The sequence below is a fragment of the Ranitomeya imitator genome, chromosome 1 (assembly GCF_032444005.1).
Source record: "Ranitomeya imitator isolate aRanImi1 chromosome 1, aRanImi1.pri, whole genome shotgun sequence".
Classification (NCBI taxonomy): Eukaryota; Metazoa; Chordata; class Amphibia; order Anura; family Dendrobatidae; genus Ranitomeya; species Ranitomeya imitator.
Window position 1 is genome coordinate 693,296,953 of NC_091282.1, and position 72,089 is coordinate 693,369,041.

Here is a 72,089-nt window from a genome sequence, read left to right on the forward strand (position 1 = left end):
CACAGGTATATACTATATACAGGGGAGATGACACACAGATATATACTATATACAGGAGAGATGACACACAGGTGTATATATATAGAGGAGGAGATGACATACAGGTACATATATATACACAGGAGGAGATGACATACAGGTATATACTATATACAGGAGATGACACACAGGTATAAACTATATACAGGAGCAGATGACCTACAGGTATATACTATATACAGGAGGAGATGACATACAGGTATATGCTATATATAGAAGATGACATGCAGGTATATACTATATACAGGAGGAGATGACACACAGATATATACAGTTAGGTCCATATATATTTGGACAGAGACAACATTTTTTTAATTTTGGTTATAGACATTACCACAATGAATTTTAAACATAACAATTCAGATGCCGTTGAAGTTCAGACTTTCAGCTTTCATTTGAGAGTATCCACATTAAAATTGGATGAAGGGTTTAGGAGTTTCAGCTCCTTAACACGTGCGACCTTGTTTTTAAAGGGACCAAAAGTAATTGGACAGATTCAATAATTTTAAATAAAATGTTCATTTTTAGTACTTGGTTGAAAACCCTTTGTTGACAATGACTGCCTGAAGTCTTGAACTCATGGACATCACCAGACGTTGTGTTTCCTCCTTTTTGATGCTCTGCCAGGCCTTCACTGCGGTGGTTTTCAGTTGCTGTTTGTTTGTGGGCCTTTCTGTCTGAAGTTTAGTCTTTAACAAGAGAAATGCATGCTCAATTGGGTTGAGATCAGGTGACTGACTTGGCCATTCAAGAATATTCCACTTCTTTGCTTTAATAAACTCCTGAGTTGCTTTGGGTCATTGTCCATCTGTAGTACGAAACGACGACCAATCAGTTTGGCTGCATTTGGCTGGATCTGAGCACACAGTATGTCTCTGAAGACCTCTGAATTCATTCTGCTGCTTCTGTCCTGTGTCACATCATCAATAAACACTAGTGACCCAGTGCCACTGGCAGCCATGCATGCCCAAGCCATCACTCTGCCTCCGCCGTGTTTTACAGATGATGTGGTATGCTTTGGATCATGAGCTGTACCACGCCTTCGCCATACTTTTCTCTTTCCATCATTCTGGTAGAGGTTGATCTTAGTTTCATCTGTCCAAAGAATGTTCTTCCAGAACTGTGCTGGATTTTTAGATGATTTTTAGCAAAGTCCAGTCTAGCCTTTTTATTCTTGATGCTTATGAGTGGTTTGCACCGTGCAGTGAACCCTCTGTATTTACTTTCATGCAGTCTTCTCTTTATGGTAGATTTGGATATTGATACAGCGACCTCCTGGAGAGTGTTGTTCACTTGGTTGGCTGTTGTGAAGGGGTTTCTCTTCACCATGGAGATTATTCTGCGATCATCCACCACTGTTGTCTTCCGTGGGCGCCCAGGTCTTTTTGCATTGATGAGTTCACCAGTGCTTTCTTTCGTTCTCAGGATGTACCAAACTGTAGATTTTGCCACTCCTAATATTGTAGCAATTTCTCAGAAGGGTTTTTTCTGTTATCGCAGCTTAAGGATGGCTTGTTTCACCAGCATGGAGAGCTCCTTTGACCGCATGTTTACTTCACAGCAAAACCTTCCAAATGCAAGCAACACACCTCAAATCAACTCCAGGCCTTTTATCTGCTTAATTGAGAATGACATAATGAAGGGATTGCCCTCACCTGTCGATGAAATAGCCTTGGAGTAAATTGTCCAATTACTTTTGGTCCCTTTAAAAACAGGGTGACACATTTTAAGGAGCTGAAACTCCTAAACCCTTCATCCAATTTTTATGTGGATACCCTCAAATGAAAGCTGAAAGTCTGAACTTCAACTGCATCTGAATTGTTTTGTTTAAAATTCATTGTGGTAATGTCTATAACCAAAATTAGAAAAATGTTCTCTCCGTCCAAATATATATGGACCTAACTGTACTATATACAGGGGAGATGACACACAGGTATATACTATATACAGGAGGAGATGACATACAGGTATATACTATATATAGAAGGAGATGACATACAGATGTATACTATATATAAGGGAGATGACAAACATGTATATACTGAGGTGATGAGGTGAAAATGAGAGGTGTGAGGTGAAAATGAAAAGGTGTGAGTGCAAAATGAGAGGAGTGAGGAAAAATAGTGGAGTGATCAGAAAATGACAGATGTGAGGTTGAAATGACAAGTGTTAGGGGGGAATGAGAGGAGTGAGGGAGAAAATGAGAGGTGTGAGGAGAAAATGAGAGATGTGAGGGGGAAAATGAAAGATGTGATTGGGAAAATGAGAGGCGTGATGGGAAAATAAGAGAAGTGAGGTGCTATAGCTAACCACAGATATTTACTATGTCCAGGCAACGCCGGGCTCTTCAGCTAGTATATATATACATATATTGGTAGTTCAACTCACGTGATGTTATGCAGAGGTAGGAAAACAGGAACACTATCTCTTTAAGTCTTCAGTTTGTTTATTATATGGCAGCATAAACCAACTAGACACGGAAAGTAAACACAACCCCTCGGACAAAACAGGAAAACAAAAAAATAAAATGCTGTAACACAGTCCATACTTATGTGGGTGGCACCCCGCTCTGGAGCAAGATGTTCAGTCTTTCCTCCACAAGACACAAACCAATGCTGACCAAAGACTGCCTCTAGAGCTCAGTTATTTAAAGGGAACCTGTCACCTGAATTTGGCAGGACCGGTTTTCAGTCATATGGGCGGAGTTTTCAGGTGTTTGATTCACCCTTTCCTTACCCGCTGTGTTAGGGGTCGAGTTCCTGCCTCTGCACAGGGGGAATTTCGAGCCATCTCCGCTACGGTCTCCCATTCTTCTGCCGCAGTGGAGCCTGCTCAGCGGAGGCGTCGGTCCCAGCATCATGCTCAGTCTGACAATGTGCAAAGGGTTACTGCTGTCCTTCCAGCTTCTGCCATTGTAGCCAGTACTGGTCAGCAGCGAGCAGACGTCTTTGGGACTAAGTCCTACTTTTCCCCTTCTGAGCATGCCCAGGGTAAGATCTCTCATTGGAGGTCAAGGGTCACATGCTCAGGTACTGCAGCTATTCCCATTGGTACTCTAGGAAGGTCCTGAAGTTGCTCAAGTTATGTGGCAGTTTCCCATTGGTCCTTTTTTTGGAAGGTCCTGTAGTTGCTGCAGCTATATAAGGTGCGCATGTCCGCATGGCCATGAGCTAGTATCTTTCTGAGTTATGTGCTTTGCGCCAGTGTGGTCATGTGAGTTTGTATTCAGGGACCCGGCTGAAATAAGCCCCTAGAATACCGGCACCTCCGGTGAGGAGATTGTGTGTTTCAGTGTATTCAGGGACCCGGCTGAAATCAGCCCTTAGAATACTGGCACCTCCGGTGAGGAGATTGTGTGCATGCATGACCACTGACTGCTCTCTGTTGGGCAGTTAGCCTCTGCTCCTGTGAAGTCTAACCGGGTGCAGTGCTTTCCTTTTACGGCTACTCTGTGAAATAACAGAGCTAGTCTATACCGCTAGATAGTGCCACCATTTACTAGCAGCAGGTTCTCCTGCACGGTGGACCCCGGGCTGCGAATGCATCAATAATAATAATAAACATCTATATTTACTCGGTGCGTTCCGCTAGCCCTAACACGCTGGCTGCATGCTGGCCGCAATATTGGATTGAAGTTCATTCTCTGTTCTCCGTAGTAAGGAAAGGGTGAATCAAACACCTGAAAACTCCACCCATATCACTGAAACCGGTCCTGCCAAATTCAGGTGACAGGTTCCCTTTAAACCCCAAGACCATGTGACTCTTTTAATCATGTGACTGACCACATGATTATGACAACATACAGGTCCTGTCAGTCCTGCAGGTGGAGATAAAGTGGGCACTCTCCCACCCACTCTATGAATGTCCACATGAAACCAGTCCACTACTTCTTTAACTAAACCCTCGCAACACGTAGTGTGCTGGAGGAAAATACTCTGGTTTTATATCACTAACGCCATTAAAGGGAACCTGTCACCTGAATTTGGCGGGACTGGTTTTGGGTCATATGGGCGGAGTTTTCGGGTGTTTGATTCACCCTTTCCTTACCTGCTGGCTGCATGCTGGCTGCAATATTGGATTGAAGTTCATTCTCTGTCCTCCATAGTACACGCCTGCGCAAAGCAATCTTGCCTTGCGCAGGCGTGTACTACGGAGGACAGAGAATGAACTTCAATCCAATATTGCAGCCAGCATGCAGCCAGCAGGTAAGGAAAGGGTGAATCAAACACCCGAAAACTCCGCCCATATGACCCAAAACCAGTCCCGCCAAATTCAGGTGACAGAGTCCCTTTAAGCGCAGTGACGCATATCTCCCCTCTATTACCTTACCGGTGACTTTGTCACAATATACTGTGTATATATATATATATATGTGTATGTATATATATACTGTATATATGTATGTACTGCTATATATCTTGCTTTATACCCTGTGTAATGCATGTACATACATCTCTCACTTCATTGATCCATACATTCATCTTATTACAGTAGAACATGATTACTCATATGAAGTAGAAATCCCACCAGGTACATGCTTTGGCTGATATTAATGAGGTTATTAATGATTGTCTGAGGAATGTTCTGCCTCCCTGAATGCCTGCAATGACCCCCCTGCCTCCTCATCACCACCGAAGCTACCGCCTCACCAACACCGGAGCTCCTTCAACCCTCAACCTACTGTCTCCATCCCCACCATCCTGTAGAATGTAAACCCGCAAGGGCAGGGTCCTCGCCCCTCTGTATCAGTCTGTCATTTTTTGCTTACTGTAAATGATGTATGTAACCCCTCCTCATGTACAGCACCATGGAATCAATGGTGCTATATAAATAATAATAGAGCAAATAATTTCATTTGTATTTAGGCTATGTGCACACGTTGCAGATTAGGCTTAGGAATTTCTGGTGTGGATTCTGCCTCTCCTGGCAGAAAACGCACCTGCGGATTTGTCACGTTTGTGCGGTTCCGCAGCTTTTTTTGCGCGTTTTTGAAGCGGTTTTCTTGCGGATTTGCTGCGGTTTTTTTACCCCTGCGGTTTTCTACAATGGAATGGGTACAAAAACGCTGCAGATTCACAAAAAATAAGTGACATGCTACTTCTTTTAAACCGCAGCGTTTCCGCAGAGGATTTTCCACAAAGTGTGCACAATCCATTCCTGTAAATCAATTGCGGATCTGCAGCGTTTCAGCACTGCAAAAAACGCTGCGGATCCGCAGAGAATCTGCAACGTGTACACATACCATTAGGGTATGTTTCCACGTTCAGGAAACGCTGCGTTTTTTACGCTGCGTTGAGCCACAGCGTCAAAACCGCTGCGTCCAGATGTTACAGCATAGTGGAGGGGATTTCATACAATCCCGTCTCCACTATGCATTAAAAGACGCATACAGCATACCCGCGAAAACGCACATGTGGCGCGTCTTTTCAGAACGCAGCATGTCCTTACATTGCAGAAACAACGCAAGGACAGCGCAGGTGACCTGCCAGTGACCTCAGGTGCAGATTTGGTCAGGATTTTACCTGCATAAAATTCTGACCAAATCCTGATACAATCCTGAACGTGGACACTTACCCTCAGAAGTAAAACCTTGTTTAAAGTATTGATATTAAAGGCACAACCACCAGAGGGCAGCAGCAGCCATAAAAGTGAGATCGTCTTCCGAGCTGCAGACCTCTATTCTTGGCCCCATTTCTGCCATTATCGGATCTCTGATGCCATCTGATCTCAAATTTTATTGCATTCAATCTGAATTAAAATCTGGTATCGCTGTAATTGCACAAACCCGAAGAATAAAGTCTAATCACTAATTAAACCGCATGAGGAAATAAATAAAACCAATTCTTCACCTGTTGTTTTCTACATTCTGCCTCCCAAAGATCATAGTAAGGCTCGGCTCACATTTATCCTGCACTCTACACTTAGCGCTTACATCGGGGTAAATCTCTGAAATACGTGATCCTTCTTTGTTGGGAGCCCTGAAACCTGCAACAGCTCAAATTTATTTTTTCCCAGTCACACTCAGGTGGCACAAATATTAGCTTGGTAGAACACTAATGAAAGGATAGTAACTCAGGTAGTTGCCTGAAAATAAGTGCAGGCCTGCGAGCTCTACTGCTGCAAGCAACACACGATGGAAAGCCAGCTTGGATTCTCCACATTTCAAAAAATTATTGTCACTCATCACTAAACCATGTTCCAAATTATTATGCAGATGACATTTTTCTCGGATTTTCCTAAATGGTCGGTGCAAATGACAGTCGGTCTAATAAAAGTCATCACCTGTTAGATTATACATCGAATTTTATTGAACAACCCTCCCAATAATAACAGTATAATCTCCAAAATGAATAAAAACTCAAAATGCATTGTTCCAAATTATTAGGCACAGTAGAATTTCTATACATTTGATATGTTCTAAAGAACTAAAAATGCTCATTTGTTGAATTTGCAGCATTATGAGGTCACATTCACTGAACAAAAAGCTATTTAACTCCAAAACCTCCTAACAGGCCAAGTTACATGTTAACATAGAAACCCTTCTTTGATATCAACTTCACAATTCTTGCATCCATTGAACTTGTGAGTTTTTGGAGAGTTACTTTTTGTATTTCGTGGATGAAGTCAGAATAGCCTCCCAGAGCTGCTGTTTTGATGTGAACTGCCTCCCACCCTCATAGATCTTGTGCTTGATGACACTCCAAAGGTTCTCTGTACGGTTGAGGTCAGGGGAAGATGGTGGCCACACCATGAGTTTATCTCCTTTTATGCCCATAGCAGCCAATTACTCAGAGGTATTCTTTGCAGCATGAGATGGTGAAAAAAACAAAATCCAGCTCACCATACCGACATTCCCAAGAGCTCGGAGCACGGAACCGCTGTGTCAGGGCGTAGACGAACAGGAAAGAGAAGGAGATCCAGCTCAACGAAATAGTGAAAAATCCATAGTTTATTTCACTTAAAATATAGTGAAAGGACAAAACATCAGCATACAAAAAAATATTATAAAACCAAGGTCAACGCGTTTCCGGTGACTAAGCACCCTTAATCATGATACCTGGTACAAGACATATCTATACTTTTATACTAGTATCCGGTTATCGCTCCGGTGCTGCAATTGGTGGAATTGTCTAATCAAGCAAAAATAGACACACATGATAATGGAAGCAAGACAAGCTTGATAGAAGCACAAAAACAAATGTTTAAGTTAGACAAAAAAGCAGAGAAAACAGAAATAGCATAAGATACAAAAACTATATACAAAATGAAAAATGAAATAACATTACCATAATCATTGAATAAATCCAAAAATATAATGGTAAAATAATATGTACAGTGTCATATGTTGTGAACCCACATAACAATATAAAGCTTGAGTTGCTAGATATTATTTGTAAACCCTCGGAATACTAATAAAATGCCCTAGTACCTTTATACATAGCGGGTTCACAAACAACTATGAAAACAGCCAAAATAGGTTGGAGCAAGTAGGTAAAAGCACAGCTGCAGACGCCGTGACAATGTAACAGCAGTCGGCAAACAGGGGGAAACAAAAGGGCAGATTGATAACTATTAGCCTCATGAAAGAGTCGATAATTATGCGGGAAATATAAACTACAAATTTAGTAACTAGATGTCAAAAAAGCGACTTCATTGTTTGCAAACCCTCGGAATACTAATAAAATTCCCTGATACCTTTGAAAGTAGCAAGCTCACAGACAACCATGGATGGAAAAACAAAACAATCAATGGCAGAGATCTCCCAAACAGGGAGTTGTAACAGCCGAAATAGGTAGGAGCAAATAGGTAAAAACACAGCTGAAGACGCCGTAACAATGTAACAGCGGCCGGCAAACAGGAGGGAACGGAAGGGAAAATAGATAGCTATTAGCCTCACAAAAAAGTTATTGATTATGCAGAAAGTATAAACTACAAATTTGGTTACTAGATGTTAGAAAAACAACATCCTTATTTGTGAACCCTCAGAATACTAATAAAATTCCTTAATATCTTTGAAAGTAGCGGGCTCACAAGCAGCTATAGATAAAAAAGCAAAACAATCTATGGCAGAAATCTCTCAAACAGAGAGCTGAAACAGCCAAAGTAGGTTGGAGCAAAATGGGTAGAAGCACAGCTGAAGACGCCGTGACAATGTAACAGCGGCCTGCAAACAAGGAAAAAAAAAAAAAGGAAAAAGGGGCGAGTAGATAGCTATTAGCCTCAAAAAAGAGTCATTTATTATACGGGAAATATAAACTACAAATTTAATTATTAGATGTCAGAATAGTAACTTCATTGTTTGTAAACCCTCAGAATACTAATAGAAGAGCATGAGATCTTTCCTTTTATTTAGACCATGTGGAATTCTTGTACCAAGTTTAAAGATCCACCATGATTCCCTGTTTCTCAGGGTCACCTCAATGTCTCCTCCTCTAAATGGTTTATGAATTTTTTCTATCGCATAAATTTTAAGTGACTCAAGGTTAGAGTGATGATAATTAATAAAATGTTGTGAAGCTTGTGAAGTATTCCTATTAGCACTAATATTTTCAACATCATAAATATGTTCACGAATGCGTGTTTTTAAAGACCGTATGGTACTCCCCACGTATTTAAGATGACATGCCATGCACTCCATGATGTATACCACATTTTTGGTGTTACAGTTCATGAAAGTCTTAATGGGATAAACATTTTGATTACTGGCATCAGTGAAATTATGGCATTTACCCGAAAATTTGCAAGTTTTACATGCCATCGCACCACATTTAAAAAAGCCTTTCGTGCTGAGCCAATGAGAGGGTTGCGCAGAGTGGGCATGAAGAGAACTCGGAGATAAGCTCGAGCCTAAAGAGGGGGCTCTTCTGGACACAATTCTGTATCCATTACTCAAAATTTGAGCTATATCAGCATCCTCCTTCAGAATAGTCAGATTATTAGTCAAAATTTTCCTGATTGTATTAAATTGATTACTGTACTGGAAGACCACAGTGATTGGACAATTTTTTCTGCTCTTTTTAGATGCCAGTCACTGTAGCCTCTCTGCACAAGTCTATCCTTTATGCCCTCGATCTCTTGGGAGTAATCTTCCAGTGTGCTACAATTACGTTTTGCTCTTACCATCTCCCCTATAGGAATACTTTTGATAGTATGTTTGGGATGGTGACTGTTAGCACGCAATATTGTATTCCCTGCTGTAATTTTCCGGAAAGTAGAAGTAACAATTGGGGTATTAGGTATCCCCTTTAGTTTTAAATCTAGAAACTCTATACACGTGTGGTCTTGGCGTGAAATAAATTTAAGATTGAATGGATTGTGATTGAGATAGTTTGTTAAATCATGTACGGTAGATACATCAGAACTCCAGATAAATATCAGGTCATCAATGTACCTACCGTACCAACGTATACAGTCTGTAAATGGATTCTCATCATTATATATGTAAGATTCTTCCCATCAACTCATAACCAGATTGGCAATGGAAGGTGAGTATTTGGCACCCATTGAGACACCACTGGTTTGCATGAAATATATTTGGTTAAAGCAAAAGAAGTTTGTAGTCATGAGAAAAGAAGTGACCTCTATGACATAAGACTGTAAATCTACGGAAAAATCACTGTACTTTTGCATGTGAAATTTAAGAGCAAATATAGCCACTTCATGTGGTATAGAAGTATATAACGAGGTGACATCTGAAGTGATCCAAGAAAAATTAGACTGCCATATAAACCCCTCCATGAAATTCAGGACATAGGCACTATCCCTAAGGTGCCCAGGTGTTCTCTGGACGAGAGGCTGGAGGAGCAGATCTAGCCACTCTCCCAGCCTCTCACCCAGAGATCCAATACCCGACACTATCGGCCTCATGGGAGGTGGGTACAAGTTTTTATGGGTCTTAGGCAAGGCATACAGAATTGGAGTTACTGGGTTAGCCACACTGAGATAGTCATTTTCTTTTTTGTTGAAAAAACCCATACTGAACCCTTCATCTATAAGATTGAAATTTCTATTTTCTTATAGATGAAGGGTTCAGTATGGTTTTTTTCAACAAAAAAGAAAATGACTATCTCAGTGTGGCTAACCCAGTAACTCCAATTCTGTATGCCTTGCCTAAGACCCATAAAAACTTGTACCCACCTCCCATGAGGCCGATTGTGTCGGGTATTGGGTCTCTGGGTGAGAGGCTGGGAGAGTGGCTAGATCTGCTCCTCCAGCCTCTCGTCCAGAGAACACCCGGGCACCTTAGGGATAGTGCCGATGTCCTGAATTTCATGGAGGGGTTTATATGGCAGTCTAATTTTTCTTGGATCACTTCAGATGTCACCTCGTTATATACTTCTATACCACATGAAGTGGCTATATTTGCTCTTAAATTTCACATGCAAAAGTACAGTGATTTTTCCGTAGATTTACAGTCTTATGTCATAGAGGTCACTTCTTTTCTCATGACTACAAACTTCTTTTGCTTTAACCAAATATATTTCATGCAAACCAGTGGTGTCTCAATGGGTGCCAAATACTCACCTTCCATTGCCAATCTGGTTATGAGTTGGTGGGAAGAATCTTACATATATAATGATGAGAATCCATTTAAAGACTGTATACGTTGGTACGGTAGGTACATTGATGACCTGATATTTATCTGGAGTTCTGATGTATCTACCGTACATGATTTAACAAACTATCTCAATCACAATCCATTCAATCTTAAATTTATTTCACGCCAAGACCACACGTGTATAGAGTTTCTAGATTTAAAACTAAAGGGGATACCTAATACCCCAATTGTTACTTCTACTTTCCGGAAAATTACAGCAGGGAATACAATATTGCGTGCTAACAGTCACCATCCCAAACATACTATCAAAAGTATTCCTATAGGGGAGATGGTAAGAGCAAAACGTAATTGTAGCACACTGGAAGATTACTCCCAAGAGATTGAGGGTATAAAGGATAGACTTGTGCAGAGAGGCTACAGTGACTGGCATCTAAAAAGAGCAGAAAAAATTGTCGCTCGACGACCTCGTTTCCATAGTAAACAAAATCAAAGTTTATCTCCTCAAAATCCAATCACTGTGGTCTTCCAGTACAGTAATCAATTTAATACAATCAGGAAAATTTTGACTAATAATCTGACTATTCTGAAGGAGGATGCTGATATAGCTCAAATTTTGAGTAATGGATACAGAATTGTGTCCAGAAGAGCCCCCTCTTTAGGCTCGAGCTTATCTCCGAGTTCTCTTCATGCCCACTCTGCGCAACCCTCTCATTGGCTCAGCACGAAAGGCTTTTTTAAATGTGGTGCGATGGCATGTAAAACTTGCAAATTTTCGGGTAAATGCCATAATTTCACTGATGCCAGTAATCAAAATGTTTATCCCATTAAGACTTTCATGAACTGTAACACCAAAAATGTGGTATACATCATGGAGTGCATGGCATGTCATCTTAAATACGTGGGGAGTACCATACGGTCTTTAAAAACACGCATTCGTGAACATATTTATGATGTTGAAAATATTAGTGCTAATAGGAACACCTCACAAGTTTCACAACATTTTATTAATTATCATCACTCTAACCTTGAGTCACTTAAAATTTATGCGATAGAAAAAATTCATAAACCATTTAGAGGAGGAGACATTGAGGTGACCCTGAGAAACAGGGAATCATGGTGGATCTTTAAACTTGGTACAAGAATTCCACATGGTCTAAATAAAAGGAAAGATCTCATGCTCTTTTATTAGTTTTCTGAGGGTTCACAAACAATGAAGTTACTATTCTGACATCTAATAATTAAATTTGTAGTTTATATTTCCCGTATAATAAATGACTCTTTTTTGAGGCTAATAGCTATCTACTCGCCCTTTTTTTTTTTTTTTCCCCTTGTTTGCAGGCCGCTCTTACATTGTCACGGCGTCTTCAGCTGTGCTTCTACCCATTTTGCTCCAACCTACTTTGGCTGTTTCAGCTCTCTGTTTGAGAGATTTCTGCCATAGATTGTTTTGCTTTTTTATCTATAGCTGCTTGTGAGCCCGCTACTTTCAAAGATATTAAGGAATTTTATTAGTATTCTGAGGGTTCACAAATAAGGATGTTGTTTTTCTAACATCTAGTAACCAAATTTGTAGTTTATACTTTCTGCATAATCAATAACTTTTTTGTGAGGCTAATAGCTATCTATTTTCCCTTCCGTTCCCTCCTGTTTGCCGGCCGCTGTTACATTGTTACGGCGTCTTCAGCTGTGTTTTTACCTATTTGCTCCTACCTATTTCAGCTGTTTCAACTCCCTGTTTGGGAGATCTCTGCCATTGATTGTTTTGTTTTTCCATCCATGGTTGTCTGTGAGCTTGCTACTTTCAAAGGTATCAGGGAATTTTATTAGTTCCGAGGGTTTGCAAACAATGAAGTCGCTTTTTTGACATCTAGTTACTAAATTTGTAGTTTATATTTCCCGCATAATTATCGACTCTTTCGTGAGGCTAATAGTTATCAATCTGCCCTTTTGTTTCCCCCTGTTTGCCGACTGCTGTTACATTGTCACGGCGTCTGCAGCTGTGCTTTTACCTACTTGCTCCAACCTATTTTGGCTGTTTTCATAGTTGTTTGTGAACCCGCTATGTATAAAGGTACTAGGGCATTTTATTAGTATTCCGAGGGTTTACAAATAATATCTAGCAACTCAAGCTTTATATTGTTATGTGGGTTCACAACATATGACACTGTACATATTATTTTACCATTATATTTTTGGATTTATTCAATGATTATGGTAATGTTATTTCATTTTTCATTTTGTATATAGTTTTTGTATCTTATGCTATTTCTGTTTTCTCTGCTTTTTTGTCTAACTTAAACATTTGTTTTTGTGCTTCTATCAAGCTTGTCTTGCTTCCATTATCATGTGTGTCTATTTTTGCTTGATTAGACAATTCCACCAATTGCAGCACCGGAGCGATAACCGGATACTAGTATAAAAGTATAGACATGTCTTGTACCAGGTATCATGATTAAGGGTGCTTAGTCACCGGAAACGCGTTGACCTTGGTTTTATAATATTTTTTTGTATGCTGATGTTTTGTCCTTTCACTATATTTTAAGTGAAATAAACTATGCATTTTTCACTATTTCGTTGAGCTGGATCTCCTTCTCTTTCCAGCATGAGATGGTGCATTGTCATGCATGAAGATGATTTTGCTCCTGAAGGCACGTTTTTGCTTTTTATACCATGGAAAAAAGTTGTCAGTCAGAAACTCTATTTACTTTGCAGAGGTCATTTTCACATCTTCAGGAACCTTAAAGGGCCCTACCAGCTGTTTCCCCATGATTCCGGCCCAAAACATGACTCCTCCACCTCCTTGCTGACGTCACAGCCTTGTTGGGACATGGTGGCCATCCAGCAACCATCCACTACTCCATCCATCTGGACCATCCAGGTTTGCTCGACACTCACCAGTAAATAAGACTGATTGAAAATTAGTCCTCATGTATGTCTGGGCCCACCGCAACTGTTTCTGCTTGTGAACACTGGTTAGGGGTGGCCGAATAGTAGGTTTTTGCACCACAGCAAGCCTTTGAAGGATCCTACACCTTAAGGTTCGAGGGACTCGAGGCACCAGCAGCTTCAAATAACTGTTTGCTGCTTTGTAATGGTATTTTGGCAGCTGCTCTCTTAATCCAATGAATTTGTCTGGCAGAAACCTTCCTCTGGGCAGCACGGTGGCTCAGTGGATAGCACTGCAGCCTTGCAGCGCTGGGGTCCTGGGTTCAAATCCCACCAAGCACAACATCTGCAAGGATGTGTTTGTGTGGGTTTCCTCTGGGTACTCCAGTTTCCTCCCACATTCCAAAGACATACTGATATGGAATTTAGATTGTGAACCTCATCGGGGACAGCGATGATAATGTGTGCTAACTCTAAAGCGCTGCGGAATATGTTAGTGCTATATAACAATAAAGATTATAATTATCATTATGCCTTTATCTGCATGAACTCTGTCTGTGCTCTGTTTCAGTCACAAATCTCTTCACAGTATGTTGATCACTCTTAAGTTTTTGTGAAATATCTAATGTTTTCATACCTTGTCCAAGGCATTGCACTATTTAACGCTTTTCAGCAGCAGAGAGATCCTTTTTATTTCCCATATTGCTTGAAAACTGTGGCCTGCTTAGTAATGTGGAACATCATTTTTAAGTAGTTTTCCTTTAATTAGAATCATCTGGAAAACTAATTATCACGTGTTTAAGATTGATTTCAGTGATCCATTGAGCCCTGAGACACAATACCGTCCACGAGTTTCTTTGAAAAACAAAACAATTATATCTTTACTAGATGGTGGCCCGATTCTAACGCATCGGGTATTCTAGAATATGTATGTCCACGCAGCCACGTAGTATATTGCCCAGTTACGTAGTCTATTGCTCAGCGACGTAGTATATTGTCCAGTCATGTAGTATATTGCCCAGTCACGTAGTATATTGCCCAGCCACGTAGTATATTGCCCAGCCACGTAGTATATTGCCCAGTTATGTAGTATATTGCCCAGCGACGTAGTATATTGCCCAGCCACGTAGTATATTTCCCAGCCACGTAGTATATTGCCCAGCGACGTAGTATATTGCCCAGTGACGTAGTATATTGCCCAGTCACGTAGTATATTGCCCAGTCACGTAGTATATTGCCCAGCCACGTAGTATATTGCCCAGCCACGTAGTATATTGCCCAGCGATGTAGTATATTGCCCAGCCACGTAGTATATTGGTCAGCCACGTATGTTACCAGTAAAAAAATAAACATACTCACCTTCCGATCCGAGGGCCCCTTGTAGTTCTGCGAGGTACAGGCGGCAGCTTCCGGTCCCAGCCTGCTCGCGCAGGCGCGCAGGGCCTATGATGACATCGCGGTCACATGACCGTGACATCACGGCAGGTCCTTCTGCCAGACGATCTGTGCCAACGGAACATGGCGGTTGCATTGCGAGGAGCGGGAAAGGCGGCGTAGGTGAGTATATAATCGTTTTTTATTTTTTTTTAACTATTTTTAACATTAGATGTTTTTACTATTGGCGCTGCATAGGCCGCGTCAATAGTAAAAAACTTGGTCACACAGGGTTAATAGCAGCGGTAACGGAGTGCGTTACCCGCGGCATAACGCGGTCCATTACCGCGGCCATTAACCCTGTGTGAGCGGTGGGCGGAGGGGTGTATGCGGGAGCCAGGCAGTCAGTGCGGGGAGTAAGGAGTGGCCATTTTCTTCCGGACTGTGCGCATCGCTGATTGGTCGTGGCAGCCATGAGAGGCAGCTGCCGAGACCAATCAGCGAACGAATAACCGTGACAGAAGGACAGACAGACAGACGGAAGTACCCCTTACACAATTATGTATATAGATTACACTTAAATCTAATTTGCATAATAATTTGGAACATGGTGTAAAGTGGCATCAATTTCCACACAGTAGAAACAGTATAATGGGCCTCTGACACACTTTCCACTGCAGGCAACACAACAAATGGAGACCCAACTTGGAGTCTCCACATTTCAAAAAAATTGTCACACTCACACATCACTAAAGTGGCATCAGTTTCCACAAAGTAAGAAATAATCGGGCTCTGACACACCTTCCACTACAGGCAAAACAACAGATGAAGACCCAACTTGGAATCTCCACATTTCAAAAAATTGTAACATCAGCAGCAGTAGGAACAACAGGCACAGAAATCATGACAAAGGTATCATCGACTGCAATAATGCGAGATCAATGCATGACACTAAAAACTACATCATCACCCAGTCTGCGACTACGGTGAAAAAGTCATTTGAGAACCATGACTTGTTCATTTTGATGAAAGTTATGCAGTCTACACTATCGGGACAGTCGGATGTACTTATCCGTCAGGACACCACTAGCAGTGCTGAAGACACGTTCTGAGAGAATGTTGGCAGCAGGGCATGACAAAACCTCCAAGGCATGACAGGCGAGCTCAGGCCACTCTTCCAGTTTTGAAGGCCAAAATGCAAAAGGGGCCAAATTCCCCAATGACATGGATATTACGCTCGAGATACTCCTGCGCCATCCTATCCAGTCGTTCACAACATGTCAGACTTGTACTCTGTTCTGCTGGTGTGAAAAATGTGTGACATGACTCACAGAAATTGCTTATGCCGCTTAACACTGCTGCTGCGAAGGTTTCTGCGGTGATGCCATGATGTACCCTGGGTTGGAAGTCTACAATTTGCGATGCACACTGTGTGCCTCACTGCTGTATTCGGGGAAACCACTTTTAAGATTGTCTACAAGAACGTTTCGATACTCCAGCATGCGCGCATCCCTTTCCAGCGGGGGAACCCTGTGGCAAAATTTACTCTTGTACTGTGGATCTAACAGTGGCAACCCAGTAGTTAGCACTATTTCTAACACTAAGAATGAAGGCATAATGTTGAAGATAGTGCAGCAAGAAGGTTCTCATGTGTCGGGTGAACCATGAGATCCAAGTCCATTGGATGTTGGTGACGAGGTAACACTCAAGCTTGCGTCTTCCACCTCCTCCTGCCAACCATGGACAACATAGAGGGGATCAATGTCCTTTTCATTTCCTGACTGATGCGCGCCCATCACCTCTACCTCCTCCATTTGTTCCTTGGCTCCTGCCCCTTCACTAACAGTTTGTCTGGTACCATGAGCCCCCCCCCCAATCATTGATCCAGCCTACGATGGCACCTGCCTGTGCAACAACAGTCCATAACTTCTAGATACTGTTATCCCTTCTGCATCCTCCTCTGCTTCCACCTCTTCCTCTGGGACCACCACCTCCTCCCAAAGACTATTCAAAGTGTCTCATGACGGCATCATCAGCGCTAACCATCTTAGTAGCCATTTCAAAACTGTGCTGAAGGGTGCAGGGGTCCTTCATCAGTGCCCACTCCGAAAGCGTGATTTGCACCACGTCCGTACTGCATTGGGCCAGGCTATGCAAAAGGACATACTGCACCAGGGCACGTTGCTACTGCCACAGTCGCTGCAACATGTGCAGAGTGGAATTCCACAGTGTCGGCACATCGCAAATCAAACAGTTAACCAGTAGGCCAAAAGACCTCTGAATCTATGCAAGTCGATGACCCGTGGGGTGCAATTGTCGGAAGTAAGCACACAGTGACCTGCAGCAGCACCTCCAGGCCGGGATAGTGGTGAAGATATTGCTGTACCACCAGGTTGAGGAAGTCAGGCAAGTAAGGCACATGTGTGAGGTTGCCCCGTTGTAGAGGCAAGCACAGGTACAACTTTCTTAGAGAAGTAATGGCAACTGGTACTGTCACTCTGCCCACGCTCCTTCATTGGCTGAAAAAATGGCGCCAAGCGCATCATACGAAACGCGACTTTGGCGCGAAAGTCGCGTACCGCATGGCCGACCCCACACAGGGATCGGGTCGGGTTTCATGAAACCCGACTTTGCCAAAAGTCGGCGACTTTTGAAAATGAACGATCCGTTTCGCTCAACCCTAGTGACCACAACTACTGGTCTGAGGTCTTTCTGCTGTGCAGAGAGGGGGGGAGTAGGGTGAACACGACAAACTGCTGGACTGTGAGTGAGGTGCAGGCAGAGATGGATTGAGAAAGATGCAGCGTGCTCTGTGAAACAAAAACTTCCGTAATCGCTAATGGGCTCTCACTCACCATGACTGTGTGGCCTGAGTCCCATGTGAGAACACTTGCCCCATTGACAGAAGAGGAAACAGCAGATGTGGTTGATGGGACTGACTGTGGTTGGTGAGGCCCTCTAGTCTATATTTTTAACACAGTGAGATTCCCAGACTAAGGCATGCTGACTGTGCATGCGACGATTCATGCATGTAGTAATCAAATTATTACAATTTTTGCCTCTACCGAGTTTTTTGGCAAAGTTGGCAGATAACGTGAGTTTGGGTCATCCTTTGTAAAAAAAAAAAAAAAAAAAAAGGCCTAGGCTAAGCTACCTTTGCCACCCCTGCAAACTTGATACCGATGCTGGCCATAGTCGTGGATGAGGATGCAGTGCTCATCGTGGTTGCATCACTCCGTGTCTGTGCAGCAAGCCGCAACATAACCTCATCTTTCACCTTCTTCACCTCCTCTGCTGAGCTACTCAGCTGCATGCCTCTGGATTCACCCCAAGAGAGATCTACAACCTCATCCTCTCTGTTCTCCCACTGCTCGCCCTGAGAGTCACCACCTTCCTCTTCTTGCCCTGACACCACAGTACAGTCCACATGCGCCTCTGGTATCAGAATCTCATCAGGATCAACTCCACCCTTGGTGGTTAACATCTGGTGACGAGGGTCTGGATTATGCTTGAACCCTTTGACCAGCCCTAGATCCAATAGGAAAACATTTTGGGCATCAGTGCAGATGCTTTCCTCCTCTGGATTCTATGAATATCTGGAGCTGACCTCTGATGCCCATGGAATATAATGTGTGAACAGTTCTGCAGACTGGTCTTTCTGTGATTCCCCACAGGCAGTTGGGCAGTTTGAAAGTTGTGACGTGAGGGAAAACAAGGGTGATTGGGGTGCCACCTCTGAGGATTGTACTGTGTGTGATGTTAAGGTAGAGGAAAAGGAAAGGCACTTGATGCAATGCTTGCCATCCACTGGCGCACATGTTCTTTCTGACCCTCATCTACAAGGCACACCACTGTGTGACTGCCAAAGAAAGGGAGTGAAGTAGCCCGTCCAGTAACAGTCAGTTGTTTTTGGATAGCACGAGATGGTGTTTGCTAAGTAGAGCTTTCAGTAACATTACCATTTACCCTACGTACATGTCAAATACCAAGCCTATTCCCCCTTTCACCACTACCTTTGTTTTTCCCCACTCATGTTGTATGTACTCTTCCCCCGTTTTAACCAGCAGTTTCACAACCTTAGGCCGGGATCACACATGCGAGAAACACGTCCAGAGCGGAGCGTGCGGCCGCATAGCAACACATGGAGCTGCATGCTCCGCTCTGGAGTGCCGGCGCAGAGCTTGGATTTCACATGCGAGACACGGACGTGTTTCTCGCATGTGTGATCCCGGCCTTAGGCTGAGACCTGTCAGTCACCTGTCACTAAATTAATAATTAGTATTTATTTTCTGAGAGTGTGCCCGAACAACACTACTATCCCTAAGGATTTTGATTCTCAAATGTTGCCTCCTGGACAATATGAGGTCAAAATAATGAACACTTATAAGATCAAAGAATTTATATTATCAAATATGGACTCCTGCCTAGCCCAAAATATTACCAGCACCAAATATTTTTCTGCAGAAATGTGGCCTTGTTTTAAGACCACGGTATTAGAACAAACAATTTAGATTCTCAAATGTGGACTCCTGGCTCAAGCACAATCTTAGCAGCGCAAAAGAGCTATAAGCTGAAATGTGCCCTGATGTGTGTGGACGACACAATGATCAAAAACAATTTATCTCCTGGAAGGTCGATATCACAGTCACATGATCCTATGTATCTGAACTAGCTGTCTGACAATCAACTGCCTAGAAAACTATCTGACTATCCAGTAGCAGCAGGAGCGGCCTCTCTGTACTGTTACACTGACAAAATGGCGCCAAAACAATATGTCCGCTATTTATATCGAGAGGGACATGTAACTTTGGCAGCCAATGATACAAACCCTTGTGTCTGGACGTTTCTGCGTCCTGACTGGCTGGTGGAATCTGTACACAAAGATAAGGGGAAATAGAAAAAAAATTTAAAAAAAGTCCGCCGCTCCTCTAATCTCTCCCCTCATCAAACACGTCCCCCAGCTCATCATACAGCATCCTATCCTAGCCAAAGCTATAACAAAAGAATTAGTGGAGACGCGATGATTTACCGAACTGTGACCAAATTTTGCAGACTTTGAGGAAAAATGCTCCGCAAACCAAACCCAAATCCGAATATGCAACGTTCATGCCGAATTTGAGACTGGTGAGCATTTTCCAAACAAGTTCACTCATCTCTAATTAAGATTCCATTGTTTCTGAAAGTGTAGTAAACTGGAAAGAGCTAGTTTGAAAGGAATTTGGCAGAATCCATAATTTGCTAAATTGTTATTCACAACTTAAATATCTTTTTTTGGGTAATGTAAGAAGCCATTTCTACTTCTCCTTGTCTTTGTGATTGTAATAAAGACTTGTGACTAGGCATCTGAGATTCAGACAAGAATTGTACACTAACAGACACTGACTGTGTGTTATTTTCTTAACTCTGATAACTCGTATTTAATTTGAACAAATAATGGTAGATCTGAAGAATGTTTGTATCTCAACCCAAATTAGTTCTTCTTGGAAGGGGTTACGGTGACACCTGCTACATTTCTCAAAAAGGTAAGCATCTGCCCAGAGAGTTAAGATTAAGGTCACCTATGAATTTGTAGAGTTGTTTCCAACCATCTCCAGATGACAAAAATCTTGTCAATGTACCACGCTCATAGTGAAATCCTGTGTCCACCAAATATCACATGTTTCTCCCACAAACCCAGGAGCATATTATCATGTGTGTGGGGAGGGGTGGGGGGCACACAGAGTCCTCATTACTGTGCCCATAAGCTGGTAACAGAATTTCTGTGAAAATAGGAAGAAATTCTCGGCTGGTGGGAGTGTCTCTGGGTTTGGCCCTTAATAAATCACAACATGTTGCTTTGATTGCACAGTTTATTCTGAAAAATTTCATATACACAAAACTGTCAGATATAAATAGACAGGGTGATTAATAAGGTAGCTCAGGATTACTAGAAATGTACGATGAAGTGGACAAGCTCTGGCCCGCAGACATGTCTTTTGGTCAATGACTGTACCAATCACTGACTTCCTCTGCATCATTTCTGCTGTGCTTTTTATTATACAGTGTATTCAGAATACATACTTTCAGACTTTACAGTATTTAAATAATCTGTACCAAAAAGAGAATTGTGTGTCATAACATCACTCAATCCATGCATGGAGGTGAAATCTGTTTTTTTAAAGGGTATTCCTAGCTTAGTTAGTAGTTGGAGCTCCATCGAGCCTCAGAATGGATGGGCCACGGAAATGTTTAGCTCTTGGCTAGGCCACGACTTTACAGAAAAAAAAAAAAAAAAATCTAAATCTGGATGAAGTCCTTTACCAGCGCTGAAGCCCAGTCATTCTGAGAATCAATGGAGCCCCCAGATCTCAGTCAACCAATAAACATTAAGTAATGGCATATCCCAGCTATACCTTTAAAAGAAAGGAGTACCCCTTTAATATAGACAACAGCCGTTTAGTGGACAATCCTGGGATACTGACAACAGTCATGTGTAATTAAAAAAAAAAAAAAAATCACCCTTTTGTTCGTGGTTCAAAAAGAGTCCATGAATGGTCATAAACCCGAGTTCAATATTCATGTGCCAAAGTCTGATGTGGCATGGGCCTTGTAATTGTACCCTCTGTGAGATAGGACAGGCCTTGTAATTGTACTCTCCATGTGATAGCATGGGTCTTGCTTAAAGCTGATGACACAAGATTTCATTTGTTATAGTCCAGTCTTCACTATTTCCCCTCTTTCCAGCATTTCGGGTATATGGAAATAATGAAATTTCCTGAGGTGCTTATCAGCTATCCTCTGAGGTAGGATCCTGCCTAGAATCTGTATTGAGAAGAAAGAAAAATAAGATTAATCCTAAAAGATAAGTGAACACCAGCTACAAAAAAAAAGAAGCAAATGACACAGGAAGTTGTCCAGAGATCACAGGCTTATGTGACACTACATGGTGGCCCGATTCGAACGCATCGGGTATTCTAGAATATGTATGTATGTATGTATGTATGTATGTATGTATGTATGTATGTATGTATGTATGTATCAGCCACATAGTATATAGCACAGGCCACGTAGTATATAGGAGCCATGCAGTATGTAACAGACAAATACTACGTGGCCTGTGCTATATACTATGTGGCTGCTATATACATATTGTAGAATACCGATGCGTTAATACAGGCCACGCAATATATAACAGTGGCCACGCAGTATATAGCAGGCACGCAGTATATAACACAGGCGACGTAGTATATAACACTGGCCACGTAATATATAGCACAGCCCACGCAGTATATAACACAGCCCACGTAGTATATAGCAGTGTGGGCACCTTATCCCTGTTAAAAAAAATATTTTAAATAAATAAAGTTATATACTCACCCGCCGGGATCCAGCTAAGCTCTGGCGATGCTCGTGCGGCTGCCGCCATCTTCCGTTCCCAGGATGCATTGGGAAATTAACCAGATGACTTTGCGGTCTCGCGAGACCGCTAAGTCTTCTGGGTAATTTCGCAATGCATCTCTGGGAACGGAAGATGGCGGAGGCCGCGCACGGCTCGGCGGACTACGGAAGGTGAGAATAGCAGGGTTTTTGTTTTTTTTAATTATTTTTAACATTGCATCTTTTTACGATTGATGTTGCATAGGCTGCATCAATAGTAAAAAGTTGGGGACACACAGGGTTAATAGCAGCGGTAACGGAGTGCATAACGCGGTCCGTTACCACTGGCATTAACCCTGTGTGAGCGGTGACTGGAGGGGAGTATGCAGGCGCCGGGCACTGACTGCAGGGGAGTAGGGAGTAGGGATCGCTTTCTATATCCCAGGTACTAATTGGTATGGCCCCCTTTACATATAAATACATCTTCTCTTTAAAATTCTGAGCCACCACTCCATTTGTCTCGTGTATAATTGTAACAGCGCACTCACGTCAATGAGAACATTCCTTTGTGTCTAGAATATGGAGGTTGAGTTAAACATGTATCATGCCTTAGGTGATAGATAAAGGACGAAGCGAACATGAATTGTATTCGTTTTTTATTTGAGTGTTGGGCCCATGCATAAATGTCTGTTACTCATATTCAGACTTCTCTGTCTTTGCCTGTGTCTCTCTATTGGTTTGCAGTGCGCGCTGATGTGTTCAGCAGCGCACTATGCATTCCTAGTCTTTTCGCTATGGAAAGGGTTAATAGAATGACCCTCATAAGCGCCAGTACCTGGTGGAGGTGAGCGCTTCGCGTTCCACCTCCCTGGGATGCTTGCGTTCCTTTATGTAGATAAATGTTCCGAGCATACCGGAAGTACTCCTTTGAACCAGGCACGCGTCGCACGCCGGGGGCGGAGCCTCTTAGACGCGCCAGAAATCTGAAGGTATAAAGCGGCACAGAAGGGGGGAGACCGACGATAGCGGCAAGTACAGGTCTTTTAACTCCCCTGATGACTCCGTAAGGAAGAAACGCGTCGGGAGACGCTGTCCATAGCCGGGGCTTCTAAGTTTTGCTTCACCATTACGGGAGAACTCCAGATAGTCAGGAACTTCTCCAACATCTTTGGTGAGATCTACCCATTATTTGGGAATATTCAGTGCACACATTGGTTGCTGGTTTGGACCAATGTTAATGATGTACACATATTTAAGCCATTTTTAGCATCTGTAGTTCTACTGTAAGGGAACGCCCACCAATATTATAGGGGGCAGGATGGTTCCATGTTTACAAGAATTCGGACTACTGTGCATTTTGTCATAATGTTGGCTTTGAAGCCCCGTTGCTATGCTGCTACTATTTGACAGTACTGTGTGGTTTGGTTTATAATTGGGACGCACACAAGCACAATATAGCGGTTCAGTCCCCAGGTGTGACATTATAGGCTATGGACCCGCATCAGTGATTTATGCTGTCCTCACATTTCAGCCTCCTGATATAACACTGCGGGCTGTAGCTAGATTCCCTTCAGGTATTCTTCAAGTGGTTTTGATATATACATGTCTTGACATTAGCCTGTATAGAGGAATTAGTAGATATCAGTCCACATCTTGTTATCCCCTATGGTAGATAGTCTAATGATGCACTCTTTTTTTGATACAATATATGCATTCTCTCCATAGGGATTAGGAGGTATAGTGCTTCCCTACTGCATTTCAATAGTGTAGTTTTGCTGCACTACCATTTGTTGCTGGTACATTACCAGTTCAACTTTAAAACAGTATTGTCATTTTATATTTGTGTTTATGTTTGTCTTCCCTTCTGTGTTAGGGTATAGGGCACTTCCTCACCTTGGTCCCTTTCCTCCGTGTACATTTTTTTGTTTTGGTGTATATGTCGCATCTATTTAGTACGTTTTAATATTAGTGAATAAAAGTCAAGTTTTATTGTATCCAATTGCTACTATTGTTGTAGGGGAGTAGGGAGGGACTAATCGGACTGTGCCCGTCACTTATTGGTCGCAGCAGCCATGACAGGCAGCTGGCGAGACCAATCAGCGACGCGGGATATATATATATATATATATATATATATATATATATATATATATAGGACAAAATGTCAGCCTTCATCCAGATATAGCAGCACTCTTGTCCACTTTAAACCCTTAGGGGCAACATGGTGGCTCAGTGGTTAGCACTGCAGCCTTGTAGCACTGGGTCCTGGCATCAAATCCCACCAAGGACAACATCTGCAAGGAGTTTGTATGTTCTCCCCCCCCCCCCCCCGTGGGTTTCCTACAGGTTGTCCGGTTTCCTCCCACACTCCAGTGACATACCGATGGAGAATGTAGATAGTGAGCCCCAATGGGGACTGTGGCGATAATGTTTGTAATACTCTGTTGAATTTATGGCGCTATTTAAGTGTTTAAAATAATAAATAAAATAAACCCCCTTAACCCTACGTGCATCCCGGGCATTTATGACCAAAGTAAATGTAGAACTTTTTTTCTACCTTTACTTCATCAAATTTTAGAAAAATGCCCCTACTCAAAATGCAGAGAGGATGAACCTTTAGGCTATGTGCACATGTTGATGTTTTTTCGCTATAAAAACGCGAAAAAAAACCACCCACATTAAGCATCCTATTTTTAGAATGCATTCTGCATTTTTTGTGCACATGCTGTTCATTCCTTGTGCCGAATCGCGGGGATTCCACACACATAAGAATGCATTGATCCGCTTACTTTCCTCATGTGGCTATGCCCACCATGCGGGAAGTAAGCGGATAATGTGCAGATGGTACCCAGGGTGGGGGAGAGGAGACTCTCCTCCAGGCCCTGGGTACCATATAATTGTTTAAAAAAAAATTAAATAAAAAATCATGATATTCTCACCTTCCGGCGTCCCCCGCAGCCTACCCGCTCCTCGCGATGCTCTGGTCCCAGTAATGCATTGCGAAAATGACCTGTAATGATGTGCGGTCTCACGAGACCGCTACGTCATCTGTGGTCATGCTGCAAAGCATTACTGGGATCTGAGCATCGCGAGGAATGGGAAAGCTGCGCGGGACGCCGGATGGAGAGAATATCATGATTTTTTATTATTTTTAACGTTCTTTTTACTATTGATGCTGTATAGGCAGCATCAATAGTAAAAAGTTGGTCACACTTGTCAAACACTGTTTGACAAGTGTGACCAACCTGTCAATCAGTTTGCTAAGCAATGCAACAGATCGCTTGGAAAACGCTAGCATTCTGCAAGTTAATTACGCTTGCAAAATACTAGCGTTTAGCTGAAAAACGCATGCCAATTCTGCATGCGATATACTCACGGCAGGAGTTGCAGAAATTTCTGGGGCAATTCTGCAACGTGTCCACTTAGCCTAGTAGTATTTAATTTGTAATAATTTTAAAAGTAAAAAAAAGTTTTTACTTTTTGTATGGCTCTCCATTACAAAGATGCTAGTGTGCATTTTTCTTTAGTCTTACATGATCTAAAATACATTTATATGCATTTTACATTTTAAGTGGGAAATTCAATATTGGAAACTAAAACATGCCGCGATTCGGCACAAGGAATGGTCTGCGGGCGTCATGTTCCGTTTGCAGAGTCCCTGATGTGCCTAAGCAGTAAAAAACAAAACAAAACACAAGTGACATTATTTTGGAAACTACACCCCCCCCCCCCAAGGAACTTATCTAGATGTGTTGTGAGAACTTTGAACCCCCAAGTGTTTCACTACAGTTTATAATGCAGAGCCGTGAAAATAAAAAATCATTTTTTCCCACAACAATGATTGTTTAGCCCCAACATTTTTATTTTCCCCAAGGGTACAAGGAGAAATTGGACCGCAAAAGTTGTTGTCCAATTTGTCCCGAGTACGCTGATACCCCATAGATGGGGTTAAACCACTGTTTGGGCACACGGCAGAGCTTGGAAGGGAAGGAGTGCCGGTTTACTTTTTCAAAGCAGAATTGGCTGGAATTGAGATCGGACACCATGTCACGTTTGGAGAGCCCCTGATGTGCCTAAACAGTGGAAACCCCCCAATTCTAACTCGAACCCTAAAGGTACCGTTACACTAAGCGACTTACCAACGATCACGACCAGCGATACGACCTGGCCGTGATCGTTGGTAAGTCGTTGTGTGGTCGCTGGGGAGCTGTCACACAGACCGCTCTCTCCAGCGACCAACGATCAGGGGAACGACTTCGGCATCGTTGAAACGGTCTTCAACAATGCCGAAGTCCCCCTGCAGCACCCAGGTAACCAGGGTAAACATCGGGTTACTTAGTGCAGGGCCGCGCTTAGTAACCCAATATTTACCCTGGCTACCATTGTAAAAGTTAAAAAAAAACAAACAAAAAAAACACTACATACTCACATTCTGATGTCTGCCGTCAGCTTCCCTGCACTTTGTGTCAGCGCCGGCAGTAACAGCGGTGACGTCACCGCTGTGCTCTGCTTTACGGCCAGCGCTGACACAGTCAGTGCAAGGAAGCTGATGGCGGGAGACGTGACAGACATCAGAATGTGAGTATGTAGTGTTTTTTGTTTGTTTTTTTTTTTACTTTTACAATGGTACCCAGGGTAAATATCGTGTTACTAAGCGCGGCCCTGCACTTAGTAACCCGATATTTACCCTGGTTACAAGTGAACACATCGCTGGATCGGCGTCACACGTCATGACAGCGGGTGATCAGTGACCAAAAAAAGGTCCTGATCATTCCCCAACAACCAACGATCTCCCAGCAGGGGCCTGTCACACAGGCCCCCCAGCAGGGGCCTGTGTCGCCGTCACACATAACGAGATCGTTAGCACGTCACAAAAAGCATGACGTTGCAACGATATCATTAACAATATTGTTATGTGTGAAGGTACCTCAACTCCAACACACCCCTAACCCGAATCCCAACTCTAACCACACCCCTAACCCGAACGCACCCCTAACCTTAATCCCAACCCTAATCCTAGCCGTAAATGTAATCCAAACCCTAACCTCAACTCTAGCCGCAACCATAACTTTAGTCCCAACCCTAAATTTAGCCCCAACTAACTTTAGCCCCAAAATGGAAATAAATACATTTTTTTATTTTATTATTTTTCTCTAACTAAGGGGGTGATGAAGGGGGGTTTTGATTTACTATTTACAGCGTGTTTTTATGTTTGGCAGCTGTCACACGCTAGAAGATGCTTTTTATTGCAAAAAATAGTTTTTGCATCACCACATTTTGAGAGCTATAATTTTTCCATATTTTGGCCCACAGAGTCATGTGAGGTCTTGTTTTTTTGCGGGACGGGTTGACTTTTTTATTGGTACCATTTTCGGGCACATGACATTTTTTTAATTGCTTTTTATTACGATTTTTGTAAGGCAGAATGAACAAAAACCAGTAATTCATGAATTTCTTTTGGGTGGGGTGTTTATACCGTTCCGCGTGTGGTAAAATTGATAAGGTCAGTATGAATACAGCGATACCTCATGTATATCTTTTTTTTTTAATGTTTTGGCACTTTTATACAATAAAAACTATTTTATATAAAAAAAATAATTGTTTTTGCATCGCTTTATTCTGAGAGCTATAACTTATTTTTTCGCTGATGCTGTATGGCGGCTCGTTTTTTGCGGAACAAGATAACGTTTTCAGCGGTACCATGGTTATTTATATCTGTCTTTTTGATCGCATGTTATTCCACTTTTTGTTCGGCGGTATGATAATAAAGCCTTGTTTTTTGCTTTGTTTTTTTATTTATTTACGGTGTCCACTGAAGGTGTTAACTAGTGGGACAGTTTTATAGGTCGGGTCATTACGGACGCGGCAATACTAAATATGTGTACTTTTATTGTGTTTATTTACATAAAAATGTATCTATTGGAATTTTTTTTTTCTATATTTAGAAATATTTTTTAAAAATTTTTTACACAGTATTTTTTATTTACTTTTTTACATTGTCCCAGGGTGGGACATCACTATATAGTCAGGCAGTGACAGGCAGTGTAGGAGGCTTCTCAGCGCCTGCTCTCAGCAGGCACTGAGAAGCCACCTCCCTGCCGGACCCCACGACCATCATCTTGGATCCGGGGGCCTGCAGGGAGGAGACCCTCAGAACAACGCAATCACATCACATTGTTCAGAGGGTCTCAGGGAAGCACGCAGGGAGCCCCCTCCCTGTGCGAGGCTTCCCTAGGCCACCGAAACGCTGCGATTTTGTTTGATCGCAGTGTTCCGGGGGTTAAAGTCCCGGGAGTGGTCCGTGACCCCTCCTGGCACATAGTACCGGGTATCCACTGTGAAAATCAGCTGACACCCAGCCGCGATTGGCCATGATCACCCCCGTAAACGCGGCCGATCGCTTAGACGTACTATTCCATCCATGGTCATACGGGCCCAGGTCATATGGACGGAATAGTACGTTTGATGTCAGAAAGGGTTAAAAAAAAAATACAAGAGACCTCACATTTTTAAAAAAATGTAATTTACACTGACCCTTTGCTAATCAGAGAACAATGGCAGCGGCACCCGTAGTCCGATGTTCATATAGGCCAGGTCACATGTTGTTTAAGCCTAACACAGCCATGCCAATATTTGGCATGGCTGTGATGGCATCAGACGTGTCCACATCCTAAAAACTTGTTGATTGGCTGAGCTGCAGCCTGTCAAAAAACTTTATTCGGCAACAAATCCGAACAGTAAAACGGACTTTTGAGAAAATCCCTAGACATGACGTTATACATGAGAGCAGAATTAACCTTCTATAGATTAGAAAAGGAACATAAAAGTTAAATGTGAATGTTTATATGTTCAGTCTTTTGCACTTCTTTTAACAACCTCAGGTTTCCAAAAACGCAAAGCGGTTAAAATAAATGACCTGACCTTTCCATTTGGAGACCACTCACTAGTTTATTCAATTCAAGTATAAAAAAAAAGAGACCGTAAAAACACCAGGAAACAAAGACTCGAGGCCAAAACAAGTTGGCATGTCTTGAAGAGTCTTCCTCCTGAATAACTTGTTGATTCTCCGCACGTACCCTAAAAATACAATCTACAGATTAAATCCCTTTAATTATCATTTTAACCCTTGTCAGGCTGCATAATTTTACAACCTTAACAGGCTGCATAGGTACAATTGTACCTTCACATATACCTCCACTGTGGGAAGACTTTACTTGGTTTCAGAAACTAAAGTTCATTCAGCTACAAATGTTATGCTGATATCTATTGTTCAGTGTTGTTACTGGTCACTTATGTTGCTGTCAATTAAGTTAATTCAAACTGGGAGTGGCTTCTACTTGTCTTCCTGCCTCCCTCCTCTCATTAGCCATTTTGCTGTTCATCTCATTGCTGTGAGCACACATTTCTAGGCTTGTGAAGTCTTCAATTTCTTGGAAACGAAGGTAGGAAAGTCTCACAGCATCTAACAGCCAGTTATACCTTTATTCTCATTATGTGGGGACAGAACAGTCAAATTGTCTTTCAGCCTGGACTTGGCTTACATATATTTTGTATGAAACTTATCACTATAGGTATAATTTTTATACGAAAAATGGATAATAATTAGTATCTACATATTGTTTTACGATGTTTTATTTATATTCAGCACAAAATACGAAGCCAAAATTCATCTAGCAAGTCATCATGAGTGATAGTAATGCTGGATCTAGTTTCCGCCATAATCCAAGAAAACGTGTTTGCAGGTTAGTATAATTTTGTGAAAAGCCAATAATGTAGTATTTCGGAAAATTATTTATTTTACATTTTTTCATATTTACAGATTTACGTCTGACGAAATAATGCGAATGCTAGAAGAATCTGATTCTGAGCATGAGGATGAACCATATGTTCCATCTGATGATGAAAACTATGTACCACAAGTGGATGTTACTGAAGAAGATTCAGACATTGAACAAGAAATGGTCATAGAGCATGAAAATGAATACGAATCAGACGAAAGTGTTGAGGATGATTCTGTGCCTCAAAGTGCAGGCGACATTTGGACTGCTAAGGATGAAACTCAATGGTGCAGTAATCCACTGCCAAATGCACAAACAAAATCTCGTAATGTCCTACGACAAAGAGGTGGCCCTGCAGCAATCAGCAACCTATATACAGCAAAAGAGCTATTCAAGTCCATCATGACTCCCGAGATGTGTGACATCATATTACGGGAAACGAATCGAAAGGCCAAGAGAGTTTGTGATGCTTACAACAACGAACTGGTACAACGTTTTCCTGATTCTTCCAAACGGCCACCACAAAAAACATTCAAGCAATTTACTGAAACTGAACTTCATGCATTTTTGGGCATACTGATTGCTGCTGGTGTGCACAGAGCCAACAAAGAGAATCTGGAGGAAATGTGGAATGTTGCTGCTCTGCCTCTTATACGTGCAGCCATGTCTCGTGACCGCTTCAAGATGATACTCAGATTTATCAGGTTTGACAACGAAAATACACGTGCAGAACGTGTGCAAACAGATAAAGCTGCACCAATACGGGACATCTGGACAATGCTGAACAGTAATCTGGAGAGAGCCTACAAGCCATATCATTGTATCACCGTCGACGAGCAATTATTTCCATTTAGAGGTCATACTAAATTTACCCAGTATATACCTTCAAAACCAGCTAAATATGGCATAAAGATTTTCTGGGCTTGTGACTCATCAAATGCCTACCCTTTACAAGGTCAGCTCTACACTGGGAAACCAACTGATGGTCCTCGACAAGTAAACATTGGAGAACGAACAGTATTGGACCTAGTGAGCTCGTATAAAGGCTCTGGAAGAAATGTCACCACCGATAACTTCTTTACAACCATGGAACTAGCTAAGGTATTGAACTCCTGGAACATGACACTAGTTGGTACAGTGAGAAAAAACAAAAGGTTCCTACCTAACAACATGCAGCCTGCCAAAGAAAGGCCTGTATACTCGACAAATTTTGCCTACAATCATGATGCAACAGTCTGTTCATATGTACCAAAGAAGAACAAATCAGTCGTGCTTCTATCATCTATGCACATGACGGGAGAAGTTGAAGAGACACTAGCAGCCAAGCCAGAGATAATAAAATACTACAACATAACAAAAGGTGGCGTTGATGTTATGGATAAAATGTTGGGAGAGTACACTGTGAAACGACGAACATCACGTTGGACTTTGGCATTTTTCTACAATATGATTGATGTCAGTGGGTTAGCATCCTACATCATCTACAGAGAACACAATCCAAGCTTCAGGGCAAAGGATCAACGAAGAAAGTTCCTGAAAGATCTCGCAAATCAGCTGTGTATGATTGCAATTGAAGATCGTAGTACAAACAAAATGATAATGAGAAACCATTTTCTTCGAGGTGCAGTAGAAATGGTGCTTGGACGATGCATTGTGGTAGCATCGCAGCCAGCAGCTGGCCCCAAAATACCTCATGGTAGTCGTGGACCCTCCCCTGTTGTTGGTAGTTGCTATGTCTGCAGAGACCTGAGGCGAAAACAACGCAAGACTAGAAAGTCTTGTGTGGTTTGTGTGAAACCCATTTGCGATGAACACTCTGTAGCAAAGCCAACATGCATTACTTGCAAAGAAAATCAATAAAAAAAAGTTTCTTACATTTTCTTTTATAATGTAAATGAACAGTTTTTTACTTGTTTATAATAGTTAAATAGCATTATCATTAAAAAAAAATTTATGCTTTTTCCCTTGCATTATCTTCATTCAAAATATATGAGGTACATTTGTACCTATGCAGCTTGTTATGGATGCAAAAAGATCTCGACCCCTTATCTCGGAAGCGGGTGGAGATATTTTATTGAAATTTGGCCAATATATTCTGGACCAAAAATGTAGAGATGTCACGAAATTTCAGCCCTCTACGTCTTTTCAAAAAAAAGTTATTGCAATTTTAAAACGGAATAGTTACAATTGTACCTATTCAGCCGGATAAGGGTTAAAAAGGTGTGCAGGCGGTCAACAAGGGGTTAATATGGACAAGATGAAATACCAGACAAAGCCTATGGACATGGGTGGCGCTGTTAATGGAACAAAGCCGCCATGTTTTCTCCACCTCATTTACTGTGAAACTGAAATGATAAAGTGATTTAATCCAGAGGGTTGGTAAGTCCCACACAGAAATTTATTACAGATTTATTCGGTCTTATCCTTTGAACAAAACACATAAAATATGAAAATATAAATACTGTGTTGTTACAGATATATAATTAATTAGGGCAGACCTATTTTTCAGTAGGTCAGGAGACAAACTATTTGTCATATGAGTCTGAACGTCGACTCTAGTTGCACACTGATTAAATACTGAGAGTTGACCTCATCCCACCTTCCCCCTGACCTGTGGATTATGGTCTGAAGGACAGATGTGGGTATAAAAAGGTACCTTTTTCCTTCTGCAGTGAGACTCTACAGAACAGCAGCCAGAACACCATGGCTCCAACCAGAGGGATACAGATATGAGACACTCAACAGGAAGTCAGCTTAAGGGACAACGGTCCCAGCTGGAGGAATATAGCTCTGGTCCATTGACCATCACTGAACCCATGGAAACATTCAGAGAAGCCAGGTTGGGACCATCCGGTCATCTGGCCACATACGTCAATGGACTATCAGCTTCCTAAAATTGTCGTTACCTCCTCTCTGTGCATGCCTGCCAAAAGAGGTGTGCCACTGGTGTAGGTAGTTAGCCCTGGAAGCCCCAAAGTTGCAACTGCTCTAATCCCGGCAAGCTAGCGGAAGAATGAGACTTAGTAATTTGCACCATGTTATGTACTTACTGGGACTGTACTATATGTTATTGTCTGTCGAAGGTTCAATAAATTATTGCCACACCGTTTTACCCTCACCCTGTGTTGTCCGAGTAGTATTATGCTCACAGGAAAGGAGATCGGTCCTTCAGTGGGAAGAGCCCTGTCCATGTGGCTTTTCTAAAGACGGCCCGGCCAGCAGACAAGAGCACCCAATATCAGGCCGGCGTCACACTAGCGAGTTTTACGGACGTATGAGAGATGCAGAAAATACGGATTGCACACGGTACAATGATTCTCTATGGCCCAGCTCCTATCTTCCGTATTTTACTGATCCGATTATACGGTCTTCTACGGCTGTAGAAAATCGCAGCATGCTGCGTTTGTCAGCGTATTGCTCAGCGTATTGCGCAAAAAAAAAAAAAAAAGCCAGTGAAAGTCTATGGGGGCGAGAAAAATACGGATTACACATGGACCAACAGTGTGACTTGCGAGAAATACGCAGCGGTGTTCTATAGAAAAGCTGGCAATTCAGTGCGGTGTACAGTAAAATCACACTGACAGGTTAGAATAGAATAGCTAAAATAAATGTCTACACATAGAATAGGGGTATATATATATATATATATATATATATATATATATATATATATATATATATATATATATAGTAAGGATTTCACTCACTCAGCTGCGACGGCTGACACTCAGGAGACGTGTTCCTTTAAAGTTCACTGGGTTTATTGCTTCATAAACCATGTGGCAAATAACAGAAAGCAAAATGGGCCTTTGGTTCAGGCAAAGAAAAGCAAGTGTCCAGTTCATCCGGCTCAGTCCTGAAGCCGTAACACACTCAGGAGGGTTTCACCTCCACACATATCTGCTGTGTAAAGGATTAGCCAGTCTTATAAAGAGCTAACCCCACCCAGTAACCCATCACATGATTAGCCATGTGGTCTGACATTACCACAGGTCCTGAAACACATATACAAGATTATGTGCAAGAAAGGAATACTCCGGGCTACATTACAGCAATCAGGCACTTATGTGGCACATACCTCCCATCGACCACAAACCCTTTAGCCATGCTACATACCTCCCCCCTCTGCCTAAAGCCGTGGGGCTTGGCACTTTCCCCCACTAAACAAGGGATTCTCGATAGGGCATCCGCATTACCGTGCAGCTTTCCGGCCCTATGTTCCACATGGAAACTGAAGTCCTGCAGGGCTAAGAACCAACGGGTGACTAGCATTTCTTCCTTTCGTTTCTCTCATCCACCTAAGCGGGGCATGGTCAGATACCAGTCTAAATTTACGTCCCAGCAGATAGTACCGCAATGTGTCCACTGCCCATTTTATGGCCAAGCACTCCTTCTCAACGACTGAGTAGTTCTTTTCAGATGAGGACAGCTTCCTACTCAGATAGAGAACAGGATGCTCCTCCCCATGTAGTTCTTGGGAAAGGACTGCTCCCACCCCAACATCTGAGGCATCTGTCTGAAGAATAAACTCTTTCTTGAAGTTTGGGGCCATCAGAACGGGTTGCTTACACAAAGCGTTTTTCATTTCTTGGAAGGCTGACTCTGTTTCTTCGGACCACTTAACCATTACTGATTTTGTCCCTTTTAGCAGGTCAGTCAGAGGCGCAGCCATCGTGGCGAAGTTTGGGACGAACCTCCTGTAATATCCCACGATTCCCAGGAAGGCTTTAACTTGTTTCTTGGAAACTGGTTTTGGCCATGTTTGGATTGCCTCCACTTTATTGATTTGGGGTTTTATTTCTCCATGACCCACTATGTATCCAAGGTACTTAGCTTCTTCTTTACCCAAGGCGCACTTCTTCGGGTTTATAGTAAATCCGGCCTCTCTTATAGCATCCAACACCGCTTGGACTTTCTCCAGATGACTCTCCCAGTCCGGGCTAAAGATGACGATATCATCTAGGTACGCAGCAGCGTAGGCCTTATGGGGTGCAAGGACTCTATCCATAGCCCTCTGGAAGGTCGCCGGAGCTCCCTGTAGGCCAAACGGCATCCGGGCATATTGGAAGCATCCATCAGGTGTCGAAAAGGCCGTCTTCTCCTTGGCTTCCTGTGCCATGGGGATCTGCCAATACCCCTTTGTCAAATCCAAGGTGGATATATATCTGGCGTGCCCAAGCCTTTCGATGAGCTCATCAATACGGGGCATGGAATAAGCGTCGAACTTGGAGACTTCATTCAACTTCCGATAGTCGTTGCAAAACCTCCACTCTCCATCAGGTTTTGGGACCAGGACAATTGGGCTCGACCAACCGCTCTTGGATTCCTCAATGACCCCAAGCCTCAACATACGCTCCACTTCCTTGGAGATAACTTCTCGACGAGCCTCAGGAATACGATAAGGTTTCACATTCACCCGCACATGTGGCTCTGTTAGGACCTCGTGCTCTATGACCTTCGTGTATCCTGGCAATTCTGAAAACAGGTCCCTGTTTTTCTGGAGTAACTCCCGGCACTGCTGTTTCTGGGTCTTTGATAGCGTCTCTGCTATAGTAACCGCTCCAACCTCACCTTCTGGGTTGCTTAACAATCATTGAGTTGCTGTCGGTTCTCTATCTTGCCATGGCTTGATGAGGTTGACATGGTAAACTTGGAATGGTTTCCGTCTTCCTGGTTGGTGAATTTTATAATTTACCTCACCAAGTTTCTCGACAACCTCATATGGCCCTTGCCATTTGGCCAAGAACTTGCTTTCCACCGTTGGAACTAACACAAGAACTCGGTCTCCCGGATTGAACTGCCTCACTCTTGCAGACCGGTTGTAGACCCTGGCTTGAGCTTCTTGTGCTTGGAGAAGGTGTTCTTTCACGATAGGCATCACCTTTGCAATCCTCTGCTGCATCAGGGCCACATGCTCAATGACGCTTCTGTGGGGTGTGACTTCGGCCTCCCAGGTTTCCTTGGCTATATCCAGGAGTCCTCGTGGATGTCGGCCATATAGAAGCTCAAACGGTGAGAACCCTGTGGAGGCCTGTGGAACTTCACGAATGGAAAACATCAGATAGGGTAAGAGACAATCCCAGTCTCTACAGTCTTTCTCTATAGCTTTTCTCAGCATGCTCTTTAGGGTCTTGTTAAACCTCTCAACAAGGCCATCCGACTGGGGATGGTACACCGAGGTCCTCAACTGGGAGATCTTCAGGGCTTTGCATAACTCCCTCATCACCTTGCTCATGAAAGGTGTACCCTGGTCAGTCAGGATCTCCTTTGGCAGACCTGTCCGGGAAAAGACATGGACCAACTCGCGGGCTATGCTTTTTGAGGAAGAATTTCTCAAGGGAATTGCCTCAGGATAGCGTGTGGCATAGTCCAGGATGACTAATATATACTGATGGCCCCGAGCTGATTTAACTAAGGGACCGACCAAGTCCATGGCAATTCTCTCGAACGGTACCTCAATAATGGGCAGTGGCACAAGGGGGTTCCGGAAATGAGGAGTAGGAGCAGTTAGCTGACATGTAGGGCAGGACCTGCAATAGTTCACTATTTCCCGGTGACACCCAGGCCAATAGAACCTCTGCACAACCCGTTCCTGCGTTTTTTCCACCCCCAGGTGTCCACCCAAGATGTGTGAATGGGCCATGTCCAACACTTTCCGTCTATACGGACCCGGCACTATCAACTGCTCTACCAACTCCTCCCGTATTTTCGTGACACGGTACAACAACTCCCCCCTCAACAGAAAATGGGGAAATCTTGTGTCTGCCCCCGGCTCCTGTACCACCCCGTCAATAACTGTGACATTATTAAAGGCTTCCCTCAGAGTGGGGTCCCTATGTTGGGCAGTCCCAAAATTTTCACCGGTAACCTCTAACTCCAGAATGTCAGATGTAGGGGATACTTCCTCCTCATCCCCAACCAGAACACAAAAAGGAAAACTGTCTGCCTCTGGGTGTGGCGATACCCTTCCAGGGTTCACTGGTTCCCTGCCAGGGAGCTCAGAACCATTTCCCCACAAATCCCAAAACAAACAGAAATCCCGGCCAATAATTATAGGGTGCAACAAGTCCTGAACCACGCCGACTATGTGGGACTCAGTGCCACATGCCGTTTCAATGTCCACCCTGGCCATAGGGTAGTCCTTTGCATCACCATGTATGCACCGCACTCCGACCTTCTTTCCTGGGAGCAGGTGGAGAGGAAAAGTGGCCCTCACCAGGGTCACTAGGCTCCCCGAGTCTAACAGTGCCGTTACTGCTCGACCGTTCACCTTTACGGGACACGCTTGAGGTCCCTCGTTGGATGGAGAGTTCACACTACAGGCTGGATACGCATAGTATGAACAACGGCGTCCCATGCTGCAGTCCATCTGCTCAGTGGTTTGGGAACAACGGGCAGCTATATGTCCTGGCTTTTGGCACCTCCAACAAATAATATCACCCGTGGGGACCTTGGGCACCACCTCCCCCGCCCTTTGTGACCTTGGACGCACCACCCCTTTTTGGGACTCAGCTGCCTTCTGGGACCCCCAGTACGGCATGGGCTGCCTCCCGAAGGAGCCTTCCAACCCTTGGTATCTCTCAACCAGTCCGATCAGCTCGTCGGCATTCTGGGGATCACCCTGGGCAACCCAAGACTGTATAGGCCTCGGGAGGGAATGGACAAACCGATCCATCATCACCCGTTCTACCATCTGTGCAGGCGCAGAGGATTCTGGCTGCAGCCATTTCTGGACCAGGTGCAACAGATCAAACATTTGGGAACGAGGTGGTTTGTCCCGGTGATAGCCCCAGGAGTGAACTCGCTGTGCCCTGACAGTCAGTGTCACCCCCAAACGTGCGAGAATCTCGGCTTTCAATTTGTGATACTCTTTGGCATCCTGCAAGGTCAAATCATAGTACGCCTTCTGGGGTTCTCCCGTCAGGTATGGCGCAAGTACCTCTGCCCACTGCTCTGGCGGAAGTTTTTCCCTCTCAGCGACCCTCTCAAACACCGTCAGGAAGGCCTCAACATCATCCCCGGGAGTCATTTTCTGCAATGCGCGTCTTACCGTCTTCCGGACGTGGGTGTCATCAGCCAAACCTGGGGTTGGGGCGCTCGCCTTGCCCTGGATGGCGGTTGCCAGAAGCTGCATCTGCTGCTGATGCTCCTGCTGGCTCTGCTGCATCTGCTGCCGTTGCTCCTGCTGACTCTGCCGTTGCTCCTGCTGTGACTGCATCTGGACCAAGTGTTTCAGCAGGTCCTCCATTTTCTCCGGCAATGCTTGCTGGCTTGCAACAGCCTTGACCCAGGACATTCAAAAATAAACTCACGTCTCCGCTGGGAACGCTGCTCGCACGTCTACCACCAATTGTAAGGATTTCACTCACTCAGCTGCGACGGCTGACACTCAGGAGACGTGTTCCTTTAAAGTTCACTGGGTTTATTGCTTCATAAACCATGTGGCAAATAACAGAAAGCAAAATGGGCCTTTGGTTCAGGCAAAGAAAAGCAAGTGTCCAGTTCATCCGGCTCAGTCCTGAAGCCGTAACACACTCAGGAGGGTTTCACCTCCACACATCTGCTGTGTAAAGGATTAGCCAGTCTTATAAAGAGCTAACCCCACCCAGTAACCCATCACATGATTAGCCATGTGGTCTGACATTACCACAGGTCCTGAAACACATATACAAGATTATGTGCAAGAAAGGAATACTCCGGGCTACATTACAGCAATCAGGCACTTATGTGGCACATACCTCCCATCGACCACAAACCCTTTAGCCATGCTACAATATATATATATATATATATATATATATATATATATATATATATATATACACAAAAAAGTATTTAGTCAGTCAGCAATAGTGCAAGTTCCACCACTTAAAAAGATGAGAGGCGTCTGTAGTTTACATCATAGGTAGACCTCAACTATGGGAGACAAACTGAGAAAAAAAAAATCCAGAAAATCACATTGTTTTTTTTTTTTAACATTTTATTTGCATATTATGGTGGAAAATAAGTATTTGGTCAGAAACAAAATTTAATCTCAATACTTTGTAATATATCCTTTGTTGGCAATGACAGAGGTCAAACGTTTTCTGTAAGTCTTCACAAGGTTGCCACACACTGTTGTTGGTATGTTGGCCCATTCCTCCATGCAGATCTCCTCTAGAGCAGTGATGTTTTTGGCTTTTCGCTTGGCAACACGGACTTTCAACTCCCTCCAAAGGTTTTCTATAGGGTTGAGATCTGGAGACTGGCTAGGCCACTCCAGGACCTTGAAATGCTTCTTACGAAGCAACCCCTTCGTTGCCCTTGCGGTGTGCTTTAGATCATTGTCATGTTGAAAGACACAGCCACGTTTCAACTTCAATGCCCTTGCTGATGGAAGGAGGTTTGCTCTCAAAATCTCACGATACATGGCCCCATTCATTCTTTCATGTACCCGGATCAGTCGTCCTGGCCCCTTTGCAGAGAAACAGCCCCAAAGCATGATGTTTCCACCACCATGCTTTACAGTAGGTATGGTGTTTGATGGATGCAACTCAGTATTCTTTTTCCTCCAAACACGACAAGTTGTGTTTCTACCAAACAGTTCCAGTTTGGTTTCATCAGACCATAGGACATTCTCCCAAAACTCCTCTGGATCATCCAAATGCTCTCTAGCAAACTTCAGACGGGCCCGGACATGTACTGGCTTAAGCAGTGGGACACGTCTGGCACTGCAGGATCTGAGTCCATGGTGGCGTAGTGTGTTACTTATGGTAGGCCTTGTTACATTGGTCCCAGCTCTCTGCAGTTCATTCACTAGGTCCCCCCGCGTGGTTCTGGGATTTTTGCTCACCGTTCTTGTGATCATTCTGACCCCACGGGGTGGGATTTTGCGTGAAGCCCCAGATCGAGGGAGATTATCAGTGGTCTTGTATGTCTTCCATTTTCTAATTATTGCTCCCACTGTTGATTTCTTCACTCCAAGCTGGTTGGCTATTGCAGATTCAGTCTTCCCAGCCTGGTGCAGGGCTACAATTTTGTTTCTGGTGTCCTTTGACAGCTCTTTGGTCTTCACCATAGTGGAGTTTGGAGTCAGACTGTTTGAGGGTGTGCACAGGTGTCTTTTTATACTGATAACAAGTTTAAACAGGTGCCATTACTACAGGTAATGAGTGGAGGAAAGAGGAGACTCTTAAAGAAGAAGTTACAGGTCTGTGAGAGCCAGAAATCTCGATTGTTTGTTTCTGACCAAATACTTATTTTCCACCATAATACGCAAATAAAATGTTAAAAAAACAGACAATGTGATTTTCTGGATTTTTTTTTCTCAGTTTGTTTCCCATAGTTGAGGTCTACCTATGATGTAAATTACAGACGCCTTTCATCTTTTTAAGTGGTGGAACTTGCACTATTGCTGACTGACTAAATACTTTTTTGCCCCACTGTGTATTGTCTAAGGGTTTTTCCGTCTGTCTGTCTGTCTGTCCTGGAATTCCCGCGTCTCTGATTGGTCGAGGCCGCCAGCGGGATGATCGCCAGGCCTCGACCAATCAGCAACGGGCACAGCGACGATGATGTCATAAAGGACGTAGACATCTCACGTTTCTGATTCAGCGACGGGCACAGTATCGACGTAGATGTCATAATGGTTGCCATGGCGACGATGATGTCATAAAGGTTGCCTCGACCAATCAGAGACGGGCACAGTCTGCCGCGAATTCTGGAATCATCATTGTCCATATACTACGGGGACATGCATATTCTAGAATACCCGATGCGTTAGAATCGGGCCACAATCTAGTATATATATAATTGTCTAAGGGTTTTTCCGTCTGTCTGTCTGTCCTGGAAATCCCGCCTCTCTGATTGGTCGAGGCCTCGACCAATCAGCAATGGGCACAGCGACGATGATGTCATAAAGGACGTAGAAATCCCACGTTTCTGATTCAGCGACAGGCACAGTATCGACGTAGATGTCATAATGGTTGCCATGGCGACGATGATGTCATAAAGGTTGCCTCGACCAATCAGTCCATATTGTCCATATACTACAGGGACATGCATATTCTAGAATACCCGATGCGTTAGAATCGGGCCACAATCTAAGAGTTTTTCCGTCTGTCTGTCTGTCCTGGAAATCCCGCGTCTCTGATTGGTCGAGGCCGCCAGGCCTCGACCAATCAGCAACGGGCACAGCGACGATGATGTCATAATGGTTGCCATGGCGACGATGACGTCATAAAGGGTGCCTCGACCAATCAGCGACGGGCACAGTCTGCCGCGAATTCTGGAATCATCATTGTTCATATACTACGGGGACATGCATATTCTAGAATACCCGATGCGTTAGAATCGGGCCACAATCTAGTCTATATATATCTATATATATATAATTGTCTAAGGGTTTTTCCGTCTGTCTGTCTGTCCTGGAAATCCCGCGTCTCTGATTGGTCGAGGCCGCCAGGCTTCGACCAATCAGCGACGGGCACAGCATGGCGATGATGATGTCATAAAGGTTGCCTCGACCAATCAGCGACGGGCATAGTCTGCCGCGAATTCGCCTCGACCAATCAGCGACGGGCACAGTATCGACATAGATGTCATAATGGTTGCCATGGCGACGATGATGTCATAAAGGTTGCCTCGACCAATCAGCGCCGGGCACAGTCTGCCGCGAATTCTGGAATCATCATTGTCCATATACTACGGGGACATGCATATTCTAGAATACCCGATGCGTTAGAATCGGGCCACAATCTAGTCTATATATATCTATATATATAATTGTCTAAGGGTTTTTCCGTCTGTCTGTCTGTCCTGGAAATCCCGCGTCTCTGATTGGTCGAGGCCGCCAGGCTTCGACCAATCAGCGACGGGCACAGCATGGCGATGATGATGTCATAAAGGTTGCCTCGACCAATCAGCGACGGGCACAGTCTGCCGCGAATTCTGGAATCATCATCGTCCATATACTATGGGGACATGCATATTCTAGAATACCCGATGCGTTATATATCTATATATATAATTGTCTAAGGGTTTGTCTGTCTGTCCTGGAAATCCCGCGTCGCTGATTGGTCGAGGCCGCCAGGCCTTGACCAATCAACGACGGGCACAGTCTCTGATTGGTCGAGGCCGGCTGGCCTGTGCGCGTCGCTGATGGCCTGGCGACCTCGACCAATCAGCAACGGGCACAGCGACGATGATGTCATAAAGGACATAGACATCTCACGTTTCTGATTCAGCGACGGGCACAGTATCGACGGAGATGTCATAATGGTTGCCATGGCGACGATGATGTCATAAAGGTTGCCTCGATCAATCAGCGACGGACACAGTCTGCCGCGAATTCTGGAATCATCATTGTCCATATACTACGGGGACATGCATATTCTAGAATACCCGATGCGTTAGAATCGGGCCACAATCTAGTATATATATAATTGTCTAAGGGTTTTTCCGTCTGTCTGTCTGTCCTGGAAATCCCGCCTCTCTGATTGGTCGAGGCCTCGACCAATCAGCAACGGGCACAGCGACGATGATGTCATAAAGGACGTAGAAATCCCACGTTTCTGATTCAGCGACGGGCACAGTCTGCTGCGAATTCTGGAATCATCATTGTCCTCCACTGCTGTCAAGTGCCGCCATTGTGCAGGGTGCGTGCCTGCGTCTCCCTGTATGTAGAATGGGTCGTAAAGGGACATGCATATTCTAGAATACCCGATGCGTTAGAATCGGGCCACAATCTAGTATATATATATAATTGTCTAAGGGTTTTTCCGTCTGTCTGTCTGTCCTGGAAATCCCGCGTCTCTGATTGGTCGAGGCCGCCAGGCCTCGACCAATCAGAGACGGGCACAGTATCGACGTAGAAATCCCGCGCCTCTGATTGGTCGAGGCCGCTAGGCCTCGACCAATCAGCAACGGGCACAGCGACGATGATGTCATAATGGTTGCCATGGCGACGATGATGTCAAAGGTTGCCTCGACCAATTAGCGATGGGCACAGTCTGCCGCGAATTCTGGAATCATCATTGTCCATATACTACGGGGACATGCATATTTATATATATATATATATATATATATATATATATATATATATATATATATTAATATTTCATACAGCGATAGATAGCTTTAAAGCTGGTAATTCAATTGCCGGCTTTTCCTATCTCCTTCTCAAAGCCGACATGATATGAGACATGGCTTACATACAGTAAACCATCTCATATCCTATCGTTTATTACATATTCCTCTATAGTAATGTAAGGAGTGTCTTGGTGTAAAATTTGGGGGGCTCTAGCTTCTAAATTAAAAGGGTTAAATTGCAGAAAAAATTGGCGTGGGCTCCCGCACAATTTTCTCCGCCAGAGTGGGAAAGCCAGTGACTGAGGGCAGATATTAATAGCCTGGAGAGGGTCCATGGTTATTGCCAACCCCCCCCCCGCCAAAAAACATCTGCCCCCAGCCACCCCAGAAAAGGCACTTTTTTTTAGCCTTATTCATTATTACATTTGCACTTTATTCCTATTTTCATTTATACTTTTTAACCCCTTAAGGACAGTGCAATTTCATGGGGCCCACGAGTCGGGGGTGCCAGATACCAGAGCTGGTACTGGACACCTGCATCGCATCTTCAACTGTATCAGCCCCTGCATCGCATCTTCAACTGTATCAGCATACTGGATATAATGGAGCCATTATACTATTTGAAGGGCTATGTGGGGCCCATTATATTTGGAGAACTTATGTGGGAGCCATCATAGTATTTGGAGGGCTATGTGTGGGGCCATTAGAATATTTGGAGACCTATGAGGGAGCCTTTATATTGGACTATGTGGGGGTCCATTATACTGTTTGCGAGCAATTATATAGTGTGAATGTTTGTGTGGATGGTAATGTGGGGTCTATTATGCTGTTTGGAGGGCTAGTGAGACCATCATGCAGTGTGGAGGGTTGTGTTGGGGCCATTATACTATATGGAGGGCTATGTAGGGGTCCCCATGCTTTTTTTTTGGGGGGGGGGGGGGGGCTGTAGGGTCATCACACTGCGTGTGGAGGATATGGTGGAAGCATTCACTGTGGGAATATCATACCGTGTGGGTCCACTTGCAAAAGAAAAAACCCGTAGAAGCGCTAGCACAGCGCAAAAACAGCAGTTGTTGTTCACACCTGCTCACAGGGGCTCCTGTCCTCACTCTCCCGGCCATGAATTTTTAATGAAGATTCAAAGCAAGAAAGTTTTAGATCGGCGAGTGCCTTCTTCTTTTGCAAGTGGATTTACCTGTTGTTTCCAAGAAGAGCACCCGTGATTTTTTTCTATAGCACACAACCGTGCAGGTTGGTTGTAACACCCGTGGACTGTATGGGCTTATGGTCATAAATGTGCAGCGGTGCCGTCTATTTTTTGCTTTCTTTTTTTGCATATATCATACAGTGTGGGGGTCACTTTTGTTGGCAGCCTACTTTGAGGGCTATGAGAGTGGCTTCAATTAGGAAAGTTACTGTACACGGGCTGCAGAGTTGTGAGATAAATGTTCATCTGTGACCCCGCTGAATATTATTTATTTATTTTTATTTATTTTTTAGGGGAAGGCAATTAGAACTTTTGCCATCGGGCCCCATGAGCTCCATGTATGCCCCTAGTAAATATATTTTTTTATTTTTCCGTCCATATAGCACAAAGTTTTGCTTTTTTGTGGACATTATCCATTTTACCATGCAATGTACTGGAAAACACACAGAAAAGATTCCAAGTTGAAATTGCAAAAAATTGCTAATTCCACAGTATCTTTTGCGGTTTTGTTTTTTATGGAGTTCACTGTATGGTCAAAATGACCCAATTGTGCAATTCTCCAACAATATCAAGCTGGCTTTTTTTAGTTATAAAAGTAGTGAAAAAATTTGAACATTTACTTACAAAAATGTTTTTAATTTCTTTTACTTTTTACCAAGATCCATAAATTTTTAATTTTTTAGTCATTTTGCAACCTTTTATTGAAACGTGATCTTTTACACTAAAAAAGACACGAAAGAAAATACATTTTTGATTTTGCACAAAATTCAAGAACCTCGTTAGGAAAAATTTCACACAAAAAATGTCAACAAATATCACAAGACAAAAAAGAGAAGGGACAGAAACTGAGAGGTAAGGTCAAGTTCCCATGATAAGTATTTGGGGAATTTTTGATGCGGTGTAAAAACGCAGCGTTTTACAGTTCCAGCAAAAGTAGATGGGATTACGGCTATGTGCACACGTTGGGGAATGGGGTGCAGAATTTTCTGCACAAAATCAGCATCTCCTGGCAGAATTCGCAGGTGCAGATTTGCCGGGGATTTTCTGCAGTTTTTATGTGGATTTTGTGCAGTTTTTACCACTGCGGATTTCTATAATGGGAGGGTGCAGTAACGCTGCAGATCCGCACAAAAGAAGTGACAAGCACTTCTTTTAAATCTGCAGCGTTTCCGCGCGGATTTTTCTGCACAGCTTTTTTTTCACATTGATTTACATTGTACTGTAAATCACAGTGCGGATCTGCAGCGTTTCTGCGCGGATAAATCTGCTGCGGATCCGCACTAAATCCGCATCATGTGCACACAGCCTTAGGGAAATCTCCTGCCCAATATGCTTCTTTTTATGTAGTACGAGTTTGAAATCTACAACGTGTCAATTTCTCTAGCAGTAAACATGCATTTAATATGCTGATTTTCCCAATAGACTGTACTGAGATGAGGAAGCTCCAAAAGTAAAAAAAAAACAAAAAAAAAAACACATTTTTTTAGTACCAATCTGCAGCAAAAACAAATGTAATCTACACATAACTTTTATCAAAGTTAATTAACAAAAAGTACCCAACAAGAGAAACACTGCAGCTAAAAAAACAACAAAAAAGCATGAAGAAAAAAAAAAAAAAAAAAAAGAAAAAACTGCAAATAACCTAAAAAGTGATGAAAAACTGCAACATCAAAAACTCATTGTGAGAACTTAGTCTAAGAAAAAGAAGAGATGAATGATGTTCTGCATCAAGGGCTGATTCAGAGTAATCTCAAAATACGGATATATATACAGCTGGAAAGCTCTGCTGCCCACCTCTTGTATTTTGTTAGTTTACATCATGAATATTTTGGATGTTTGTCTTTACCACTTTCCCCACCAATTCATTAGAATGGGAAAAGGTGTCAGAAAGGAAGATCGCGGGCAGAATATGGTGTACACTGCACAAAGGAGAGGATTAGTCCCATATAAATGAGGATTATGAGAAGCTTGCAGCACCCAAAGTTACATATACATATATAATATATAATATATATATATATATATATATATATATATATATATATATATATATATATATATATATATATATATATATATATATTTTTTTTTTTTTTTTTTTTTTTTTTTTTAATTTTTATGTTCCATCACATATAAACATATAAGCCGATCGGTGAGTACAAGACACATTATTATTAAATCTTTATTTTTATATATAGCGCTAACATTATTATTTATTTATATAGCACCATTAATTCCATGGTGCTGTACATGAGAAAGGGGTTACATACAGGGTTATAGAGATCGTTTACAGTAAAGAGGTTTACAGTGACAGACTGGTACAGAGTAAGTATTTGAAAAAAAAAAAAGATTTAAGAAGCTCAGGGTGAGCACAAGCCATGTTGTGCCTATAGGCAGCCCACCCCGGGGGGCACTGTGACCCCTGATAAGGACAGCTCTCTAATCACCAAACAACTTGTGACTGGCAGTGTGATCAAACCTACAGGCGGCGGCTCCTCCCTTGCCATACAGAGGCACGTAGGCAGTGTCACACACGTACACATGTCTGCACAGAGAGGAAGCTATGTATACATTGCTACACATCTGCCCAGAGGACACAATCAGCACAAAGGCCGATTCTCCTACATTACATCATCTGATAGAGCAGTAAATCAGCCCGTGTAATTTAAGATGCACATCTCATCTCTGGGGTCACTACATAGGAATGTGGGGGGCGATCAGCACAGATGTGACCATAAAAATCACACAATGGATTCTATCCCAATGATAGGAGGTGGTGATGGCGAACTCAGTCGAGGGGTTCAAGAGAGGCCTGGATGTCTTCCTGGAGCAGAACAATATTTTATCATACAATTATTAGGTTCTGTAGAAGGACGTAGATCTGGGGATTTATTATGATGGAATATAGGCTGAACTGGATGGACAAATGTCTTTTTTCGGCCTTACTAACTATGTTACTATGATTTCTACATGTAAGGTAATAGCCTATTATTTCAGTACCGTACTTTTTTTTTTTTAGCATCAAGTTTGACAGTTGACAGGTCACGATACCCTTTAAAGTGGGCCCAACTGGCCTCAATGTGAATGAGGGGAAAGCGGGACAGGAGCACTACATAGTAATCCACTAACTGCCATATGTGACCCCATTAAATGTCCCAGCCCGAGGCCCGGCCTTGATGTATAACCTAGCAGCTGTGGTGTACAGCAGCCTGTGGTCGGATCTATAAGGTATGAATGGGGTTACTGTAAATCCCTGAAGCTCAGCAAGATATCTCAGAACCACAGGGAATTTCCAATATTGTCCTATGCAAGGAAATAGTTCTTCCTTGTAAAGGAACATGTCACGTCCAGAAATGATATTTACCTGCCGACAATTTGCAGGTAAATCTGTGTAACCGGCTCACGGGCAGCGGCTACAGGGAGAAAATGAGGTCACATTCTCTCTGCAGCCGCTTACTTACACCATCGGAAAGTCAGTACTCACTACAGAGAGTCATCCCCATCCCCTGCAGACTGTGAGCCCTCGCGGGCAGGGTCCTCCCTCCTTATATACCTGTGTGCCTTGTTTTTTTGGCTCATGTTTAGTTGTATTTGTCTATATTTGCCCCCTTTTCACATGTAAAGCGCCATGGAATAAATGACGCTATAAAAATGCACAATAATAAAATAATAATAAAGAGCGCTATAATCACTCCTCGACACATTGATATCTGTGTTTCTGGACAGGACCCCTATAAGACTGACTTTTGTGTTCCCACCCCAGTGCACTTACCACTTAATCGTTTGAACCTCTGCTTGGCTGCGGCTCTTTCTTTGGCATCGAAATACCAGACGGTTAGAGCGTATCTATGAGGATGAGAGAACACCGGTTGCTTAGGATGTGCAGTGCCCGAGCGCCATGCTCTGAGTCTATCGCTCGGCTATTACCTGGTGGCATAAGATGGCTGCACCTCATGTGGGTTGCGGCGGTCTGACCAGAAAAAAAGCAGCCGATCAAAAAGAGGCTCCACATCAGCCACACAGGAGCCACCATCAGGAAAGATACGAAGTACTCCACCATGGACCTGCAGGACAAGATGGCGGCAGGTGACATAAGGCAATACGACCATAGGGGACTGTGCGGAGGACTACAGGTGGGACATACTGGCTTTCTCACCTTGGCATCCCAGTTCTTATTGAGATAATAAATGCAAGTGATGCAGCGGCCATCTCCAGTCGGGTTGTCCACGTGTCGCACGTATCCAGCTCCATTCCCGGGGTAACATGCCACCATTGCCTGAAATGACAGGTAATGTCCGCGTTATCGCTGCTGCCCTCAGGCAATCACGGTCTGCAATCAGCATTTCACGACTTTATATTTTCCTAAGTGGGATTCCCAACACTTTTTCAGAAAATTCGGAACTGTTTTAGGGAAGTCGATCACATATAATAAACTACCCCAGGATTACATATAGTGCCAGCGAGAGCATGCCATGAATGTGGCCAGAGATCACGCTGTTGGTGACTGCAGGGACAGATCCAGTCCTTGGCCCTGTCCTAGGTTCGCCATCACGGAAATATTAGTACCGATCTAGTTTGCCATCTTCACTGTGAGGCAACTATAAGGCCGGGGTCACACTGGCGTTTTAAATGGCCGAGTGCAATGCAGAAAAAAAAATAAAAAAATAAAAATCGCATTGCACTCGGACCAATGTTAACATATGGGGCAGCTCCCAGCAGCCGACTTTTTGTCGGCCGTTTTCCTCGGTCTGAAACAATCGCAGCATGCTGCGATTGTCTCGGACCGAGGAAAACTCTCGGCTCACTCGCACCCATATAAGCCTATGGGTGCGAGTGAGACAGCGCACACCACTCGGATAACATCCGAGCGATGTGCGCTATAAGCGGACCCCAGCAATGGAGGAGATGCTGCGAGCAGGAGCCGAGTGTCATTAGCATATCGCATCCGATGATCTCGCATCGGATGCAATACGCCAGTGTGACGCCGGCCTAACATGGATCTCCGTGCAGTACATTAATGGCAGGATAGGGTTAAACGTGGTTTAAGCTAAGAGGTGAAGTGCAGCCAGCTAAAGTCAGGAGTTCTGCTGCATCAATAGGGCAAAAGAGTATGCAGAAAACAGGATAACTCCACAACGCAGGGGCTGGAGCCATGCCATGGAGGACAGCTCATAGAGGACCCTGCGCCGATAGGGAGGACACAAACAAAGCAGCAGTACCAGAGATGGAAGAATATTAATAAAGTAGAATAATAAAGGATTTTCTTATTCCAGGTTTTTCAGTCAACACGTTTCACTGTAGTAATTCCTGAATTCTTCCTCAGGACACTGTACATACGGCTTGTATATGTATTACACACGTCTTGTGTCCGGAGGGAAAAGTCTGGAATGACTGTGAAATGTGTTGACTAAAAGTAATTTTTTAATTCTACTTTATTCTTCTTCCATCGCCGACCAGCAGCGGATAAACCACATTTGGCTCCTTTTCCCCCCAGAGCTTGGTGAATCGGTAAACAGAGCAGATGCTGCCGCAAGGGCCGGTGGCCACTGAGGAGGCCAGAAGGTTCTATCCCGGCCTCACCTTGGAGCGCTCCTTCACATAGCACTGGCCCAGGCGGCTGCCGCACAGCACCACCAGGCGGTCAATCACCGACAGCACCAGCCCGATGGCCTCGCAGCCGTCCTCCGTGCCCGCGATCCAGGCGATCTTGTCCCCTCGCAGGTGCCTCTTGGAGACGCCCTGCCGGTGCCCGGCCAGCTGGCCATCCTTCAGGGCGCCATCCTCGTGCAGCCCCCGCACCTGCTCCAGCACTCGGCTGCCCAGCTCCTCGCCCAGAATGTGGTCCAGATAACAGTAGCCATCGGAGAGCAGGCGGGGCGCGATGTGCTGCAGGGCCAGCTTCTCCAGGTCCACCGAGGGACCCTGCTTGAATGGCATGGTTGGCTCTATGGTGGGCACTAGGGGTCAGAGGTGCCAGCAGGAGGCCATGTCACCTGCCAGAGTCCCGAGAAGCCGCCTAGGACAGTGGTGCCAGTGCAGGGCGCCCCAGGACGTGCCACCTCCAGCACCGCCCGCGCCCCATGAAGTCCGTGCAGTGAGGCAGAGTGCGCTATAAAGGCTCAGCTACGTGTCCGTGTCAGCATCTCCTGCCCCGCGCACCGCACTACGTGCAGGATCAGTGCTGCTCCCGCAGGGCGGGGCCACGACTACACTGTGCGGCCGCCGATCACAGCCTGCCCGCCGCAACCAATCACACGGCGAGGAGGGCGTGGCCTGGGCTCTCACACTGGGCGCGCACAAAAGCACGTGCTCGAGGGACACATGGCGCCGGGCGTCAATTGGCCAAGCACTTGCAGGCGTGTTCAGGTAACCAGGAGACGGCGTGGTAATGGGCGTGTCATCCGCCATTGAGGAATCCTGGTTCGGCATGTAGCCTCTACTGCAAAGTGCTAAGAGTAGTAAACATGGCGGGAGGAGGGGAAGGTGTGAGAGACTGTGTGTGTGAGAGGGAGGAAGCTGTGCGTGTGTCAGCGAGAATGGGGCAGGAGGACAGACAGCGGGCAACACGGAGAAAAGGAGGCACCGTACAACTGGAGAACACGGAGGGAAAGAGCAACACACACAATGCGGTCTCCATACCCTCCAATCCCCCCATCTATACAGTATACTCACACTACTAATATCCCCTATATACAGTATAATCACACTACTAATATCCCCTATATACAGTATAATCACACTACTAATATCCCCTATATACAGTATAATCACACTACTAATATCCCCCTATATACAGTATAATCACACTACTAATATCCCCTATATAAGGTATAATCACACTGCTAATATCCCCCTATATACAGTATAATCACACTACTAATATCCCCTATATACAGTATAATCACACTGCTAATATCCCCTATATACAGTATAATCACACTACTAATATCCCCCTATATACAGTATAATCACACTACTAATATCCCCTATATAAGGTATAATCACACTGCTAATATCCCCCTATATACAGTATAATCACACTACTAATATCCCCTATATACAGTATAATCACACTACTAATATCCCCTATATACAGTATAATCACACTGCTAATATCCCCTATATACAGTATAATCACACTACTAATATCCCCCTATATACAGTATACTCACACTACTAATATCCCCTATATACAGTATAATCACACTACTAATATCCCCTATATACAGTATAATCACACTGCTAATATCCCCCTATATACAGTATAATCACACTACTAATATCCCCTATATACAGTATAATCACACTACTAATATCCCCCTATATACAGTATACTCACACTACTAATATCCCCTATATACAGTATAATCACACTACTAATATCCCCTATATACAGTATAATCACACTTCTAATATCCCCCTATATACAGTATAATCACACTACTAATATCCCCTATATACAGTATAATCACACTACTAATATCCCCCTATATACAGTATACTCACACTACTAATATCCCCTATATACAGTATAATCACACTACTAATATCCCCCTATATACAGTATAATCACACTACTAATATCCCCTATATACAGTATAATCACACTGCTAATATCCCCCTATATACAGTATAATCACACTACTAATATCCCCCTATATACAGTATACTCACACTACTAATATCCCCTATATACAGTATAATCACACTGCTAATATCCCCCTATATACAGTATAATCACACTACTAATATCCCCCTATATACAGTATACTCACACTACTAATATCCCCTATATACAGTATAATCACACTACCAATATCCCCTATATACAGTATAATCACACTACTAATATCCCCCTATATACAGTATAATCACACTGCTAATATCCCCCTATATACAGTATACTCACACTACTAATATCCCCTATATACAGTATAATCACACTACTAATATCCCCCTATATACAGTATAATCACACTACTAATATCCCCCTATATACAGTATACTCACACTACTAATATCCCCTATATACAGTATAATCACACTACCAATATCCCCTATATACAGTATAATCACACTACTAATATCCCCTATATACAGTATAATCACACTACTAATATCCCCCTATATACAGTATACTCACACTACTAATATCCCCTATATACCGTATAATCACACTACTAATATCCCCCTATATACAGTATAATCACACTACTAATATCCCCTATATACAGTATAATCACACTGCTAATATCCCCCTATATACAGTATAATCACATTACTAATATCCCCTATATACAGTATAATCACATTACTAATATCCCCTATATACAGTATAATCACACTGCTAATATCCCCTATATACAGTATAATCACACTACTAATATCCCCCTATATACAGTATACTCACACTACTAATATCCCCTATATACAGTATAATCACACTACTAATATCCCCTATATACAGTATAATCACATTACTAATATCCCCTATATACAGTATAATCACACTGCTAATATCCCCTATATACAGTATAATCACACTACTAATATCCCCCTATATACCGTATAATCACACTACTAATATCCCCCTATATACAGTATAATCACACTACTAATATCCCCTATATACAGTATAATCACACTGCTAATATCCCCCTATATACAGTATAATCACACTACTAATATCCCCTATATACAGTATAATCACACTACTAATATCCCCCTATATACAGTATACTCACACTACTAATATCCCCTATATACAGTATAATCACACTACTAATATCCCCCATATACAGTATAATCACACTTCTAATATCCCCCTATATACAGTATAATCACACTACTAATATCCCCTATATACAGTATAATCACACTACTAATATCCCCCTATATACAGTATACTCACACTACTAATATCCCCTATATACAGTATAATCACACTACTAATATCCCCCTATATACAGTATAATCACACTACTAATATCCCCTATATACAGTATAATCACACTGCTAATATCCCCCTATATACAGTATAATCACACTACTAATATCCCCCTATATACAGTATACTCACACTACTAATATCCCCTATATACAGTATAATCACACTGCTAATATCCCCCTATATACAGTATAATCACACTACTAATATCCCCCTATATACAGTATACTCACACTACTAATATCCCCTATATACAGTATAATCACACTACCAATATCCCCTATATACAGTATAATCACACTACTAATATCCCCCTATATACAGTATAATCACACTGCTAATATCCCCCTATATACAGTATACTCACACTACTAATATCCCCTATATACAGTATAATCACACTACTAATATCCCCCTATATACAGTATAATCACACTACTAATATCCCCCTATATACAGTATACTCACACTACTAATATCCCCTATATACAGTATAATCACACTACCAATATCCCCTATATACAGTATAATCACACTACTAATATCCCCTATATACAGTATAATCACACTACTAATATCCCCCTATATACAGTATACTCACACTACTAATATCCCCTATATACCGTATAATCACACTACTAATATCCCCCTATATACAGTATAATCACACTACTAATATCCCCTATATACAGTATAATCACACTGCTAATATCCCCCTATATACAGTATAATCACATTACTAATATCCCCTATATACAGTATAATCACATTACTAATATCCCCTATATACAGTATAATCACACTGCTAATATCCCCTATATACAGTATAATCACACTACTAATATCCCCCTATATACAGTATACTCACACTACTAATATCCCCTATATACAGTATAATCACACTGCTAATATCCCCTATATACAGTATAATCACACTACTAATATCCCCCTATATACAGTATACTCACACTACTAATATCCCCTATATACAGTATAATCACACTACTAATATCCCCCTATATACAGTATAATCACACTACTAATATCCCCTATATACAGTATAATCACACTGCTAATATCCCCTATATACAGTATAATCACACTACTAATATCCCCCTATATACAGTATACTCACACTACTAATATCCCCTATATACAGTATAATCACACTACTAATATCCCCTATATACAGTATAATCACACTACTAATATCCCCTATATACGGTATAATCACACTACTAATATCCCCTATATACAGTATAATCACACTACTAATATCCCCTATATCCAGTATAATCACACTGCTAATATCCTCCTATATACAGTATAATCACACTACTAATATCCCCCTATATACAGTATAATCACACTACTAATATCCCCCTATATACAGTATAATCACACTACTAATATCCCCTATATACAGTATAATCACATTACTAATATCCCCTATATACGGTATAATCACACTACTAATATCCCCTATATACAGTATAATCACACTGCTAATATCCTCCTATATACGGTATAATCACACTACTAATATCCCCTATATACAGTATAATCACACTGCTAATATCCTCCTACATACAGTATAATCACACTACTAATATCCCCCTATATACAGTATAATCACACTACTAATATCCCCCTATATACAGTATAATCACACTACTAATATCCCCTATATACAGTATAATCACATTACTAATATCCCCTATATACAGTATAATCACACTACTAATATCCCCTATATACGGTATAATCACACTACTAATATCCCCTATATACAGTATAATCACACTGCTAATATCCTCCTATATACGGTATAATCACACTACTAATATCCCCTATATACAGTATAATCACACTGCTAATATCCCCTATATACGGTATAATCACACTACTAATATCCCCTATATACAGTATAATCACACTGCTAATATCCTCCTATATACAGTATAATCACACTACTAATATCCCCCTATATACAGTATAATCAGACTACTAATATCCCCTATATACAGTATAATCACATTACTAATATCCCCTATATACAGTATAATCACACTACTAATATCCTCCTATATACAGTATAATCACACTGCTAATATCCCCTATATACAGTATAATCACACTACTAATATCCCCCTATATACAGTATAATCACACTACTAATATCCCCTATATACAGTATAATCACACTACTTATATCCCCTATATACAGTATAATCACACTACTAATATCCCCTATATACAGTATAATCACACTACTAATATCCCCCTATATACAGTATAATCACACTGCTAATATCCCCTATATACGGTATAATCACACTACTAATATCCCCCTATATACAGTATAATCACACTACTAATATCCCCTATATACGGTATAATCACACTACTAATATCCTCCTATATACAGTATAATCACACTGCTAATATCCCCTATATACAGTATAATCACACTACTAATATCCCCCTATATACAGTATAATCACACTACTAATATACCCTATATACAGTATAATCACACTAATATCCTCCTATATACAGTATAATCACACTACTAATATCCCCTATTTACGGTATAATCACACTACTAATATCCCCCTATATACAGTATAATCACACTGCTAATATCCCCCTATATACAGTATAATCACACTACTAATATCCCCCTATATACAGTATAATCACACTGCTAATATCCCCTATATACGGTATAATCACACTACTAATATCCCCCTATATACAGTATAATCACACTACTAATATCCCCTATATACGGTATAATCACACTACTAATATCCCCCTATATATAGTATAATCACACTGCTAATATCCCCTATATACAGTATAATCACACTACTAATATCCCCTATATACGGTATAATCACACTACTAATATCCCCCTATATACAGTATAATCACACTACTAATATCCCCTATATACAGTATAATCACACTACTAATATCCCCCTATATACAGTATAATCACTGCTAATATCCCCCTATATACAGTATAATCACACTACTAATATCCCCTATATACAGTATAATCACACTGCTAATATCCCCCTATATACGGTATAATCACACTACTAATATCCCCTATATACGGTATAATCACACTACTAATATCCCCCTATATACAGTATAATCACTGCTAATATCCCCCTATATACAGTATAATCACACTACTAATATCCCCTATATACAGTATAATCACACTGCTAATATCCCCCTATATACGGTATAATCACACTACTAATATCCCCTATATACGGTATAATCACACTACTAATATCCCCCTATATACAGTATAATCACACTTCTAATATCCCCCTATATACGGTATAATCACACTACTAATATCCCCCTATATACAGTATAATCACACTGCTAATATCCCCTATATACGGTATAATCACACTGCTAATATCCCCCTATATACAGTATAATCACACTACTGATATCCCCTATATACGGTATAATCACACTACTAATATCCCCCTATATACAGTATAATCACACTACTAATATCCCCTATATACGGTATAATCACACTACTAATATCCCCTATATACAGTATAATCACACTGCTAATATCCCCCTATATACAGTATAATCACACTACTAATATCCCCTATATACGGTATAATCACACTACTAATATCCCCCTATATACAGTATAATCACACTACTAATATCCCCCTATATACGGTATAATCACACTACTAATATCCCCCTATATACAGTATAATCACACTGCTAATATCCCCTATATACGGTATAATCGCACTACTAATATCCCCCTATATACAGTATAATCACACTGCTAATATCCCCTATATACGGTATAATCACACTACTAATATCCCCCTATATACAGTATAATCACACTACTAATATCCCCCTATATACAGTATAATCACACTACTAATATCCCCCTATATACAGTATAATCACACTACTAATATCCCCCTATATACGGTATAATCACACTACTAATATCTACTATATAAAGCTGTATGTGTGTGTGTGTGTGTGTGTGTGTGTGTGTGTGTGTGTGTGTGTGTGTGTGTGTGTGTGTGTGTGTGTGTGTGTGTGTGTATGTCCGGGATTGGCATCTGCACCGTCGCAGCTACAGCCACAAAATTTTGCACAGTCACACGTCTGGACCCCGAGAGCGTCATAGGCTATATTGTGAGGCGAAATTTTAACCCCGCGCGTTCCAATTCATCAAACAATTTTGCCCCTATCTAAATAATGGGGAAAAAAGTGAAAGGAAAAGTGTTGGAAGCGTCGCAGCTACAGCAACAAAATTTTGCACAGTCACACGTCTGGACCCCGAGAGCGTCATAGGCTATGTTGTGAGGTGAAATATTAACCCCGCGCTTTCCAATTCACCAAACAATTTTGCCCCTATCTACATAATGGGGAAAAAAGTGAAAGGAAAAGTGTTGGAGGCGTCGCAGCTACAGAAACAAAATTTTGCACAGTCACACGTCGGGACCCTGAGAGCGTCATAGGCTATGTTGTGAGGTGAAATTTTAACCCCGCGCTTTCCAATTCACCAAACAATTTTGCCCCTATCTACATAATGGGAAAAAATGAAAGGAAAAGTGTAGGAGGCAAATTGACAGCTGCCAGATGTGAACAAGGGGGACTTAAAGAATGAGAGCGATGGCGCCAAAGAGTATATACCGTACAGTTGCTAAGGTGGGGCCTCGACATGGGATACTCACCACACACGGGGATATGAACACACACAAAATGTGCCACACACTACCACGTGCTTGAACACATATTACCCTCAGCACACATTTCACCACAAATACACCAACCTCGCCACATAAAAGTCAAAACACAAAAGTCGCCACTCAAAACTCGCCACGCGCAGAACTCGCCACATGCAAAAACTAGGCTCTTGCAAAACTCGCCACAAGTGCAAAATTCTCCTCATGAAAAACTCGCCTCACGCAAAACTTGCACACGCGGAAAAATTGCCACATGCACAAAAGTTGCAACACATGCAAAAGTTGCCTCACACAAAACTTGCACATACTCAAAAGGCACCACACATAATACTCGCAACGCGCAAAACTCGCCATGCGCAAAACTTGCTGCACACAACTTGCTACACTAACCTGTCACATGTAACTCGACACACAAAAAGTTGCTACACGCATGTTGCTACACAAAACTCATCTCACAAAAGTCGCTACATGCATGTCGCCACACGCAATTCAACACACACAACTTGACAAACGAAACTCGCCGTAAAACACACACAAGTCTGGTATTATCCTTCAAAAATAAAAATCTGATTAATAAGCAGACAAACTACAACAATTGCACCATATAGGAAATACGGCAGCTGTCAGTCACATGACCTGTCTATTATGTGTATGTGTGAGCTAATATATACTGCCAGGGGGAGGGCTTCCTGTTGGCTGGGGATTTATCAGGCTGCCAATTTAGCTTACAAATACTGAGGTAAAAATACTGAGCAAATAACGTGTGAACGAGGTCTAATACAGGAGGAGATGACACACAGGTATATACTATATACAGGGGAGATGACACACAGATATATACTATATACAGGAGAGATGACACACAGGTATATACTATATAGAGGAGGAGATGACATATAGGTACATATATATACAGGAGGAGATGACATACAGGTATATACTATATACAGGAGGAGATGACATACAGGTATATGCTATATATAGAAGATGACATGCAGGTATATACTATATGCAGGAGGAGATGACACTCAGATATATACTATATATAGGAGAGATGACACACAGGTATATACTATATAGAGGAGGAGATGACATATAGGTACATATATATACAGGAGGAGATGACATACAGGTATATACTATATACAGGAGGAGATGACATACAGGTATATGCTATATATAGAAGATGACATGCAGGTATATACTATATGCAGGAGGAGATGACACTCAGATATATACTGTATACAGGGGAGATGACACACAGGTATATACTATATACAGGAGGAGATGACATACAGGTATATGCTATATATAGAAGATGACATGCAGGTATATACTATATGCAGGAGGAGATGACACTCAGATATATACTATATACAGGGGAGATGACACACAGGTATATACTATATACAGGAGGAGATGACATACAGGTATATACTATATATAGAAGGAGATGACATTCAGGTATATACTATATATAGGGGAGATGAAACCTAGCAGGTATACACTATATACAGGGGAGATGACATACAGGTATATACTATATACAGGAGATGACATACAGATGTATACTATATATAAGGGAGATGACAAACATGTATATACTGAGGTGATGAGGTGAAAATGAGAGGTGTGAGGTGAAAATGAAAAGGTGTGAGTGCAAACTGAGAGAAGTGAGGAAAAATAGTGGAGTGATCAGAAAATGACAGATGTGAGGTTGAAATGACAAGTGTTAGGGGGGAATGAGAGGAGTGAGGGAGAAAATGAGAGATGTGAGGGGGAAAATGAAAGATGTGATTGGGAAAATGAGAGGCGTGATGGGAAAATAAGAGAAGTGACGTGCTATAACTAACCACAGATATTTACTATGCCCAGGCAACGCCGGGCTCTTCAGCTAGTCCCCCTATATACGGTATAATCACACTACTAATATCCCCCTATATACGGTATAATCACACTACTAATATCCCCCTATATACGGTATAATCACACTACTAATATCCCCCTATATACGGTATAATCACACTACTAATATCCCCCTATATACGGTATAATCACACTACTAATATCCCCCTATATACAGTATAATCACACTACTAATATCCCCCTATATACGGTATAATCACACTACTAATATCCCCCTATATACGGTATAATCACACTACTAATATCCCCCTATATACAGTATAATCACACTACTAATACCCCCTATATACAGTATAATCACACTACTAATACCCCCTATATACAGTATAATCACACTACTAATACCCCCTATATACAGTATAATCACACTGCTAATATCCCCTATATACAGTATAATCTCACTACTAATATCCCCCTATATACAGTATAATCACACTACTAATACCCCCTATATACAGTATAATCACATTACTAATACCCCCTATATACAGTATAATCACACTACTAATATCCCCTATATACAGTATAATCACACAGCTAATATCCCCTATATACAGTATAATCACACTGCTAATATCCCCTATATACAGTATAATCACACTGCTAATATCCCCCTATATACAGTATAATCACACTACTAATATCCCCCTATATACAGTATAATCACACTGCTAATATCCCCCTATATACAGTATAATCACACTACTAATATCCCCCTATATACGGTATAATCACACTGCTAATATCCCCTATATACAGTATAATCACACTGCTAATATCCCCCTATATACAGTATAATCACACTACTAATATCTACTATATAAAGCTGAATGTGTGTATGTATGTGTGTGTGTATGTGTGTATGTCCGGGATTGGCATCTGCACCGTCGCAGCTACAGCCACAAAATTTTGCACAGTCACACGTCTGGACCCCGAGAGCGTCATAGGCTATATTGTGAGGCGAAATTTTAACCCCGCGCGTTCCAATTCACCAAACAATTTTGCCCCTATCTATATAATGGGGAAAAAAGTGAAAGGAAAAGTGTTGGAAGCGTCGCAGCTACAGCAACAAAATTTTGCACAGTCACACGTCTGGACCCTGATAGCGTCATAGGCTACGTTGTGAGGTGCAATTTTAACCCCGCGCGTTCCAATTCACCAAACAATTTTGCCCCTATCTACATAATGGGGAAAAAGTGAAATGAAAAGTGCTGGAGACGTCGCAGCTACAGCAACAAAATTTTGCACAGTCACACGTCTGGACCCTGAGAGCGTCATAGGCTATGTTGTGAGGTGAAATTTTAACCCCGCGCTTTCCAATTCACCAAACTATTTTTCCCCTATCTACATAATGGGGAAAAGTGAAAGGAAAAGTGTTGGAGGCAAATTGACAGCTGCCAGATGTGAACAAGGGGGACTTAAAGAATGAGAGCGATGGCGCCAAAGAGTATATACCGATCAGTTGCTAAGGTGGGGCCCCGACATGAGATACTCACCACACTTTGGGATGTGAACACACACACAAAATGCGCCAAACACTACCACGTGCTTGAACACATATACCACCCTCAGCACACATTTCACCACACATACACCAACCTCGCCACATAAAAGTCAAAACACAAAAGTCGCCGCTCAAAACTCACCACGCGCAAAACTCGCCACATGCAAAAACTAGGCTCACGCAAAACTCGCCACAAGTGCAAAACTCACCTCATGGAAAACTCGCCACACGCAAAACTTGCACACGCGGAAAAATTGCCACATGCACAAAAGTTGCAACACATGCAAAAGTTGCCTCACACAAAACTTGCACATACTCAAAAGGCACCAGACATAAAACTCACCACGCGCAAAACTCGCCATGCGCAAAACTTGCTGCACACAACTTGCTACACTAACCTGTCACATGCAACTCGACACACAAAAAGTTGCTACACGCATGTTGCCACACAAAACTCATCTCACAAAAGTCGCTACATGCATGTCACCACACACAACTCAACACACACAACTTGACAGACGAAACTCGCCCTAAAACACACACAAGTCTGGTATTAGCCTTCAAAAATAAAAATCTGATTAATAAGCAGACAAACTACAAAAGCAACAAATGTACCATATAGGAAATACAGCAGCTGTCAGTCACATAACCTGTCTATTATGTGTATGTGTGAGCTAATATATACTGCCAGGGGGAGGGCTTCCTGTTGGCTGGGGATTTATCAGGCTGCCAATTTATCTTACAAATACTGAGGTAAAAATACTGAGCAAATAACGTGTTAACGAGGTCTAATACAGGAGATCACACAGGTATATACTATATACAGGGGAGATGACACACAGATATATACTATATACAGGAGAGATGACACACAGGTATACACTATATAGAGGAGGAGATGACATACAGGTACATACTATATACAGGAGGAGATGACATACAGGTATATACTATATACAGGAGGAGATGACACACAGGTATATACTATATACAGGAGCAGATTACCTACAGGTATATACTATATACAGGAGGAGATGACATACAGGTATATGCTATATATAGAAGATGACATACAGGTATATTATATATACAGGAGGAGATGACACACAGATATATACTATATACAGGGGAGATGACACACAGATATATACTATATACAGGAGGAGATGACATACAGGTATATACTATATATAGAAAGAGATGACATACAGGTATATACTATATATAGGAGGAGATGACATACAGGTATATACTATATATAGGAGGAGATGACATACAGGTATATACTATATATAGGAGGAGATGACATACAGGTATATACTATATACAGGGGAGATGACACACAGCAGGTATATACTATATACAGGGGAGATGACATACAGGTATATACTATATACAGGAGATGACATACAGGTGTATACTATATATAAGGGAGATGACAAACATGTATATACTGAGGTGAAAATGAGAGGTGTGAGGTGAAAATGAAAAGGTGCGAGTGCAAAATGAGAGGAGTGAGGGAAAATAGTGTAGTGATCAGAAAATGACAGATGTGAGGTCGAAATGACAAGTGTTAGGAGGGAATGAGAGGAGTAAGGGAGAAAATGAGAGGTGTGAGGGAGAAAATGAGAGCTGTGAGGGGGAAAATTAAAGATGTGATTGGGAAAATGAGAGGCGTGATGGGAAAATAAGACAAGTGAGGTGCTATAACTAACCACAGTTATTTACTATGCCCAGGCAACGCCGGGCTCTTCAGCTAGTCTAATATATAAAGCTGAATGTGTGTACGTGTGTATGTATGTCCGGGATTGGCATCTCCACCGTCGCAGGTACAGCCACAAAATTTTGCACAGTCACACGTCTGGACCCCGAGAGCGTCATAGGCTATATTGTGAGGCGAAATTTTAACCCCGCGCGTTCCAATTCACCAAACAATTTTGCCCCTATCTACATAATGGGGAAAAAAGTGAAAGGAAAAGTGTTGGAAGCGTCGCAGCTACAGCAACAAAATTTTGCACAGTCACACGTCTGGACCCTGAGAGCGTCATAGGCTATGTTGTGAGGTGAAATTTTAACTCCGCGCTTTCCAATTCACCAAACTATATTTCCCCTATCTACATAATGGGGAAAAGTGAAAGGAAAAGTGTTGGAGGCAAATTGACAGCTGCCAGATGTGAACAAGGGGGACTTAAAGAATGAGAGCGATGGCGCAAAAGAGTATATACCATACAATTGCTAAGGTGGGGCCACAACATGGGATACTCACCACACACGGGGATATGAACACACACACAAAATGCGCCAAACACTACCACGTGCTTGAACACATATACCACCCTCAGCACACATTTCACCACACATACACCAACCTCGCCACATAAAAGTCGAAAGACAAAAGTCGCCGCTCAAAACTCGCCACGCGCAAAACTCGCCACATGCAAAAACTAGGCTCACGCAAAACTCGCCACAAGTGCAAAACTCACCCCATGGAAAACTCGCCACACGCAAAACTTGCACACGCGGAAAAATTGCCACATGCACAAAAGTTGCAACACATGCAAAAGTTGCCTCACACAAAACTTGCACATACTCCAAAGGCACCACACATAAAACTCGCCACACGCAAAACTCACCATGCGCAAAACTTGCTGCACAGAACTTGCTACACTAACCTGTCACATGCAACTCGACACACAAAAAGTTGCTACACGCATGTTGCCACACAAAACTCATCTCACAAAAGTCACTACATGCATGTCGCCACACGCAACTCAACACACACAACTTGACAAACGAAACTCGCCCTAAAACACACACAGGTCTGGTATTATCCTTCAAAAATAAAAATCTGATTAATAAGCAGACAAACTACAAGAGCAACAAATGTACCATATAGGAAATACGGCAGCTGTCAGTCACATGACCTGTCTATTATGTGTATGTGTAAGCTAATATATACTGCCAGGGGGAGGGCTTCCTGTTGGCTGGGGATTTATCAGGCTGCCAATTTAGCTTACAAATACTGAGGTAAGAATACTGAGCAAATAACGTGTGAACGAGGTCTAATACAGGAGGAGATGACACACAGGTATATACTATATACAGGGGAGATGACACACAGATATATACTATATACAGGAGAGATGACACACAGGTATATACTATATAGAGGAGGAGATGACATACAGGTACATACTATATACAGGAGAAGATGACATACAGGTATATACTAAATACAGGCGGAGATGACACACAGGTATATACTATATACAGGAGCAGATGACCTACAGGTATATACTATATACAGGAGGAGACAACATACAGGTATATACTATATACAGGAGGAGACAACATACAGGTATATACTATATACAGGAGGAGATGACACAGATATATACTATATACAGGGGAGATAACACACAGGTATATACTATATACAGGAGGAGATGACATATAGGTATATACTATATATAGAAGGAGATTACATACAGGTATATACTATATACAGGAGATGACATACAGGTGTATACTATATATAAGGGAGATGACAAACATGTATATACTGAGATGAAAATGAGAGGTGTGCGGTGAAAATGAAAGGGTGTGAGTGCAAAATGAGAGGAGTGAGGGAAAATAGTGGAGTGATCGGGAAATGACAGATGTGAGGTCAAAATGACAAGTGTTAGGGGGGAATGAGAGGAGTGAGGGAGAAAATGAGAGGTGTGAGGGAGAAAATGAGAGATGTGAGGGGGAAAATGAAAGATGTGATTGGGAAAATGAGAGGCGTGATGGGAAAATAAGAGAAGTGAGGTGCTATAACTAACCACATATATTTACTATGCCCAGGCAACGCCGGGCTCTTCAGCTAGTCCCCCTATATACGGTATAATCACACTGCTAATATCCCCCTATATACAGTATAATCACACTGCTAATATCCCCCTATATACAGTATAATCACACTGCTAATATCCCCCTATATACAGTATAATCACACTGCTAATATCCCCCTATATACAGTATAATCACACTACTAATATCCCCCTATATACAGTATAATCACACTACTAATATCCCCCTATATACGGTATAATCACACTACTAATATCCCCCTATATACGGTATAATCACACTGCTAATATCCCCCTATATACGGTATAATCACACTACTAATATCCCCCTATATACAGTATAATCACACTACTAATATCCCCCTATATACAGTATAATCACACTACTAATATCCCCCTATATACAGTATAATCACACTACTAATATCCCCCTATATACGGTATAATCACACTACTAATATCCCCCTATATACAGTATAATCACACTACTAATATCCCCCTATATACAGTATAATCACACTGCTAATATCCCCTATATACGGTATGATCACACTACTAATATCCCCCTATATACGGTATAATCACACTACTAATATCCCCCTATATACAGTATAATCACACTGCTAATATCCCCTATATACAGTATAATCACACTGCTAATATCCCCCTATATACAGTATAATCACACTACTAATATCCCCCTATATACAGTATAATCACACTACTAATATCCCCCTATATACGGTATAATCACACTGCTAATATCCCCTATATACAGTATTATCACACTGCTAATATCCCCCTATATACAGTATAATCACACTACTAATATCCCCCTATATACAGTATAATCACACTACTAATATCCCCCTATATATGGTATAATCACACTGCTAATATCCCCCTATGTACAGTATAATCACACTGCTAATATCCCCCTATATACAGTATAATCACACTACTAATATCCCCCTATATACAGTATAATCACACTACTAATATCCCCCTATATACAGTATAATCACACTGCTAATATCCCCCTATATACGGTATAATCACACTGCTAATATCCCCTATATACGGTATAATCACACTGCTAATATCCCCCTATATACAGTATAATCACACTACTAATATCCCCCTATATACAGTATAATCACACTGCTAATATCCCCCTATATACGGTATAATCACACTATTAATTTCCCCCTATATACGGTATAATCACACTACTAATATCCCCTATATACAGTATAATCACACTGCTAATATCCCCTATATACAGTATAATCACACTACTAATATCCTCCTATATACAGTATAATCACACTGCTAATATCCCCCTATATACGGTATAATCACACTACTAATATCCCCCTATATACGGTATAATCACACTACTAATATCCCCTATATACAGTATAATCACACTACTAATATCCCCCTATATACGGTATAATCACACTGCTAATATCCCCTATATACAGTATAATCACACTACTAATATCCCCCTATATACAGTATAATCACACTACTAATATCCCCCTATATACGGTATAATCACACTACTAATATCCCCCTATATACGGTATAATTACACTACTAATATCCCCCTATATACAGTATAATCACACTACTAATATCCCCCTATATACAGTATAATCACACTACTAATATCCCCCTATATACAGTATAATCACACTACTAATATCCCCCTATATACTGTATAATCACACTACTAATATCCCCTATATACAGTATAATCACACTGCTAATATCCCCCTATATACAGTATAATCACACTACTAATATCCCCCTATATACAGTATAATCACACTGCTAATATCCCCCTATATACAGTATAATCACACTACTAATATCCCCCTATATACAGTATAATCACACTACTAATATCCCCCTATATACAGTATAATCACACTGCTAATATCCCCCTATATACGGTATAATCACACTGCTAATATCCCCTATATACGGTATAATCACACTGCTAATATCCCCCTATATACAGTATAATCACACTACTAATATCCCCCTATATACAGTATAATCACACTGCTAATATCCCCCTATATACGCTATAATCACACTACTAATATCCCCCTATATACGGTATAATCACACTACTAATATCCCCTATATACAGTATAATCACACTGCTAATATCCCCTATATACAGTATAATCACACTACTAATATCCTCCTATATACAGTATAATCACACTGCTAATATCCCCCTATATACGGTATAATCACACTACTAATATCCCCCTATATACGGTATAATCACACTACTAATATCCCCTATATACAGTATAATCACACTACTAATATCCCCCTATATACGGTAATATCACTTCTAATATCCCCTATATACAGTATAATCACACTACTAATATCCCCCTATATACAGTATAATCACACTACTAATATCCCCCTATATACGGTATAATCACATTACTAATATCCCCCTATATACAGTATAATCACACTACTAATATCCCCCTATATACAGTATAATCACACTACTAATATCCCCCTATATACTGTATAATCACACTACTAATATCCCCTATATACAGTATAATCACACTACTAATATCCCCCTATATACGGTATAATCACACTACTAATATCCCCCTATATTATCCCCCTATATACTGTATAATTACACTACTAATATCCCCTATATACGGTATAATCACACTACTAATATCCCCTTATATACAGTATAATCACACTACTAATATCCCCTATATACGGTATAATCACACTACTAATATCCCCCTATATACAGTATAATCACACTACTAATATCCCCCTATATTATCCCCCTATATACTGTATAATTACACTACTAATATCCCCTATATACGGTATAATCACACTACTAATATCCCCCTATATACGGTATAATCACACTACTAATATCCCCCTATATACGGTATAATCACACTACTAATATCCCCCTATATACAGTATAATCACACTACTAATATCCCCTATATACAGTATAATCACACTACTAATATCCCCCTATATACGGTATAATCACACTACTAATATCCCCCTATATACAGTATAATCACACTGCTAATATCCCCTATATACAGTATAATCACACTGCTAATATCCCCCTATATACAGTATAATCACACTACTAATATCCCCCTATATACGGTATAATCACACTGCTAATATCCCCTATATACAGTATAATCACACTGCTAATATCCCCTATATACAGTATAATCACACTACTAATATCCCCCTATATACAGTATAATCACACTACTAATATCCCCCTATATACGGTATAATCACACTGCTAATATCCCCCTATATACAGTATAATCACACTGCTAATATCCCCCTATATACGGTATAATCACACTACTAATATCCCCCTATATACAGTATAATCACACTACTAATATCCCCCTATATACGGTATAATCACACTACTAATATCCCCCTATATACAGTATAATCACACTACTAATATCCCCCTTTATACAGTATAATCACACTGCTAATATCCCCTATATACGGTATAATCACACTACTAATATCCCCCTATACAGGTCCTTCTCAAAAAATTAGCATATAGTGTTAAATTTCATTATTTACCATAATGTAATGATTACAATTAAACTTTCATATATTATAGATTCATTATCCACCAACTGAAATTTGTCAGGTCTTTTATTGTTTTAATACTGATGATTTTGGCATACAACTCCTGATAACCCAAAAAACCTGTCTCAATAAATTAGCATATCAAGAAAAGGTTCTCTAAACGACCTATTACCCTAATCTTCTGAATCAACTAATTAACTCTAAACACATGCAAAAGATACCTGAGGCTTTTATAAACTCCCTGCCTGGTTCATTACTCAAAACCCCCATCATGGGTAAGACTAGCGACCTGACAGATGTCAAGAAGGCCATCATTGACACCCTCAAGCAAGAGGGTAAGACCCAGAAAGAAAGTTCTCAACAAATAGGCTGTTCCCAGAGTGCTGTATCAAGGCACCTCAATGGTAAGTCTGTTGGAAGGAAACAATGTGGCAGAAAACGCTGTACAACGAGAAGAGGAGACCGGACCCTGAGGAAGATTTTGGAGAAGGACCGATTCCAGACCTTGGGGAACCTGAGGAAGCAGTGGACTGAGTCTGGTGTGGAAACATCCAGAGCCACCGTGCACAGGCGTGTGCAGGAAATGGGCTACAGGTGCCGCATTCCCCAGGTAAAGCCACTTTTGAACCATAAACAGCGGCAGAGGCGTCTGACCTGGGCTACAGAGAAGCAGCACTGGACTGTTGCTAAGTGGTCCCAAGTACTTTTTTCTGATGAAAGCAAATTTTGCATGTCATTCGGAAATCAAGGTGCCAGAGTCTGGAGGAAGACTGGGGAGAAGGAAATGCCAAAATGCCTGAAGTCCAGTGTCAGGTACCCACAGTCAGTGATGGTGTGGGGTGCCATGTCAGCTGCTGGTGTTGGTCCACTGTGTTTCATCAAGGGCAGGGTCAATGCAGCTAGCTATCAGGAGATTTTGGAGCACTTCATGCTTCCATCGGCTGAAATGCTTTATGGAGATGAAGATTTCATTTTTCAGCACGACCTGGCACCTGCTCACAGTGCCAAAACCACTGGTAAATGGTTTACTGACCATGGTATTACTGTGCTCAATTGGCCTGCCAACTCTCCTGACCTGAACCCCATAGAGAATCTGTGGGATATTGTGAAGAGAAAGTTGAGAGACGCAAGACCTAACACTCTGGATGAGCTTAAGGCCGCTATTGAAGCATCCTGGGCCTCCGTAACATCTCAGCAGTGTCACAGGCTGATTGCCTCCATGCCACGCCGCATTGAAGCAGTCATTTCTGCCAAAGGATTCCCGACCAAGTATTGAGTGCATAACTGAACATTATTATTTGATGGTTTTTTTGTTTGTTATTAAAAAACACTTTTATTTGATTGGATGGGTGAAATATGCTAATTTATTGAGACAGGTTTTTTGGGTTATCAGGAGTTGTATGCCAAAATCATTAGTATTAAAACAATAAAAGACCTGACACATTTCAGTTGGTGGATAATGAATCTATAATATATGAAAGTTTAATTGTAATCATTACATTATGGTAAATAATGAAATTTAACACTATATGCTAATTTTTTGAGAAGGACCTGTATACGGTATAATCACACTACTGAACTTTAGGAAGGCAAAGTTTGACCAGCTTAGAGATGCCCTTAATCTGGTAGACTGGGACAATATCCTCAGAAATAAGAATACAGATAATAAATGGGAAATGTTTAAGAACATCCTAAATAGGCAGTGTAAGCGGTTTATACCTTGTGGGAATAAAAGGACTAGAAATAGGAAAAACCCAATGTGGCTAAACAAAGAAGTAAGACAGGCAATTAACAGTAAAAAGAAAGCATTTGCACTACTAAAGCAGGATGGCACCGCTGAAGCTCTAAAAAACTATAGGGAGAAAAATACTTTATCTAAAAAACTAATTAAAGCTGCCAAAAAGGAAACAGAGAAGCACATTGCTAAGGAGAGTAAAACTAATCCCAAACTGTTCTTCAACTATATCAATAGTAAAAGAATAAAAACTGAAAATGTAGGCCCCTTAAAAAATAGTGAGGAAAGAATGGTTGTAGATGACGAGGAAAAAGCTAACATATTAAACACCTTCTTCTCCACGGTATTCACGGTGGAAAATGAAATGCTAGGTGAAATCCCAAGAAACAATGAAAACCCTATATTAAGGGTCACCAATCTAACCCAAGAAGAGGTGCGAAACCGGCTAAATAAGATTAAAATAGATAAATCTCCGGGTCCGGATGGCATACACCCACGAGTACTAAGAGAACTAAGTAATGTAATAGATAAACCATTATTTCTTATTTTTAGGGACTCTATAGCGACAGGGTCTGTTCCGCAGGACTGGCGCATAGCAAATGTGGTGCCAATATTCAAAAAGGGCTCCAAAAGTGAACCTGGAAATTATAGGCCAGTAAGTCTAACCTCTATTGTTGGTAAAATATTTGAAGGGTTTCTGAGGGATGTTATTCTGGATTATCTCAATGAGAATAACTGTTTAACTCCATATTAGCATGGGTTTATGAGAAATCGCTCCTGTCAAACCAATCTAATCAGTTTTTATGAAGAGGTAAGCTATAGGCTGGACCACGGTGAGTCATTGGACGTGGTATATCTCGATTTTTCCAAAGCGTTTGATACCGTGCCGCACAAGAGGTTGGTACACAAAATGAGAATGCTTGGTCTGGGGGAAAATGTGTGTAAATGGGTTAGTAACTGGCTAAGTGATAGAAAGCAGAGGGTGGTTATAAATGGTATAGTCTCTAACTGGGTCGCTGTGACCAGTGGGGTACCGCAGGGGTCAGTATTGGGACCTGTTCTCTTCAACATATTCATTAATGATCTGGTAGAAGGTTTACACAGTAAAATATCGATATTTGCAGATGATACAAAACTATGTAAAGCAGTTAATACAAGAGAAGATAGTATTCTGCTACAGATGGATCTGGATAAGTTGGAAACTTGGGCTCAAAGGTGGCAGATGAGGTTTAACAATGATAAATGTAAGGTTATACACATGGGAAGAAGGAATCAATATCACCATTACACACTGAATGGGAAACCACTGGGTAAATCTGACAGGGAGAAGGACTTGGGGATCCTAGTTAATGATAAACTTACCTGGAGCAGCCAGTGCCAGGCAGCAGCTGCCAAGGCAAACAGGATCATGGGGTGCATTAAAAGAGGTCTGGA

The 72,089-nt window shown here is 41.9% G+C and overlaps 1 protein-coding gene across 1 annotated transcript; it reads right to left on the reverse strand.

Moving 5' to 3' along the window:
• Positions 1–20,688: 20,688 nt before the first annotated feature.
• EGLN3 (egl-9 family hypoxia inducible factor 3) lies at positions 20,689–50,465 on the reverse strand. Its single transcript, XM_069730565.1, has 5 exons — positions 49,850–50,465; positions 48,426–48,545; positions 48,197–48,333; positions 48,042–48,115; positions 20,689–21,658 (listed from the first exon to the last, which is right to left on the reverse strand). Exons 1-5 carry the CDS (start codon positions 50,204–50,206, stop codon positions 21,624–21,626), a joined length of 723 nt encoding a protein of 240 aa, XP_069586666.1. The 5' UTR covers positions 50,207–50,465; the 3' UTR covers positions 20,689–21,623.
• Between the last annotated feature and the right edge of the window lie 21,624 nt (positions 50,466–72,089).

Bases quoted from the DNA above. Each gene is read 5' to 3' on its own strand.
- EGLN3 (XM_069730565.1), bottom strand. From the start codon at position 50,206: ATGCCATTCAAGCAGGGTCCCTCGGTGGACCTGGAGAAGCTGGCCCTG. The intron at 48,546-49,849 runs GTGAGGCCGGGA...CTGTCATTTCAG, and splicing joins ATGTGAAGGAGCGCTCCAAG to GCAATGGTGGCATGTTACCC. The intron at 48,116-48,196 runs GTAATAGCCGAG...TCATCCTCATAG, and splicing joins CAGCCATCTTATGCCACCAG to ATACGCTCTAACCGTCTGGT.